Source organism: Varroa jacobsoni, unplaced genomic scaffold (assembly GCF_002532875.2).
Source record: "Varroa jacobsoni isolate VJ856 unplaced genomic scaffold, vjacob_1.0 scaffold_1367, whole genome shotgun sequence".
NCBI classification, from domain to species: Eukaryota; Metazoa; Arthropoda; class Arachnida; order Mesostigmata; family Varroidae; genus Varroa; species Varroa jacobsoni.
The window spans coordinates 19,614-91,702 of NW_019214269.1; the positions used below are offsets into that span (position 1 = coordinate 19,614).

Consider the following 72,089-nt stretch of genomic DNA (forward strand, 5'->3'; position numbering starts at 1 on the left):
CGATTCTAGTGTTAAAAACAACTTGTATCTGAAGAATATTTATGTGGACTAAAAATATTTTCATTACAGGTCTGCGTGCACGCCAAAGACGTGCACTGCCCAAAATCTGACCATGCTTCTTTGTATATACAACCAAGATTAAATAGATCCAAAGAACGAAAGTAAAAAAAGATATGAACATATTAAAAAATAAAAAAGTCATGCATGCTTTTAGAATATTAATTTAGCAATCATCTCTTAAGTATTTTAGCGTTTCCTTGAACGAACTTAATTGGTGCTTTTTCATTTTTTAAATTTTAAAACACAAAGTTTGTCCTAAAATAAGGCAGATGATATTTCCAAACAAATTATTTAATTACAATTGCCTACAAGAATCTAAGGAATGTGCCTCTATAACGTTGTGAAATCTTACTCATCTTCATGAACAGCTTTCTCTTATATGTAAAAGACACCTCAGTTTGCTGACATGTGTCTGCTTTCGAATTGCCCGCTCAAATCTTAGGGATTCTTATAATTTGCATCGAAATTACCCATTACGTTATGTGTACGCTAAGTAGCCATCTCTTACAATATGCACGATGTGCATACATAGGATGCTATGAAAATTTTGGGAAACCTCTAGGCCTGATTTTTAGTTGGCTTGTCCAACTCGATGAGTTGGAATATTAAATACGTTAAGTATAAAGTGTAACGTTGCGCAATTTCAACCGACAAACACAACGACCAAACTAAGTACCTGTGTAGCATCACCGCGCAACTCGGCTATTCAAGGCCAGTTCAAAACATGGTGCATCACGGGTCGTTTCCATTTTGAAGCTGTAAGCAATTTCCATATCTCCGCTATTAAAAACCGTTACTATTGTTTTATTACGATATACTTTATTATGTAGTATACCTGCATTATAGGTACGTAGGCTTGCATACTATACCTGTTTCAATAAACCAATTACGTTGTTTCACTAATTCCGTTATTCGGTTGTATTATACCATTAGCATACTTCTACATACATAACATACTCTACTACAAAAATTCCGTTCAGTTTTAGTTTAATCTGTTAGTGGCGCTTATAAACGTGTTTCGTTATTGTGACTTATCCATTCTATTATTTACTTCTTTTTAAAGTATAACATAAGTTGGATGTTTAAATTTTAATGCTCCATAAACTTCTGGTGAGCGCCTCTCGACATCCTTTATCAACTACAAATCACAAGATGACTAGGTACATAACAAGCTTAATAATATATACGTTACGTACGTTCATAAAAAGTGATTTACCTTTAAATCGATGGAAATAAGACCATTAACACTCCAAGACTTAGCGGACCGATAACCGACACATCGAAATCGTTTACATCACTCATACGAGATATCGAAATACAGGGTCGTACACAAGCGACGATGATAAAAGACTCGACGGCTTGAGGTATTAGAGCTTCACTCTGTCACTGATGTACGTTTTTTTTTTTAGCTTCGAATTGGTGAACCGCGACTATCTCAATTGCTGTTGTAAATAGAAGTATTAAGGAAAGCAGCGTGCCTCATAACTAATTCGGACTTTACGTGTTTCGTCTCTTTGTGTGCTTTGTTTCTCTTGGTCGTCTTTTTTTGGGCTGAATTGTTATCAGGTACACCCGAAGGCATACATATTTCTAATATATATTATATAAAAATCTCAAGCCAATTAGGTACAACCTAAAAAAATATGTGGAAGGTTGAAGCACAATCAGAAGACAAAAGTCAATTAACAGGTTAAAAAGGTATTTGGAATTTTATTTTGCAGACCTTCAGGGAACCTTTTTTATCCGGAGGCTATACTTCAGCCTGTACATTCAACTTTTTGTTTGCCGATACAACAACGGTATTTGGAGCTCACTTTATTTAAAAGAACACTGTTGGCGTGTAATAGAAGTGAGTGTGGCTTCGAACAGATTAAACATGGACTTATCAACCAAGTCTACAGCGTCCATTTGATGCCGAAATTTCTCGACCACTACACACTGACAATCAGTTTTGCAAAGGATACTGAATTGTCTCAGGAAGGATAGATAATCCCCTTTGCTGTCCCGAACTGACCAGATTTGGTCCATGATTAAGCGTAATTTTCCTCACTTCACCTCTTTTATGGGTTCACGAAATAATAGTTAAAAACAGCCAAAACGTATCTGCAAACTTAGGTTTGATTCAGAAAAGCAGTGGCTTATAGTTGTTAAGAGGCTCGCCTTTAGTTAACTTTATGTTCGGAACAGTGTTTTTCATCGCTAGCGCAGTTTTGTGGCTTGTCAAATGAACCCATATGCTTATCAACCGTTATTTACGTTTTTCTTTGACGGATTTCTAGGAAGCTTGCAACAACGCTGTTCTGCAGTGGCGTTAACATATTATGTAAATATTATACATGGACATTAGTTTTTATCAACGGTAAGGACGGCCCTTAGAGTTTCCTGATCGGACTTATAAGATTATGGCTCTCCAAGCACGCTGCCTCAAGCAGCCTCTTCACCGTCTACCTAACACGTCTAAAATTTGGATATTTCACTTATATATACGGAATGCTCTGATGTAACAGTTACTCTAAGCCGCAGTCGAAATCAACAGATAACGCAAATAATAATCAGCAATTTGTAGCTCGTTTTCAACCGATACGTATTTGAAATACGGTATCTTTAGTCTTCTAAGCTACTAGATTTGGAACCAGCCTGAGTTGCAAGGATTATTTTACAGTGCTTCTAGAGAATCAGGCTACGTGTCCTGATCACATATTTTTAGCCTTATGGATAGCTAACCTATAGAGAGAAGCGTTCGGATAATATATTAAGTTCCCATGTTATATGAGATTATTATTACTAATTGTTGACCTGTATGACAAAGTTACTAAATCAATCGGTATTTCGTTGGCCAGTGTTGTCCTGCGCCCCTTTAAAAATTTTTATAAGACCGAATACGTCATTGACACGTATATCCGCGTTTTTTTGCAGCAAATTTTTTTTCCCTATCAATTAGGGTAATTTGCCCCTTAATATTTTTTTTTCGTATTTTCAAGTCCGGTATTTAAGCTGTTGAGCATTCCTTCAAACGCTACTAACCGTTTGTGAGTAGTCGACATAACATTTCTGGATTATATGGATTAAAGTAAACGAAAAACCGAATAAATGAATATATGCTACAGTAAAAGAAAAAAACTATTAGAATAAGCTAGCTGTTTCTTAGTTGATCTGTCCAAGCACACCGTATCGTAGTTTTGCCTACATCATATCCCGCTAATGGAAGGGTGCAAACCTAACTGACTGCGTGGACACCTTCGGATGACTTTCTCTTTTCATAACGAGAGGAAAGATGTCGCCTTTTCCCCTGTTTGGTCAAATGGTTAATGACGAAAAGCATTTAACGTTATACATGAAACACTACTTCGGGCTTTACAGCTTAAAATACGAAACAGAAATTAGATCGAACAAGCGGTTCAGCACTGGGACTGCTTGAGCTTTCGACGATGCTTCGGGATTAGTTTAACTGAAAACAGCTCAAGTTTGCAGTCAATCGCGATATGTGGGCATTATAACAGTGAAGGGCACGATGTAATGGGAATTTAGAAAAGTTCAGGATAATTGTTTTTAGCAACAGTAACAAACCTGGTGGCTTCACGGCCAACAATTATGACCGGTTGCGTGCTACCCCGCTAGATTGAAAGTAACCCCACCATAGTCCATTGAGCAGTCGCTACTTTTCTCAGGTAAGTCATGGAAATATAATACGGCTGTGTGTTGGAACTTCGCCAGTACTATATTGCTGGCAATTTGATCAACGATTAGGACCAACCACTGCGAGGATCGACATATAAATAGTCAACCTATTGGTGCTTGCCCCCCGTATACTACACCGGTTCATCCATCTTCCATCCTCGTCCATTGAGGCCCCGCCGGCGGGATCTGATGGTATTAGTATTGTGGATCTGTAAAGTATCGTTAATATCCTTGCTTTCACGGTATGGACTAGCGAATCGTTGAAAAGGTCGACTTTCTTATGCTTTTATGTGAAGACCTCTAATTAGCATCCGCTTGCTTTACGACAAAGCGCCGACATGGCCAGCTATGCATACGTAAGTCTCATCTTTTCTATGGGATTTCTTTCAGTTGTTATGTGAATGACTTGCATAGAGCTTTGACTTAACGGTACAGAAAGCCAGAGGGGCGCTTTCCGATGAATGAACATTAGTTGGCTGGGTGTTCACAGCAGAAATGTACCGCAAACTGTATTCTTCTTCAATTTCATATTATGTGACCCTTAACCAATATTGAAGGGTTATTAATGTAACCCCTAAAGTTGTACTGGGTTTAGTTTTCACCACCCATGGTTTTCTCACTATATCGCCATGTAGAACTTAAGTTTGAGAGCAATATGGCTACACCTTTTCGCAACGACACGACAAGCGTATACGAGCGCAGAAGAAATCTGAGTTGTCAGCTTACGTCGTCGGCGCTAGTACGGGCCTTGTAGTACGAGTGCACACGAATTTCGTTTAGTCTTCAGACGGGCATTATCAAGTGATGAGAACGTTCATCATGGAGGCGACGAGTTAATTATCCTAAAAATAAAGGTCTTAATGGACTCCTAGTTGTCGTAGACAACTTCCCAATATGATATCGTATGCGATATCCACAACACACACAACTAATGACTGCTCTGATCAAGGTAAAAACACAACCTCTCCGTTTGGACAAGGCCTTGCCCTATGGTAAGGCCTCGTAAATAAACACCCTATCTTTTGGTTAGTGTTTTTGTTGGCACGGTTCCCGGCGATGCCAACATACATTTTTAATTAATGCCGCTCTAGAATTAAATAGAGTGATTTTACTCAATTTATCGATTTCTATTGACTTCGTAAATAGTGGATATAAACTACTGTGTATATGTTTCGTTCATGGAACAAAAAGCCATGGAATAGTAAACATTTCAATTTAAGTTTAGATATTTACTTTACGCAGTAGCTTTGAGTGAACGTATATGTAATCGACAAGAACAAGTCGAATTAGGGCGTAAAAACGAAGCGCTGCCGTCGTCGAAGGGTTGGTACTATACAGGAAGCCGACATAATTGACGTCGTGGGCTATGGGCAAAGTTAAACCATCCCCTATAGAGACGGGAGGTGAGGTACCCGTAAAAAATGCTTCGTCTACAGGCAGCAGCAGCAGTTACGTGGCGTCGTCGGAGGAGATTGATGAAGGTATGTTAACATTCGTTAGCATTTTCTATGGCAACTGTTTCGTGAAAAAATTACCATGTTTTTTTTCGTAGGCATTATCGAACGACTTAAGCAACAGCGTTCTTACTACTTAGATGCCCCAGCCACTAGCAGGCATCCATATTGTAGCATAACGCCATAAGGAACAGAAGAGTTTTGGCGTGCTAACATGTTCAACATACACGAATAGTTATCGTACGAAAATATACAGTGATTCGCTTGGTGTCATAATTATTGGCTTATTCTTAAGTGCATTCGCGATGATCACAGAAGACTACACCGAGAGTGACTCTCTAGAGACAACAGTTCCATCGTTTGTTTCAACGGGGGAAGCTGCCAACGAGGTAGAGCCGAGTTATGAGCTCCTGGAACATCGATTTGTCAACGCTCTCCCCGAAGACGAAGCCCTTCGGGTATGACAATCATGTTTACCGATTTCAGTTATCATGAGCGTGAGGTACTTTTATTGTTTGGTTGTTTATTGAGATGATTGTGAAATATTTAGTTCGTTTATATATAGTTTAATAGAATCAGAAAGATTGACAAACGATGAGAAAGATTGACAAACGATGCGCAATGCGGTTTAATCTATTAAATTCAAGATTTACAAACGGAGCCCTGACTTTGTTAAGACGTGTTCTTTATAGTCGTTTGAAATGCGTGGTATGGAACTGTCTCCGAATGGTGACTAGCTATTACCGCAGCGCTACCCTAAATAGGCCGTTTCGTTGTGTACCCGGTACTTCACCCGATAACTGCTCGACTTTTCCAAAATCATAGATTTAACTATTATAAGGCAAATATCCGGGTACATGTTTCAGGAGCTCTCGCTTCGCGTTCTATATCACACATGGAAATTAGACAGGAAAACATTTAGGAGGCATATCGGACTAATTGATCAAGTATATTCTTTGTTATTGAACAAAGACAGCTCTCAGCGTCAAGCTAGCCCAGTCGCGTACGATGCCATGCCCGAAGCGCTCTGCTCCGGACGCGACGAAACTGCTACTATGGTGGAGTCCGCTAATCTTCAATAGAACAGTGATACTAAAAATAAATTTAATTTATTGAGTGTACGGAGTCGACAATTTGTAGTTGGTTTATAGGAATTGAGCGAAAATTTCATTCAACGTAGTGTGTCTGATTCAACGATGGGCTCGACTGTGATCGATCACATTGTCGTCGAATTGCCGACAAAGACCGAAAGCCCACAAAATAGCTAGTGTTTTGCCCAGAAAAAAAATGCCATAAGACAGCAGTACGGCAGATTCCGGCGACTGCACGTATTAAGGATTAGAAAGATGAGTTTTCATGAAATCGCGGCGTCTGAAATGTATATACTAGTTCAGCTGGGGAGTATCCGGATAGAGCGAGTTAGAAAAAATTTTGGCTGAAAAACACTCTGCCAGTTTCCGTTCTACTGAGCGAGGTCACCGTTTAGTAGAGTCGACACAAACGTACGTCAATGCGCGTGTTTCCACTTTCTGGATTGACACCAACGGGAGCTTATCGTGGAACTACTTAGTCGAGGTTCGAGCAAATCGAATACAAACGATACGTGCAGGCAGAAAAACTGGTAAGAAAAAAGGTCATGGATAGAACGCGCCGAATTTCATGTTCAAACAATGGTTCAGGCGTGGTTTCTGACATATTAAGAATACAGCGCAGTGAGCTATTGTGCTGATTTCTTCGATATACATCAAACTTCTGTTAGCTGTAAATAATCTAAATATAAATATAAAAAATAAACATATATAATAAACATAAAAAAGTTTTTTAATGATATAGCTCACATAGGAGCACCCCCCTGCAGTACCTGCATACATTCGCAATCAGTGTGAAAATACTTACAAACACGAACGCAACTTCGTGCAACAGATTAATACCAGAGCAAATACAAAAGCAAAGCTCAAAAGCTGATTCACTCTGGAGTAATACTACCTTTGTGTACGTTTTTATTTTTTGCTGCTTCATCCGCCTGGGTATCTTTCCTGTCCTCCCTACCTACGTTAGACAGAATACCTATCAGAATCAAAATCCCTGCCGAATTCTATGACAACCGTTTTCGGCGTTGTGTTCATGTTCGTTAGGACTACGGAAGAGGCAAGGGACCCCCTCCCTCGCAAACTTCGGTTGTTCCGTTGATATCCGTGAGATCGTGGATTGTATGTGGTAACCTTGTATTTTAACCTTTCGGTAAAATGTACACACAGCTTATAACAGTACAGCTGAATATGCGGAACAGTTTGATCACCGCCTGTATCCTTTATAAGCGGCGCAGGTCCTACGCCTGATAAAATTTGCAACGAAAGGCAATCACCACCAACAGAACGGCTGCTAGCGCCGCATCAACAGCCTCTGATTGGCGATCTTCGGGGGATGTGCAGCCCGATCTCTGTGGAAACTGAAGTAGCAAAGTTTACCTGCGGATTTCCGAAATGTTGGTGTACGTTTACAATTAGGTAATATCTTATTGTGGCGCTGGTAAAGCAAAGATGCATGCGTTGCGACGTAAAACAGGCACCTCGATTATGCAAGTTTACTTTTTCCGACGGATTCAGTTTCGGCAGCGACGGCCAATTTTGATATCAGAATGTTCATATCGGCGATGGATCGTTTATTCTCAGTATCCTTGACATAACCATTTCAACTTCATCAGATCAGTACTCTGTTAAAAGTCATTTTAAAGACCCATGAATTAGCCAAGATAAGGTCCTTCCCGAAAATCCCAAAATGGGTGCCACGTATGCAGTAGTCTGCTAATAGGGTAAGCATATGGATACGGCACAGCCCGTTCTAAAAGTAATGTTCATATAGATTCGATTTTTTTAAAGCATGGACCCGGCCACAACGGCCATGGTTGTGTCGCCTTTTACGGCTGAAAGCACGAAGCGAAGGCCGCTAAAGAAATGCAGGCTCTGCACAAACATGGCAGATACTCCAGTCACTAAAAGCACGGCAGGTCCCCAGAAGAAGGTGACTTCGCGTTCAAACTGGCCTATAATTAACCAAAAACTATCACACCAGTGAATGATTCGGCCATAATCAGCATGAGTTCAATCCAGTTAGCTTATTTTTGATCGGGCTTCGATGTTCATGCATAATAAAGCACTGACTAGGTACCGCCTCATTTTTCCGTCACTCGAAAAATACCTGCGCTAAGTGGAGCAGTCACTGTCAACAACTGCGACAGCATATCCGACAGCACGCCACAGGAGACGTCCGCACACAGAAGTATCAGTCCTAAAACAAGCACAATGGTCACAATTGCCAGGGAAGCCTTGCTAAACGGTGCTACATTTCGTCGCTTTTAGTATTTCCATTGTATTAGCTTCAAAGTAAAGTTAGATCTGCTCGTCTCACTTAACTTACACAGAAGAATTACTCGTACAGCTGTTTATCGTTATTGGCTCCATGGCGGGATTTTATATTTGAAAGGTTTGCAAATAATATAACCGCTACCTTTCGGTCACGTCTCAAAAGCTAAATATGGTTCTGCTAATCTAAAAATATAGGAGATCAGAAGCTGCTTACCCCAGCTCAAGTTGGTGTGATAAATCATGGATTTGCCCCTTAAATTAGACAGAAGAAGGATACAACAAGGCGTAATTGCTGAAGGACGAAGATCCTTCGCCAAGCCGAGATCAGCCATCCCTTCAAACCTGATTTTTGCCTCTAGGAGTAGATGGGGAGAATCTGATTTTAGTTAGCCAAATTGGAGCTATATATTTATATATATATATATATATATATATATATATATGCCCGAACTCGTTCTTACCTGATCTTCCAGGTCTGTTGTACTGTCCCTTCATCTCGTGCGTATACTTACTGCTGGCATATATAGTGAATTTGGGCAGCTTCCAACAGCGCTTAGTTTAGCAGGGTAAGCACAAAATAATCTTTACTCGAAGCTCGGTTCAATTTTTCGTCATAACTCCAACCGTCAAGTTGGAGTTGCTAATTATGTTTCACCAGTAATCAACTTGATGTAATGTCTGTTACTGCGATTATGTAGTTTCGTGCTACTATGCTACCATTTACCTCTCGACCACTGAGCCCGCCTGTTTCGTTTCAGACTATACAATATGTTGATTCTACGTTATACTTCCGTATCCGCACCCTCACACAGACATACTGTCCTAGCACTGGCCTGCTCATCTGCTCACTTTGTGGATCTTGCATAGCTCAGAAGTAGCCTTAACATTTACGTATCTGTAATAATATAATAGAAACTAGATGCCTCTTGATCACCAAAGACTTCTACTCTATCTACCGCTGCTATACCCGCAGTTTATCCGTTTCGTTTATTGCGCTTCTCTACATTACTCGATATCTTCATGCCGATAGGACTGCATCAGTGTCCACTGCCGGCCTACCTAATACTATCCGTCACTCCGGTTATTCGGTCGGTTCCGCAGCCTCAACAGTTTATCTTCAACGGCCGCCGCCGGTTGAATCGGTGCGTGACCTGTGTGATTCCACCCATTCCACTGACTGCCTAACTCCCCTACCATAACGCGTCAGCACAACGACTTTTGTCTACGACCCCAGCAACGCTTTGCGATAGTGTTCTAGTACAACGCGTTCTTCTGTTATTCGTTGAAGCGCCTGCTGCTGGAGCCGCCGCCGCCGCCGCCGCCGCCGCTGCCGCCGCCGCCGCCGCCGCCGCTGCCGCTGTTGGTGCTACCGTCGACGGTACGGCAGTAGCAACCGTCCTTGCGCGGCAGCAGTAGCGTTCGCAGACGTTCTTGCTCGACTCTGTCCATAAAAACAGTAGCAACAACATCAGCAGTATTCACTACTCTTACAGACCAACAGTGACCGCATTATTAGTGAAAGTACTATAGAAAGCAGTCTAAGCGCGGATGAGACGGTTTACCGCAAAACAAAGGGATAACGCCGCGTCGATCGGTCATTTTAGCCGTTGTTGTTGTTGTTGTTGTTGTTGTTGTTGTTGCTGCTGCTGCTGTTGTTGCTGCTGTTGCTGCTGCTGTTGTTATGGTGTATATCGCTCGCATTAACACGCACTTCATACTGACTATAGTTGCTATTGCAAGAACAGGCGCTCTGGTCAACGTCAGAGTGACCGTCTTCGCCGGTGCAGTCGTCCTAGCGCTTGCGTCCTTTAGCAGTAGTAAATCGCGCGTTCGCGCATGCTTGCAAGCTACCAGCAAAACAGCCAGACCGACAAACGCTCTCATACTAGCGATTGATACAGACTAGTGCAGGTACAATTGATGCGATAGCTACTTGTCATTGTGTTTGATACTGGGAGGAAAGAAAACTGACGACCACGACGACAGCAATAACAACAACAATAGTAGGCAACAAAAAAAATAACAGACGATGGCAACGACGACAGGTGGAGCGGAGTAACGGAGCACACGTTAAGATACTGCGGCATGAAGAGGCAATGGGGGAGTAGATGGACAGTGCTGTTAACCCAGGGGGTCAACGCGCGTTGCCTGTAGTTGAGACTCGTTACAAACGAAAGAAGAGAAAAAGAAAAAGGAGGGGTAGAGAGCGATAACTTGCATACGAAACACGTATTAGGACACTCGTTTGTGTTGACGTTGCCTTGCATTAGTGGATATGATCGGATCAAAGAAATGATACGAGGTACCATGCCGCTCCGCACCGAGAATATAGCAATAGAGAGCAACAGTGACGTTATACTGTAAAGACAGTGAACAAGAGGCTGCGCGACAGACGGGCGCAGGCGCTGCAAGTCATCGTACTTGTTTTTATATCGCGAACGGGAAGAACCAACGGGAAAAGGGGGAACGAAAGGAAAATGTTAGAGGTGCGCAACGTACGTGTTATAAACGGCTGTGTGTATTTGTTTGTTTGTCCGTTTGTAGATTTGTGTGTGTTTATGGATTTCTTCATTTAAGAGAGCCGTCAAGCGCAAGAAAAGGTTTTGGCTGGAACCGTGAGAAACCTTGTTTTGGATTAGTTAAACGATAGGCGATAGGTCCGGTTATGAAAATCTCCTCATATCAACGTGTCTAAGCAGGGCTATATTGGTGGCCAAAACAGTAAGGTAAGTATTCCTTGTCACAGGTTTGATCAGTGTTTGTTAGAGTGTGCATCGAAGGGGAGCGTCGCTTTCGACGCTGGTGGACGTTGACAGACGAGGCCAGCAACCTACCACCAAGTACAACTGAGACCTGTAACGTCTTTGAGGGAATTCATTTTGTCTGGGTGAGCATACAAGGGATCCGCTTTTCGACTGTTCGAAAACGGCATGAAAACTGCTACTTCGTTGGAAAACAGATTTGTCGACCGTAAAAACAATGCAATATGGGCTTAGCAGTAAGCTGCCTGTTAATACGTTAGTGTGAGTAAACAATTTTCCTATTTAAACAGGTTGTGTATAACAGCGATCAAAGCGGAAGAGATTGTTGCCGCGTGGTACAGCGGCGTTTTTCCTTCCCCGTTTTCCGTACTTTTGCTACTGACTCGCATCGTGGAAGCGGATTCGCCAATATTTTTGAATAATTTCAACCAAGCGTTTTTTTTTTGCGTCAGCTCGATTGGTTATCATTTTGATGGTATGAAAATTACTTGCGACGTTGGTGACGTTTAACGGGGAAATGGAGCATTAGTGTTCGAGTTTTTGGTGCCGTAGAAGAAGAAGACGACAGGGGATCCGTAAACTACCTCTACTCGGCGTAGGCTAGCCAAGCTGATTAGTACACTGTAGTAAGAATATATTCTACGTTAATGGGCACCGGTAGGACTACGAGGATGAAATCGCAATGATCAATGGGTAATATTATTATTATCTAAACGTTATTATAACACCTCCATAAGGAAGTTCGTGTTCTGCATGGTCGAAGTGTAGACGTTCGTCTATTGACGAGATCCTTCGTCCGTCTATATATGTCCTCAGCGTTCCGTTCACTCAATGCGTGGGGTGACACCTAGAACTTTTACGCGACTCATTGGGTGCTAATTAACCGCGAGGTGATCCAAGATGAACAACGTAATCAAATTGCTACACCAGCCTGATAGCATCGGTTGGCCTTGTGTGTACTGTCCACTGTTGTATATTGCAGGAACGTACGTTGTCCTCGAATAGCCTTGGACAGGTAAATTGATCGCTGTTTGGTGCTTGATAACAACTTCTAATGACGATAATGTCAGATGAACGGCAAAATGAAACAGACAAGATAAAAACATCGGAAATGGTTGATTACCTATAGGTATTGGTTTAAATGAGTATAGGATTTGTAATGGTCGTATTGTGTCAGCAGATGCCTGGACGATTTTCATTCGTTGTTGTCTCTAGAGTTTGTTAGCGACTCTGCCCATTGATATTTTAGTGGTCGACGAATTTTTGTTGGTAGAGAACAACGTCCATATGTGAATGTGTTTGTTACGATTACAATGTCCTGCTTGTCTGCCTAGATATGGCCGTTCAGATTTTGCGTCACGTGGGCGTCGTTTAAACGGCGACGTCTGACCTAAGCTAATTGTTAGAAGCAGTACATATTTGCCCTGGTATAGCATAGAAACGCTTTGTAGAATAGAGCCATTAGCGCCACACGGAGGGTATTAGGTTCTCTAATGTTGTTCGAATAGGAATAATAAGTATCATAGGGATTTCACAGCAATGGTCCCTTTTCTTTCTTTTAACATTCGCGCTCGAACGTGTACTGCCGAACGCAGTGTGTGTCTTTCACACAAGGAACTTTGGGACAAGTACGGGATTTGTTCATCGTATATTTGAACTATATCTATTTACCGCATTTCGTACGTAAAACGAGTTCGACCAAGCGTGAGCAGGCCAAATCCAATAAAGACCAACCTCGGGGGCTACATGAACGCCCATATCTACTACACAATTTATGCTACAGAAACAAACAGCAGAAACAGGAAAGGCATCAGTTAGAAACGTCGCTCAAAGGTTCGTTCGCCTCTGCGAGATCATTTGTCGCAATTTGCCTTGCCCGTCGCACGTTGTTGTACTCCGTTTCTATGCTTTATGCCCCGTCTTTGCACCAGTCGCAATTGAAACACAGCCTGCTACAACCAAACTAGATAAAAGAACCCTGGTTTTTCTCTGTACACCTGCCTTAATAATCTCTTAGCGCGCTCCACCTTTTACTGTAGAGATATACACAGTTGTTACGGTCGTCCATTATGGATTTGAACGTTTAAGGTCCCACGCTAGATTCATGCCGGTCTGTGCTCGCTATCGGCATCGTCTTAGCGGCCGCCCGTAATCACACCTGTCACTGCTCTGTCGACTCTGTGCTCAAATCCTAAAGCATGCATTGAACGGCATGTATGGCTCGATATAGGCCTTTACTGGTCGCGGAATAGGATCGTCATAATTTTCTATCTATTAAATGTTGGCAAATACAGTACTAGAAACATTGGCGACAGCAGCGGGTTGACTAAGTCAGACTGTCCTTTCCTACTTTCTGTGACAGTGGCAATAGCTATAAGTAAGTTGTTTTTGATCGTTCCTTGGCAAACTTCTGCGGCAAGCTATATCGATGCGGCTATATGGTCATGCATGTTCAATATTATACTTGCGAACGGGTGTACGCGTGTGTTACTGAGCAAAAAACAGAAGAGATTTTTCTCATCCCAACTGACCCCTCCACATGAAAAGGGGTCGTCAATGGGGCGAGAAGGCACAATATATTATCGACATATATATATGTTATCATCGTCCTATTCCTATTTAGTTAATTTTGCTATACAGCCGTGCATTCGCCACGTCTTAGTAAACTAATCAAGGGCCAAGGTCGCCGGGTAGAATAAATGATCTATCAGGGTAAATTCTTATTCGATGTTTAGATTTTTACGATCCCTGCGCCTTCCTTGTTGTCCGCAGTCGTAAACATAGTATAGGGACACGATGGGACGAGGTGCTCATCCAGCTAACCGTCATATCTGATCATTTTGTACTAATCAATGATAGCTGCATACATAGCTGTTTTACATATATTGATACCTGAGTCTGAAAAGGCCATCATAACATTTCCTATGTAAAGAAGATATAATTTGGTAAAATTTCGCTCATTAGTAGTACCGATAAAATATCAGCCAGGTAGAAAAAATAATTGTTCCACAATGTGTTACCTATTTAGAGTGGACAGTCAGTCTGCATTGCATAGTATATAGATCGACAAACGCAGGGCTGATCCACTGATTGGTACACTTAAAGAAAAACGGGGAAAAATTATTAGTATAAAAAGTAATAATGATGCCAATTATACTTTAAGAGCTTAAGATTGGAAAGCAATAGATTTACAACTGGGGACAGTATAGCTTTACATTTAATGAAAGGCACTCGTTGAAAATATTACTTTATTTTTTCCAGTTTTTTCTCTATTATAAACCCGTAGCCTATTAAACTATAAACCTATTTTTACCTCCTTTTAACTTGCGTCGCTCCGAGAGATATTATTATATTTGCAAACGGTTAAACTTAACGAATACATTACTGGATGCGAAAAGGACTGTATCACCTGATAGTGTTTTGTTCCGAGATTACACATATAATAGTTTCTACAAATATGTATTCATGTACCTCTCTCGTATGTTTTTCTCCCCGTAGAATCGCCGACGCACGTGTCAATCTGTATCTCTTCGCGCGGTCGCCCGTACTAGCGAAGTCTGCCAGAAACCGTTGGCGATCCGTGTTTAACGGGCCGCAACGGCGTTGATCCCTTTAACAAAGACAGACAGCAGCAGTGAGTTTCTCATCGTTGAGCTAACGTCGAATCCGTTGAGAATGACCGTTGAGAACATTGCGGGTACCGACTGATGAAGGAACGACCGTTCGCAGGTGCACGCTACTTAGGCCCTTAGCAATCCCTGTTCACTAAAGAAGAAAGAGGGCCCTTACGGGGAACGCAATGCGAGAAGTCACCGCCGCGTCCAAAACGCAAAGACAACGTTAACAGCGAATGTTAACAGCCAACTAAGAACTTTTGAGACAAACCAAACCCGAAAACAAAAACGTCGCCAATAAAAGCGGCAAAGTTTCGCAGTAAGTTGGCGCGACGGCCACGGAGACGTGGTCTTTCCCGTCACGTGATGCCAGTTGACAATACAGAGGCAACACAATTCACAGGGTTAATGATTAGGTTGAAAATAATAATGGTAGTAGATTTCATGCTTAGTTTCATTGGACATCAATGTACCTTTTTTTCAACGCGCTTGGCTATCTCTGCTGGGTGAGCAAGTCTTAGTATGCCGTCAAGGACGTATCTCCACTAAAAGGTTTATTCAAAATAAGTCTTACCAAACTTATGCTCGGTTTCTCCAACAGAGCAATGAAACGGCATGGCAGCAATATGTCATGGTAACCATTTGCCAACGTTGAAATTTCAATCAGCGGTAGCCGCGTGTTCATGGTTACTATGGCAACCCGCGCACAAAAGATAATACCTATTAGCCTATCCAGATCACGCACCACCGTCAACTTAGACAAAGATACATGTTCATAGGTCGTGTTGTTGACGTTGGAAAGGCAGACAAGCAAATATGGGTGCTGAGATATGGGGACCTGGGCTCGAACCCATGCGTCAACACTTTGCCGTTTGCTAGTCTGAAGCAATGCTTTGTGGCAGTAATGAACGTAAGGCTTCTTGTTTTACGAAAGCAGAACAATATTGCTGACGGCAACAGATGATCGAATCCAGTCCCCGTGACGCGTGAGTTTTTGAGAAACTTGGAAACGTGGAGCAGTACCGATGCGCTGGCGGGGTGTGTTTCCTCGAATGAGAAACAATGAGCCAAGTGTTAGCAGTTAGCAATTATTCCTAACTAGAATAAGATCTGATGTGAAAACGATGGGTATTTAGCCACTGGAAAAGTGTTTATTTTTTCGCTCTATATCGGAAAGAGAGAGCCAGGCATAAATTGTCTGCTGTTTTTCGGCATCATGGCTCTGACATTTTACAGAAGTCGATTCATAAAGAAAAATCTGGGCGCTAGCATATAAGTTGTGGCGAAGCTGAAGTCTTTGACCGAATTGAGACAGTATTACTCCGAAACAGGAGACAGGAAAACGGTTCATTCAAGTGGATTCTACTGCAGCTAAAAAAAAGGCTAGCTAAAATCCTATACCACCGGCCAATATCAGATCTGGGGCCTGATATCTGAATGTGAGATTTACACATTAAACTCTTGAAAAAAGAAGTCTTCGGCCAATTGCTGCCACTCAAACTGTTGACACCTGGCCTAAATCTTTCACAATAGCAGTACCAGAAGCGAGCAAACATATTGTCTTCTTTGGCTCTATTTTCTGTTAGCCTTCAGGCGTTTTTTTTTTGAAAATCTTTCTCATGTGATATACTAATGAGGGCCTTCGAGGTGTTTTCCCACCAAAAAAAATCTTTAATAGAAAAGGGTAGGCTCAAATAGAACTTACATAGGTAGTTCGTTCCGGTAATACGCATTATTGGTAGAACTGAGAATGTAACGTTTTGTTTTAATAATACACCTATTCGGTGGTGACAAAGGGTCAAAACGCTGGTTTGGATCGCGAATCCTGGCAGAGGATGCACGAATCTCTAAATCAAATTTTTCCAGTGACACTTATTACATGTCAGGTGTGACTTACTAAAAACCCAGATAAAAGGAGCAACGTTACAAAGCAGAACTTAACGTTCCCACTTCGTCTTTGAGGTTAGTCTGTGGGGCGTCTCTTTTGAATCGAAAGAAAAATATTGAGGTGATTAATTTTTTAAGGTCTTCACCACCCATACCGTGGTAAAAGCGTGCGTGTGCACGTTTTTTTTTCCGATCGGATACATGCATACTTCATTGTTTACTGGCTAGTATGAATGGTAAATTCTACAATAGGTGCTCCTTTTGCTGACTTAATGTGTTGTCGAGTTTCGTCCGTCACGCAATCAACTGTGGCCTTGCCTCATGCGTGATATGCAGAACGCATTGCTACGGATATTAGCCGGTGCCTGACGTGCCTATTCATAGTTTCTTTTCCACGATTGTTTGAAATTTCTCTACGTACCGCGGTAAGCTTTTGTGTTTATCACGGTCGTGTATAAGCCGTTTGACTTTTGGGCGATAATGCATTTGTTTGGCTGTATTTAACAGAGGGAGTACTGCTACCGATTCTCGTATTGTTTAGTTCCGAATTTTGTTTAATCTTTCTCTGACGTTGTTCGGAAACGAATACTGTAGATCTGCGAACGCGTATGGTCTTCTAACCATGCCTAGGTTGTAGCTGGATACATATGCTATGGGTAGAACTGGAGTTCTGGAAACAGGATTGCCGGGATTCTTTTCTTACATAACGTGTTGTTACCAGACGAGTGACTGGATTTCCCGATTGGAGTGCCGTCAATAGACAAGTAGCATTTTACAAGTAGTAGAATTTTTCTCTTGCAAACAGATTCATTAACCTGCCAGCTGCAAACGCGTCTCAAACTAAAACAAAAAGTATGCATATGTTGGAGAAGAACTAAGGAGGTCGGTGGATTCATTTATGTTAAGTTAATTGTATTAGTCAGAAGCGCTATATCAATACAAGGCATTACTAAATAAGACCTGTCCCTTACAACTGACAGCCTGGTGTTAGGTTAGGTTAGGTTAACGAAATGAAAAGCTATTTCTCAGGGTAGTTCATTTTCGGTGTAGAAGTTTCCGTCTAAGAAGCCGTCTATGAGTATAGACGGTGATCAATGTAACCTGAACAGAAACCAAAAGTAAGTAAATGTAACACTTGGTAAAACAATAAGTGAAATCCAACAAATCATATACAGGCTTATGAGCGTTGCCGATTTTTTAATTTTAGATAAAATATCGTTAAATTACATCGGATTCATTTGTTTTCAATTCATCACAGGGTGGCCTAATTTGAACTGTTAGTCGTTGTTATTAAATTTGATCCTTTTATTTACACCTGGTGGGCCTAATAAGGCAAGTACGCCATTGTAACTAACAGTTAACTGTACACTAACGCCTTTGTGTTCCCTTACGTCTCTTGGCGTTTCTTCGAAACTGACTTGATATTCGCAGTCTGATATATGGGATAACCTAAGTCGTAAAAAAAATGCGTATTTTTTCGCTGTGCCTAGATCACCCTAGATTACCGCGGGGGTGGAATTGAGCCGACCCACAAACCAGCAAAGGATGTTAGCTGAATAAATTATTTGGCAAAAAAAAATGCAAGTAGAATGGATTAACTTAGTAGTCAAGGATTTCCCATGAATATAAATTTTCCTTCCATCGCTATTGTACTACTACTTGAACAAACCTCCGGAATATCAAAGGCAGTGATGTTATTAATTAATTTCAAGGTGGACTTACAGCATGAAAAAAATGTAGTACCAGATATCTAATTTTAGTCTTCCAGATGTCAAGCCTTGAACGGAACCGTTGCACACTTCTTTAAGCATTCGCCTCACTCTAGTGGCAGTGTCTCCCGCCAGATGGCGCCACCAGTTGTTCCCGCAAGTAGATGGGATCATACGCTCTCACACTGTAAAGACAAAAAGAACATCCATTTACCTATGTATCTAACCGGCTATATTATGTACAAACACGGTAAGCACATTGTAGAAATTTTCTTTATTGACGTTTGTAATTGAAGGTTAACACTAGAGGGTATAACAATATAGCCCGTTGTTTGAGCTGAGTAAGTATCTAGTAGTTAGAAAACACACGTACGGGAACTTCGAAGACAAAGCCTGTTTCGTCTGAGTTCAGCCCCGATGATCGGACTCATTTCCGTTCGTCGAATCGATTACCCACTAATTTTTCTTTTAGCAGTTCCCCTTTGGTACGTAATTGCGAACAAATCAATTGCTAAAAGAAACCAAATAAGCGATTTTGCTTTGCAATTTGTCTTGTTAAGGACGGCTGTGAAGCATTCTAAAGTATACTCTTCGCTGCGGTTAACAAGTATTCCCTGTTCGCCGTTGCGGCTTATGTGCAATCTAATTATCTATTGCTTAAGTGTCTAGTTTTAACGGGAAGTTTTCTGGATATATAGTTTCAAGGCTTTTTTCTTTTGTTATTTTTTTTTTACCATCTATCGCACTACTTTGCGTCCGTGGGTTTTGTCGTATTGCCGAAGAGTGATTGCCAGTCGGATAACGCTTCTAAACAAATTCTGTCTGGTAAACTGAGAGTTCTATTTGATAACCGCTAGGTTCCACGATCTCCGATCTACGAAGACAAATCTTCCAAGAACAAATTCCTAACCAGAAATACACTAGGCAACGTCAAGTGTAGTTTTCTTATAAACACAGCGGTCCAGTCACTTTGTCGCTTGCAAACGATAACCCTCCCTTCTGTGTTAAAAGTTTTTACTGTCGTTGGACTCCTTGTTGTGTATCTAATATGCAAAGGCTGTGAGATATTAATCGGCCTAATCTATTTTTATTCTGGTGTAATGCAAACGTCCAAAACATCACTCTTGCTTGTTATTTCGTGTCGGCCATTTTTCTCATTCTTACAATATTAGCTTTACTATATCGGTCTATAATGTTGCGTTAAACCTGCCCGTACAACTGCATAGTCAGACTGAGATACCGTATACCTTGAATATTGTTTGTGCGTTGAAAATACTTTGTACCACATATCGAGTTGTATAATGCTCGTGACGTTTAAAAGTCACTGCGTTGGCTTGATACTACAGAGTCCCTGCGCTTAATAATACCATTTAATAATACATAATGTAAAAATATTATAAAAATCATACCGTCCGAGTATCGATTTTTTCGATCGTCGCGTCCACAAGCTAAATGGTGATGATACCAAAAGCGATAAGAAAAAAATTATTGCAAACAGAATAGGGCGCCGGTGGTGAGCAAAGCGGCCATATATATATATATATATATATAAATTAAAGTATATAAATTTTATGCAAAAAAAAAGGAAATTTATGTAATGATACGTACAGGATGGAGCAAGCATCCTAGTAATTTGACAAAGTCCGAGTCTTTAGTCGATGTCTGTTAAAGCAGTAACTGGGCGAAGTGTAGTCAAATTAAGGGTGAAAAAGCCGTTCGAGCGATTTGATTGAAAATTTACGTTTGCTCCTGCGTCGTCCTGTATGCGGAAATCGACTTTAATAGTAAGTAGGTAAGTTCAGCTACGATGTCTTATACCTTGTTCTAAAAATTTACTAGCGAGGCCCCAGTATTCTCTTCTGTAATGTTAACCATCGGTTTTGTCGACAAATGAGGTCGCACGACAATTGGCAAACGAGCGTCTCGAGATAGCAAGTTTAAAAAAGGTAATTCTAAATAAGAGATTTTTCATTATTTTTAATGCATACGTCTTCCTGAAAAATTAGCTTTATTTAGGCCATTTACTACAGGCTGTCACTGCGACACCAACGTCAAGAAATTCACGCTTCGATCTGACATATGCTCACCTGAATTCCTGCCTATATATGTTCGATTTACTCTGCCGTCTGTTTGAGGAAACAAACCGTTACCAACGAATTATAATTGGACAATACCAGCGGCTCAGGTACACGAGTCAGGGCATGTAATCGATGTAATCTATCTTGGGAACCGTGCAACAGACATGTTTCATTCCAACGAGTTTGAGCTCGACGCCACATGATCAAAAACAGACACGGCACAAGCGTCAGCTCCGAACGCCTGCATCGATCGAAAATGTCGCGGACACCTGTGCCATTAACGTGTATCATCGGGATGATTGGAGCCACACGCCAGTCGCTGACCCTTCCTCTTTTTTGTCATAGCAACTATGAACGATACCGCTGTCGCTAGTTCGCGTACCAAAGCGTGTACGGATATTTGCAAAAGCGGTAGGTAACAAAAGTAAAGGAAGGGCCAAACTAGCAACGCGTCTGCTAGACCAGTACGCGTAAAATCAGTGATCTGCGATTCTCGGGTTTGCTTACCGTGGACCAGGATAGGATAGAAACAGATGTCGATGCTTTGTAGGTTTCGCCTACTTGCTTGCTTGCTTGTTTACTGTAGATTTTTTTAGCAGTTCATTTAAAGGTCGAACATGCTGAGCTAGCAAGACGCTCCAGATGTCCAACTGGACCCTGGCGAAAAAATAGAGCTGAACCTGGAACAGAGACAAGTGTCTTGCTTATACTGTAAGATTTGATGAATGCACAAAAACTTGCTTTTCTCGAAGTTGCGAAGCTGGTGCTAAGGCAAAGGGAAACATAGTTTATAAACAAACCTATACACTCGGTCAATGCTACTGGCAACGTTTGTCGCGTATGCAGTAACTGAGAGGGTAAATACCGATAGGAATCGTGCCCGTTTGCGTAACGGTAACTTCCTCAACAGGTGTTAACTAAATGATCATAATTCTTTTTCGTAATAGCTAACAATTGATCCGACAAAGCCAATTACTCGCGCTTGGGTAAATACCTTGAAGGCTTTTGCCATTTGGGTCAATAATGAACGGATATTTCGACGTCCATGTCCGGTCCTACTGTTTTAATTTTGCAATGGCCGGTGGCCGTTTTCGGTACGAAATGGACCTTGTGTTTATAATTGGTTTCGAGATATCATATGTAAACACATCGCTATTACTACTTATTACTTGCTATTGTACTATGTTCTTGTATAATACGCTACATAGTCTCCTAGAACAAAGTCTCCACTTAGTTGGACCTCGTAGGACAATTTCGCAACAGAAAGTACTACAATGACTGCCGTATGAGTGACATATTAATGAGAGATATATATGCCGATGATCATTTTGTTTCAATATCCTACAGTCAAAGTTGGTAAACGGCGAGCTCCAAAGTCGAGAGACGCGTGGTTAGATAGAAGTTAAAATGAAAGCGCATAACTTAGATAAAGATTTATTGCAGCTCATTCGAATCAAATAGGATAAGTAAAAAAGGCAATACTTAGTGCTACAGGTCGTTACCTGCTTTTAGGCTAAGACAAAGATTACATGTTGAACGTAAAGCTTTCAGGCGATTGTAACGTCTTATTCGAGACTGTTTAGTACACGGTCGAATAAATGTGTTAGCGTCTACTATGAGGAGCATGTTGCAACTATAGAGTGCGTGACTGCGTCGATCGTCAATTATATAGAGCCTTATAGTATTGTCTTGTGTAAGTTATCTGAAATTGTTGGTGTAAGTTACTGGATAGAAATCGTTTCGTCATAGGAACAGTTGTCTGGATGCCATTTCAATCCTTATCAGCTGCAGTCAATACTGCGTACTGGAGTCGATATTACTTTTTTTTTTACCCGTATCTGTTTTTCAATGATGTATGATTCTTTTTTTTTTTTTTTTTTGTTTAGAGGAAATACACTTGAATTCATTTAACGTTAGGACTATACTGGCTAAACATGTTCGAAAAATCTAATAGAATCATGTCAGGTTTGAATGTTACCAGTGAATCAACGGTGATGCTTGGACGATTGAGGTGGACAGGCGCCTACCGATCTGGCGTTATTGGTCCGTCAAACTATTATAATGTAGGTGTTACGTGAAACAGGAATTGCGGTAATTTTACCTCAATGAATCAACTAATAGTCGTCATCAAGGCTTTCAGTGTAACCCATTTGGCTAATCTTCATTCAAGATTAATGGGCATCACAAGAAAGATGGGGCATTTACTGTAGCAAATTCTCGTTACATCGTTTTATTAGTACAGGGTAAAATTATGAAATGGAGGAAAACGTACTTTTGAGTCGGTGCCTCAAAAGATCCGCATAAATTCAGGCAGTGTCTGTTCGCGCTGGGAATTCTACTCAGTCGGTAGAATTTGCCTATATTTATGATATAGTTCATCATGCTCTGACAGAGCTTCTATCGTCAAAGCATAAATCTTACTAGGAAAAATGCAGAGCTTCAGAATCTAGCCACCTCGTTAACTTAGAAGACTTTTTTTTGTGGCTTTTTAGTCGTATTAATTAGAAGTATGAAACGGCTGGCGTTTGTCCAGACACGTTACACGAAACGTCATAGAACTGTATTGGGCAGTTGCAGCTTCCTGGGTTGCCGAAGAAGGAAACCAACAACAATTCACTCGTAACGATAATTACGTTGCCAACTAACCGGCCGTCGTTGATTTGACTGCTGCGGTCAAGCAGGGGCTATCGAAAATGATTCTTCGATATTTAGTCTTTTGGTCTTCTAATGAATTTGGTAAAATATGTTGAGATTCCTTCGAATCGACGCAGACTCCATTTACGTGTACACTTTACGGCGTAAAAGTAAATTGTTATAGATTAGTTAAGATTTGAAGAGGGCAAACTAGTCAGGCTGGCTTCGACGTGAAATGGTTATGTTTGGAGGCATTCTATAGGATAGATAGAGAGGAATGAATGGGTGTGATGTTTCGTTAATCACGATTCGTGTTTAAGAATATGAAGACGTCATTGCGTTTTTTTTTTTTAACTCCGAGTGGTCAACGTATTCGAGAGCTCGCGCCAGCACGATTCCATTCGAGAAAGTTCAATGCCTAAGCCGAGTCAGCTGCTGATAGATATCACCAAAGTAGCCCTTATAAAATAACTATTAGTTTTATTATGTAAACATGGATAACCTTAATAAGTGTAACTGCGACATGAAATTTAGGTGGACTCGAAACGAAGATGACCTATCGCACCCAATCGATGACCCAGCCCCGTATACGTAAACAAATTTATTTACGGGTTTTCCAACTACGGAAGAACATGCTAATGAGACTCGTAAGCTACGTGATTATAGGCTGTGTTACAAAGATTTCCTATGCTTCACCTGTTCAAAACCTCTGTTCTTCCTTTTGAAGTAACGTTTTGCTTTCAGCCTTCAATTGTTTCTTAAGCTTTGGCAAGAGGGTAAATCGCAAAGCAATGACGCGAATTAATGCAAGAGTTGAAGTTGTCTTTAAGTATGCATAAAGTATTCTGAGCCAGCCGTCAGCGAACCTAAATTTTCTCGAAATTCAAGTTCTCCGGCGTAGCTTTGCTGTAAACCCTCCCGCCTTAAATATTTTCTGAAAATACTTCCGTTACTTGTATAGAATGCCTGACTTCTTTCTATCTATATAATAAATATTTCAAGTTTTACGTTTGGTACCGCTCTTCAATGTTGCTTAAGACGGCTGACGCCTTTAAGCACGAAACGAAGTGTGTCTATAGCCGATTTTGAACCAAACGATCGCATGTCTCTAAATATAGTAGATAAACATAGTACCACTGCGAGAATATGGGGACAGCGCTGCTTTGGTCCTCTTTCTGTACGACTCTTATTTCTTCCGTTACGTTTTCTGCTCTTCACTGTTATCCTTTTTCTGCTCCCTGTCTTTTGCATCTTCCGTATCTCAAATAGGTTCAAGCCGACTAAATTTAACCGCTCTAACGTATGGAAGAAGACTGGCTTTTTTTTTTTTTTTTACTTAAATCAATTTTGTAGTATGTGTCGTTGGTGGAACATAGAGCGGCAAAAGGGAGCTTACGTTTAAGTGAGTGTCTTCTTAATTCTCTGCTGTGTGTATCGTTTCACTACCATAGCAATTTTGACAGCCGTAACCGTATTATAATTATGACATTATTGGTAATTTTAATTAGATACATATTGACAAATTCACATATGGGGTTCTTAATTGAGGTATGACTGAAGTCTTTGCGTGATTAACGAATGAGTAATGTATAATTAAAATACTAATATTACGACGCTTTTGGTAAATGAAAATTTAGTTCAACGTAAAAACGGAGACATATAATAGTAACAGTATTATTATTAAGTTGTTTTGCTTATGAACTTACTTTCAGATAATAATAATAAAAAAATAAACTTACTTGAGATTCAGATAAATGAAAGGCTTCTTTACTATTTTGTTTCGTCAGACTCTAAAAGTGAATAGACAGATATTGGCTTCTGTCGAGGTCATATCTATACGACGGCGTTCCCATCAACCCATTTCCTTGCTATATCTTTCCTAATACTCTTTTTGCCGCTTACTTTTGATGTTGACTGTTAGTTATTTTTTATTGATATCAAACAGCAGTGTTCCTACTGGGGGTTGTTCGTACTGCCGAAGGCTGCCTTAGGGGCAGGTTACTCGCACGGTTAGGAAAACCTATTCGAATATTTACAAAATTAGGGGTTGGTCTGTTTTTGTAATACGCAGTTTTCACTGGGCCCAAAAAACTTTCATTCATTACCGCTCTGCGCCTTTCCTTCCACAGCTTCTATGCTATGGGGACAGAGTATCTCCGAACAAATTAAGCACGTCTTTCCATTAATGCGCAAAGGGTAGCCAGCTGCCGTTGATATCATTTTCTGTGCACTGTTTTAACCAGCGATAGCATCGGTCTATCAATGGAAAGCCATAGGAAGGCATGGAAGGGAAGAAACGAGTTTATCAGTTGCCATAGAACGGTTGACTCGTTCAAACTAGTCCTATTGTCATATTCAGTCCACTGCTGGACTTACTGTTGCTACTTGATATTGTATGACACTATGATTTGTTAGCCACCTCGTTTAAGGGAAGTAGACCTAGTTTCAAGTGCGAGGGTGATTAGGCACGACACACGAAAAACACAGTTACAAAAAGGATTCCAGTGCTTGGAAGGATCTGTCGGAGTCTGTTGTAGCTGTTCGATGCCAGCGGTGGGCGGTAACAGGACGATGTCGTCATGGGCGGACAGATGGTCAATCGGTCCAGCCGCGAATCGGACATCATAATGATGCCACCCAATCCGATGCACTTGTCAGGATCTGGTCGAACAGTCACCCCGCCTGGACGTATATGGCCGCCAGAGGCTATAGTGCTCGTGGCGGAAAATCTCGACGGCGATGTTTTTTATTTTGTTTATCATACACTTTCTGGCTATAATCTTTATGAGAATCGGTCGTTCTTAGTGGTGCCGCGATTTGGGTGGCTGAGGCACATCTCTTTCAGTGCGTTGTCATGCTAGCTATAACCAACGAGCACAGTGCAGCCTAGTTCAAACGTTAGCGTTATCACCGGATATCAATAATCAGGAACGAAGGAAAATAAAGTATTATTTAGGTTAATAACTGCTCGTATAGCCGCCACGCCATTTACAGGTCTGTTGGAAGAACTCCGGATAGATTCAGCAAGGCCCAGTCCAATTAGGCTTCTAGCAGAAACAAGTCCTTGATGCTAAACCTAAAATATATTCCAAAGCCTCGTTCATTCAAAGATAATAACTAAAAGGTGTTGAATAAACAAAAAAAAAAAGTCTCCGGAATCGCCCCTTCTTCGATATAGCAAAGGATTTGTTCCAGTCTAGCTGGGGTGGGTTTCGCTGGACCTATCTGGACCTTTTACAATGAACCTGTAGCAGAGCAGTCTCATAGGCCAGCAGCTATCAGTTGACGGGTCGATCCACACGTATAGCCTATAGTGGCATGGGGAATGGCAACGTAGAGTAATTATGTAGCTGGACTGAGCTCGATAACGTCAGCATCACGTATTATAAAACAAGACTCATTAAAATACGGCTGTCGTTAAAAATTCTTTCGCTGCATGAGGCCGCAATTAACGCGAACATAGTGATTCCATATTGAGTAGATCGTGGTTGCTGGCGTCTGGTGAGTAGGAAAAGACTAGGACAAACCATTGGTGAAATCCAAATTGTATTTAGGCTGCAAAAAAAAAAAAACAAATGATGAACTACATCCAATGTTGAAATGGCAGTAAAAATATTGTCTTAAGAAATCTATGCTAGATCTAACGCCATGGTAAATGACTGGCGCAGAGATCGTATGCAATTATAGTTAGTAATCATTTGTAATGCAGAGTTCGGCACTAAAAACACCGACATTTTGACGCGAAGCGTATTCGCTATGAATTGGATAACAAATAGATAAAAGTAACGTTACATTATCATATTGTCGGTAGTGGTACCTTTATTTGTTACATAAAACATCCTATATATACGGGGAAACAATTGACCTACTGATCGGTATAGTCCACCCTCTAGAAATCAACCTAATCAATCAAAGTAACACCTAGAAAAATAACGTTCAACGTATTTGGGTAAAAAAAAAACAAAGGCATTTGATGTATTAAGCTGAGCTTCAAATTTTAAGCGGCTTATCCTAAGAGACGGATTTTTTTTATTCAATCATTTTTTAGTAAAATATTTCTATGTAAAGCTTGAAAATCACCAAATGTTTTAAAACTAGCGTACAATAAAATCAATTATTGTTTGCCATAGCTAGGAAAATGTTCGACTCCACTAGGTAGACAAGCTACAGGTTGACAGTTTAAGTAATGCTCCCGAACAGGTGAACATAGCTAGTAAAATTAAAGCTAAATGCAAAAAAAAAAAGCTCAAATACATTTACATATGTATATTCACGTATATACTATGTCAAGTCAGCACTTTTTTTTTGTACGGTTTTTTTTTTAGTAAATTTTAGTACAAAGATATGAATGAACAGACCTAATTCTAAGGTCCGTACAACTATTTCAAATGAAAAATAATATTTCATTGGCTACAGGTCCAGGTTTTCATTAGCGTAATTTGTTCATGACCAGCTAGCTGCCGACGTTACACGCTAAGCATATGCGAGGAGGATTTTCTAAAAGTAGAACAAAGAAATAGGCATCATCTATTCTCGACAGTTGTGTCTGTATATCCGGATAACCTACAATGAAGCCTATTTTCGGTACTTGGTTTTTGTGGCAGGTTCCTCAAAACTTTCTAAAAAAAGTTATTTGGGGTGGTGGGCACTTCAGAGAATACTGTTGGAATCATCTTCTCTGAAGGAATTTGTCCTATTTTGAGGGAGGTAGTAGGGCACGACTATTTTTCTATTTGGTAGCAATTAGAAGGCCGAGCCAACAAGACAAGCTAAGATGTCACATATTTTTATTTAATTGAAGAATATTAGGTTGAAAGCGCTGACAAGAGAAAGTGGCCTTTTTACCCATGCCGAAAATGCAGATTGACGTCATACTTAATGGGCAACTAAGCCTCTCGAATGGCCCCTAATTAAATCATCCCGTATTGAATGGAAAAAACCCACTTAATTGGAGGATAAGGATACGTGCATTGATCACACGCTGCCGAGAACGATTTTCACAGCGTCATCCGACAGTGTCTAAATGAAATATGTCATCGAATTATATTATATCAGCCCTCTAACTACTCTATCATTCCTTTAGCTACTTCATTGGTGACCCGTATGACTTTCGCTCATCTGTGATTCAAATCTGCCAACCAATGACTGCCTTTCTCTGGCTCGGTATAGTCTTTCTACTTCGTTTGCTGTTGTTAACTTCAAATGGAAAAGGCGAAACCCCGTATGAAACAAATATGCCCTACTCATCAAGCGAAAGCTTCACAGCTAAAAAAACATCGAAAAGTGATGATCGCGACGAAGCTCGACAGGCTCGATCGATCGACACATGGGATACCGGTACATGGGGCCGATCGACAGCGGCGGGCACAGACAAGAGAAGATCTTCACGTCAACATAATCTAACCGCCCGACGAGTCCAGTTGGTCAAACCGCTTACATCGCACGTAGTCGTTACTAACACGGACGAAATTATGTTCTCTAGCAAGCTAAATTGGCCGTCGTAGCCAGCCAGAACATAGATATACAGTGTTTTTATTAATTACTCACTCATCTGATTTTCAAACAGTTTTTTTTTCGAAGTATTTTCGTTTGTTTATCAAGGACGGGAGCATTGCAAACGAAAAATCACTGTCGTTGGTTCTAAGCTCTGTGTTGTTAGTAGATAAAGATAGACGAGCAAAAAGTCAACTAACTATGAATCGTTGCTAGTAGAATAAAAAAAAATATGGTTAAACGACATTGACCAGCGGTGAATGCATCAGCACGAAGTATTGGGGGACCACTGGACAAAACGTAACTTCAAGCGCTCCTCGTGTGTCCTGTGACCTATAGAGTAGACTATTTTTTTTGTAGAAAAACAGTATTAGTTAGGAAGAAATGAGAAACATTTAGAAAAATCTGTAGTACTAACTAGGTCCGATGTACAAGCCTAAATTATTAGGTGGAAATTGCATTGTGGTCAACTTTTTATTTTTTACAGTATATTATTATAGTTTTGACATTTATTATAGTTTGATTTGTTATATTTAGAGTTTACTCGGCCACCAGAACAAGGAGCGATGTGCACTAGCCTGTATGCAACGACATCATTACCGTAGAGAGGTAATTTATTTAAAACTGACTTAGTTTTTTTTGTTTCTTATAGACTTTTTTTTTAATCAGCATAGAATAGGCCCAGTAGGAAAGTTGTCGTATCTCATGTTCGTATTGAAAATCGGCGCGAATGTCAAGATATACAGCAGCTGTATACGTACTCGAGATATATCGACACATCGATATGAAGGCTTGTATTATGTATTGATACACGGACATCAATCAAAACAAGAGTGAAACAAAAACAGCTAGGGCTATAATAACAGTGGGGGTTGCAGTGAGAGGCAAAATAATCGAAAATTGCTCGGCTGGCTGGGTTAACCAGCCAGACTGACTTGTACAAATTTGTTTTAGCTGAAGTTACTGTAGAAGTGGATTGTTTTTTATACGGGTGGTGAAAATTCCCACATTTTATATATATAAACATACGCGCATTGTGACATACGCACGGTAATATATAAACTGGAAAACAACATGGATGGCAAGATGATTGGAAGTAATAACAACTGATGAAGATGCAGATTCATGCGTCAGAGCAAAATTCTGTATATTAGACTAAGTAATTGGTAAAGCCGGACTTTTATTCAACCCCAGACAGTAGCCTAAACTGAATTCATAAATAATGTCTTTATATTGAATGCAAGGGAATGGTGCTAAGGCCAATCTCGTATACTTCAGCGCCATAGGCCTTGTCGGAGATGAATAATTTTTGCCGTGTTGTCATATACTCCCCCCCCCCCGCCCCCTCTGGCAACGAAAATCGCATCTTTGACGTAACGGTGGACGCGTATTTGAATCCTGATCTTTAAATCGTATGGCTTACCTGCACATGTATGGCGGACGCCTCCGTTTGCGCATAGATACAACTGTCAGTAGAGCGGAAATCACACAACGTACGTATGTAAGAGGTGTCTGCTCTAACGAAATCACTCTTGTAGCATTCTCAAGCAAACAGATACCAACATCAATCGCAGAGCATCGATCAAGGCACAAAAAAAAAGAAGGCTAAAGTACGCGACACAAATTGTTCCAGTGGCAAATTTCATTTTTATGAAACTATGACGCTCGGGGGTACGTGGAGGAAGGACCACAACGAGCTAGATTACTGAGATTATGACGCGCAAATAATAAGATTTCACCTGGCCTTCACAAATCAACACGAGAAGAATCTCCCTTGGCTCGCCTACGAGTGGGACAGTAACGGAACTCAAGTCGATCAGCTTGCCATCGGCTACGCAGCAACGGCCAACGACGACGCGAGTCGTCGAGGATTCGACGTCGAAATTACAATCAATGAAACGGGAGCGAACTGAAAATAAAAATTGTTTCAGGAAAGCCTACTCCATTTTGATGCCAAAATTAATGGACAACAATTGCGAGGCATGAACAAGGACAGGTGATCCGTCGTTTGATTAACTGCTTGAACTTCAATTTGAATTGTATACCTCGGATCGCTTTGCAGATCGAGGACTGAACGACTGAGCTAGAAGCGATGACACGTCAGGGACATGCTGCCAATGTGTATTTTCGATATTTTGCCTCAGTTTTTTCGTTGTCATCGACAAAACAAAAGGGTCGTCGTGCGGGTCACAGGAGACTAGCGGTCATGCCGCCATGAACCCGACCGACGTAACGTAGTTGTCTGTAATTTATCGAGTGGATTCTGTTACATTGTATCTATTATACCTGCTGATATAACAGCAGATTTATAGTTAAACAGAGTGCAATCGTATGATTTACATAGCGTATGGCTATTTATGTTGGCTTACGTGCTATAGCTCGAACATTGTGTACGCTCTCTGAAGTTGCTCGATGCGACACAGCTATAGAAGTAATAATTGTACCTTCTTCGGTCTAACTTCGCTCTTCTGACTAAACTTCGCGAGGCCCCTAACTACTCTAATACCCAAGGGAATAATGGAAACTGGCAAGTGGATATTAGATATTTACAAGTCGTCAGAAGAATCAAAAAACGTACAGAAAATTGGCTTTCGAGAGCTGATTTCCGATCGTGAATCCGCACACATTGTGCCAAATAAACAATTCCTCCGCTAAGATGTCGTCAAAATCACCTATAGGTAAGAGAATCTACCCATCCAAAAGGCGTTAGCTCGTTGTGTCCAATCTATTCTAAGTTTTGAACGGTTCCCTTGTGAACGGTCGATGGTAAACTTCTAACGGCTTTTATTGACACCGAGGAATGGCCACACCTAACTCGTGGAAACAGCACTTACGTTATTTCTTAATGCCGACTCCTCTATTAGCCGGGCGTCTACGCCAGCTCAGGAGGTGAGAACGTTCTACGTAATGCGCCGGTTTAACAGTAGATCCACAATTTCAAACAACTCACTTTACCGGCTTCGTTCTAACGATAGAATTGAATAGAAGTAAAAATAGGTAATTATGTACTTCTGTAAATCTATTGGACCAAAACTATATGATATTACGAATTACCCCTGTACCGGTATTTGATAAAAGCGAATCAGGGGTATATTTTTGCTTATTTTAAATAGATATATTATGTAACGGGGCTAGTTGTTATTATCGTCACCATTATTATTATTATTATTCAACACACTAGGTCTCGCTCGTTTCCTGATAATATGGCCGACAATGATGCAAAGAAAAATTCCAACCGCCCGAACCTGGCTCACTCTGAACTTGGTTAGCTTTTTTTTTTTTTTTTTTTTTTTTATCAGTTATGGCTATCTGCCAGTTACGTAAGGAAAGCCGATATGGTAATCGTTGTTTTTTTGGTAAATGTCATGTTGTTTCTGATTTCCAGGAGACGCTCTCTGTATTCTGACGTCGTTACAATGGCCGAGTCTAAACGCAAACGAGTAAGTAATAATAGTATGGGGTCTAGCGCGATTGAAACATCCGTCTGTGAAAGGCAAGTGATTGATGAGAAGTCTAGTCAGACTAAGTCGAGCTAACTCACAGTATCAGTATCAATGTCAGGAAGAATTGCACCGTTCTAGCGATATCCTTGAATGGATGTAAAATTAGCGCTTTATTTTGCTTGAGATTCTGATCGTCGGCTGCAATATGGCGTCGTTTGTCCGGCATAGTGTTCAAATAATTGCCCTAGAGTAAGCGATGCCCTCAAAGGCAGCGTGTACATTGGGCGGCTTACGCCGATTTTTCCGACCGAACCCGCTATCGCCGTCCTCCATCCGATTTCTCTATTTGGGGGCATCGTTCTGATTAAGCTTTTTCGATAAAGATCTACTAGCTTTCATATAGTTCCAAAACCGAACGTTGACATAATGGAGCAGAAAGTAGCTAATGTTAAGGAATCTTGGAAGGTAAACTTGGTAGTGCTGATTGACGGATTGATAATGTTTAAGTTAATTTGAAAGTCGTTGTTTGTCGACGGACGTTTTTTTTTGTTTGTACGTACCTACGTGATATAAAAAAATGATATTCAGCAATGCATTATCACCAAACGCATACGTAATGGCTCATTTTAGACATCATAGCTATTCCCTTTGTAGACACATGTATAGACAACGGATATTAGCGTTATTGGTCCTGGTATTTCTAACAGGCTACATGCCTGTTTTTGTCGGTATGTAGTACGTACGCAGTGAGTGTTTTTAATATCCACCAAAATTGACGTCCATACGCCCGTATACACACATAGGAATTTTTAGATTTGTGTCTATTTTAATCTGTTATCTATTAATGTGGAGGGTACGAAAACATATTGCTAGCCAAGCATAGTACCGAGTTGTCCAATGGGGTACTGATCCAGAAGGGCGATTTATCTCCAGTCTCCTTCGACGCTAGTTATCGTCAATATCAATCAGTCACATACAGATCCAGATAGGCTAGGTAACCCAGGCTGTCGAAACTGCCCCAACGGGCCGACAATCATCGACCAGATAGTTCTGATCGCAATAGACGACGGCGTTCACTGTTGTTCTTGTTTTTGCTGGCATTGACATTGATGGATACGGCTCGCTGTGTCCACTAATGTTGTCCTTCAGTAGCACATAGACACCACAGAAGTATGTTAATGTATTATTAGCCATTAGGCCGATGTTGGTTCCAATCAATAGCTTTTTTCGGCTTCCCACGACCAATGCTACGCCAATACACCGATTTCTTCCTGGCGTCTCGCTTGGTTCCCCTTTACCCGCTGTGGAAATCTGTCTACGACCAAGCTATTGTAAGGTGGCTAGACTTGGCATCAAGCAGATAAGCACCATTGGCAATAGTGGTAAACTTCTAGTGAAGATATTTCGTACCGAATTTATTTATTGGCGAAGGGACGCGAAAAAGATCTTCACCAAAAAGATATCGTCTTAGTAGGAAGGACAAAATACGGAGATTTGTATGTAAAATATATCTTAATATAATCATATCTTGTAAAATGCTTACGATGTAGATATCATAAAATGATATCTACATCGTGAGTATTTTACGCGAAGAGCTGCTACTGTTGTTAACATAGACCTTAACTTCAGAAGGTGCTAATTAATGATACTTATCTGGCTGAAGAATCCGGTTGGCGTTGTTTTAGGCAATTCCATGATCAATTTAGAACTTTTGATATTTTTTTGCCGAGGTAGTACAGCATCCTTTATCTGTCCCCAGCAATTTTACGAAATTTACAAATTTCCAACTCTGAGCTTTTCAAAAGCTTTTTATTTGGCTGACAAATCACTTCTTGCCGTTTTTCGTTAACGATTACGATCACAATACGCTTTATCCTAAATAAAATACTAAACTAACAATAATAATAATAAATTGGTAAAAATAAAAATGATGATGATAGCTGCTAAACCCCGTAAATACAAAGAGAAAGTACCTCTCACATTCATACATTGTAGCGCAATGAGACGAAAGCCTGAACGCTTACTTCGAAAATCTACATCTACACATAAGGAGCAATGCTCTAGTTTATTTTTTCATGCTCAGTTCCCTTATAACTATGCGAATTACCTCAGTGTATCACTGAATAGATGCCCACAGATGTATATAATAGAAAATCTAACAAACGCAAACGTTCAGCTGACAAAATTGCTCTAGCCATACAGGGAAATTTTGAAAATTCTGGCAACGTCCCTTCATTGACGCTCAAATGACTAGTATAGCACGTACCGGTTCGGTATAGTGTTAGCAACACGGCGCCAACGTATCCAAATGGACAGAAGGTTTAAGAAAGTGGATTTTCAATGAATCACGGACCCCCCAGATTGTTTCGAAGATCTGCCTTTCTAGGCCACCAGATCGTCTGTTTGCTATTACTGTGCATTTTATGTTTGAAACAACGGATTAAGGAAAACTTGTATAAATAACTATTTGCCATTTGCTGTTCGTGTTTTGCTTGCTACCTTGATGCCTCGCTATACAGGATCGTCTCTCCGCTTCGAAAGACGCATCGGATCATAGTTTGCCGTCATCCGCATATTGTGTCACGCTAGAAGTCTGAAGTTCTGACCAAATCAACAGGACTTCATACAAGTTTGCCGTATTCAAGAACAATCGAGCGATGATCGCCCTTGCATAAGGAAACAAGGGGATTCGGATAAATTTACAGATCAAGCGTGTCACACATCTATACCAGTCATACTTTTGCGAATGCTGCTAGACGAATGTCACGTATCCTTGATGGGTAGAATGGGCTTGCCTAGAAAAACATTGATCTATCTGATTTGTTTTTAAAGCATTGGTTTAAGAATTCCGCTTATGGTATGTTTTTTTTTTTTTTTTCTGTAAATAGCGGTTCCGGAGCACTATATCCCATTAGAAGCCATTATAGCATTAACCAATGTGGGTGAAAGCGCGCATCGTACCATGTAATTTATCTATTTAGTACCTGTAATCGTTATATTTTGCCCTTTTTTACTGGCGCTTTTTCGTCAAAAAACAAATTACTGATCGTTGTAAAATTCATTCTTGCACTCAACTGCCGTTTTTCTTTCTGCAAACAAACGTGTACCGGTAAATTAAACGGAATTTGGTCCTTTTAGCTTGACCTTGTCTTAGGTCCAGTCGTCACGCCCGTTTATCATAGAAAGTCACAGCAAGCCTTGTTGGTCAGTCTTCAGGATGGGACGATCCGTACACAATCTATTTCTTTCCCGGTTACCGTTTGATCTGATTTTACTTCTCCCTCTCTTTGTTAACTTGCATAATGACGTGTCTGTGTACATAGACAAGGTTGACGTAGTGCGTATATCTTCACGTGGCCGCGTCTCGAATGCCTGCCACTATACAATTGCCCATAGGAGTGGCGGTGTGGCACGTTGGTGAGTCCGCTACATTGCCCACCAGAGGCTACTGCTTTCAGGGATTTCTCGATCAATCAAAATTAGTAAAACGCCAGGTGAACAAAGTTGAAAACCGGCTCCAAACGGTCTACATCAGCGATTAACTTTTGTTTGTCTTCTTTTTTGGCTGCGTACTACAGCACAGCCGTGACTCCAGCCGGCGGCTGTCTGTGTTGTCCTGGTAGTTGCCGAATGCAGGAAAGGAATATGAGGGTATTATAGATACAGGCTCCGGCAGTGCCACTGTGCAGCTGGGTCATCAAACAAATGAATGAATCCGTGCGACCCAGCGAGATTATAAAAACGGTACACGGACCGTTTAACATAACAGATGGATCATGTTTTGTAGTTCAGCTGTTGTTTGATGTTTGCCCGTCCACTTTTCCATCTCGATCAACTCACAATGGATGTTAACAGTTAGCAGAGCTCTCCAGCTTCCCCAGAAAACCTGGCGACCCTGTAATCTTCAATAGATTGCTCCGCCGAAACGCCGTATGCCGTATGACGGATATAACGCTGTCGATATATAACAACACTCCTGACTTGAAATCAAATGCGTGATACCTGGTGTTGATGGCACCCAGCAACTAGGTAAGTCCTGTAGAAGGCTACACATAGAAGGTTTCATGCTGTCACGCCTATGGCGATTGGTGTCGCCAACGCAACGCAATACCATGCAATGAATAAATCTTCAAGTGGTCCGCGAAGGCGGTGCCGATCGTAGATTACTGCAAACAGGACGCGTCAAAAACGCAAGTCAAGTAAATGAATACTTGCAAACGCTTGTCGTGATTCGATGACGTAGTGTTATCTTTTAAATGAGTGGAGTAGTTATTTCGAATCTTGAGTGTATCGGAAGGTTTGTTCTGCTGTGGACTTCCGGGATGTCTCCTTCCAGCAGCGGACTGTTTCGCAGGCATCATTCAGAGGTAATGGCGGCACGTATGGTGGGTAAAGAGAGTTAATTATTGTTGTGGTCGAAAACAAACAAATCGCTTCGACGTAACTAACATCCACGATGCTTTAGGGGCGTGCGTATTTCCCTTGGAATGGTCCTATTTTCCTGAGGACACTTCCGAATATGCTAACATCTTTACTCATGGCTGCTGAAGCAACGGGGTACACAGTTACGCTGCGTGAAAAAGATATTTCTGTATCTGATCTATATTAATGTTTCGAGTCTTACGTCTCACACTGTCACTATCGAGCACTGTTTCAGACGCCTCCCTTCTTCCAGTGTGAACCGATCCGTATGTCTACGGCCGATTTCAAACCCAGATTACTCCTCACTCGGTGACGGCGGTAAGTCTAGTAGAGGCAAGTACATTACCACTGCGACATCTCACGAGGCACGCTTTTGATCTATCAATGATTCTACTGACCTACGATTCAGAACTAGTGGCGAAATACAAGTCGCCATATCAGTAAGGAGAGTTCTATTCCTTTGAGTTCAAGTACGTTTACATTATTTATGGGTGTTTATGTATGCAGGAAACTTCCACCATTAACTCACATACCTGCCGATAGGGCATTACTAAAAACCAGAACTTTAACTTCAAGTTCGTTTGCACCGTTTTTTGTTGTAAATGCTATTTAACTTCGGACTTACACAATGCAGACAGTCATTGAAGGAATGGCTGGTTGAGTTGTGTCGTCCAACAGGAGAATACTGTATGCGATCGAAGCAGGTCGACAATGAGGTCAACCTAGCAAAATCAGACAGCGAACTCAGAAGCGAACGACGCCTGTGATAATTCATAGTTTACTCGGATAGACAGAGTTCTCACGCATTCTTTACAGCTACGTTGAACCTCGTATTCGTAGACTAGAATGTTACGGAGCAAGTCAGTAAAAAAAGTTGAAGTTGAACTCGACTCATTCGGAAACTAGTCGGAGTTGAAGCTTTTGAAGTAGCCGGGACGCTCAGATACCGCCCCCATTGAATGGAGACGAGTGGAACACCAACAGCAATGCTTATAGCAACCGAGACTCTTTTTCAAATAAGAAAGGACTAGCAAAAGACTTTAGACCTCACAGAGAACCTCAGAGCTCAGCCACCCTTCGAGCTTTAGTTGCAATCGGCAAAACAGGGATCCAGATTATTTTGATCTTTTGTGTTCAGGCCGCCGCCTGATGGTTCACCTGCCACGGGAGAAGCGGTACAACTTTTGACAGAAACATTCTCAAGGTCACTCCTTGGTCGTTTGCGGTTGACGCCTAATCTAAAGCCCATCGTGGCCTGCTCTTGTTATTCAGTTTTTGGCTCTTATTGCCGGTCATTCATATCGGCAGTATTTTATACAGCTTAAGCCCATAAGGAAACTGAACGAGAAGATTCATGACCGAATGATCGAGACATTTCCATCGCCTTAATAAACTACTAGTATGATTCCAAGATGACCTTGTCACACGGGTGTAGCGCATTTTTTTTTTGAACTTAGAATGTTTGTGCCTCTCAATCGACTATAGACTATAACCGAGGTTTCTGTGTGAATTACTTTCTATGTCTATACAAATTGTATAGCATGTATGGGTCTTTGTCGGGGCTTGAAGCAGCGGTCCACGTTTTCTTGCAACCAAAAGCATGGCGATCCGAGCCGCCGAGTCGACATCGCGCGCATTTCTATACATATATCGTACACAGATATGACTTACGTTATAGTAGTTTCGATCTGCCTGAAAGAACTCTAAGGCCCCAGCTGTTTTCTGTGTGTTAAAACATCAACAAAGACGTCATATTGCTGCATATAATGTCTAATAACATAATAAAGAAATCATTGATCGAATGGTACATAACTGATCCAGTTAAAATAAAACTGACTTTTGCAGTAAAATATTTTGAAAAAATTTGTGTTACCCATACATTTTTTAAACATTGACTTCCTATACCTATTGCTACGCCCAGCAACAGCTTCACCATAGAGATAAGATCAGTTCGTTCTGCCTTCCGCAACGTTTGAAATCTTTAATTCAATCAAATCATTATCTGCATTGATAAATACCTATGTCGGTTTCATCATAGGCACTTTATGACGAAGTTTGTCTTTTACCCTATTATCACCTTGCCGACTCGGCGAGTAGCTTTCCAACCCTATATATAACATATGCTTTCTACAGATGGTAATCTCCAAAAGTACAAACGGGAGCAAAAACTCAATGCAGTGCTATCGGTGTTATGCACAGTTAGCGCTAGATCATACATAGGCCTTTTTCAGCTGAGTCGTGTCACGTGTGCCCCAAACATCATGGGCAAGGAACTATAGGCGAACATGTAGAGATGCACAGCATCATTGTCGTAATGATACATACTTCATCCGTACGACTGCCTACCTTGCTCCTAATCAGTCGTAAGCCTAGCTCGTTTTAGGCTTAACGTATTTTAAGCTTAACCTGTGTTAAGCCTAACCTGTATTGGGCTTAATATGCTTTAGACATAATTCGCCTTCGAGGTAAGCTATTTTAACCCTAGCCTTCTTCTAATCTAGGCTTAAGCTTAACCTGTCTTAAGCCAACATTGACTTGCACCTAACCTATTCAGCGCTTAACCTGCCTGGCGCTGACATCTCACAACAATTAATACAAGGTTAGGTAGTGTTCGGCTCCAGCTCGGGCTTTGACACGAAAATTGCCCTGTTTTTAAGTGGAAGTGACCGAGGCAGCGACTGACTTTACGAGTCATGGCTTTATTAATCTTTTTATAAACTTGCATTCGCCATAGCTCGTATTATGCATGTGGCCGGCTTCTCCATCTTTCATATTCTACCCATGTACCTAATATCTAACGATTTTGTTTTCGGTTCTGCTTGCCTCTAACGCTCATCGCTGATTCTGCCAGTAATCGCTCTGATATGACGGCCTCATCGCTAACGGCGGCCTAAGCATAATAATGGTAATAATGACCCTATCACGACTAGGACCAACTGTGTCAGCAATCTCCTGCTGTTTTGTTGCCATTAGTCCCTGCAGCAGCAGCAGCAGCAGCATTGGATGCTCTACCACGATGACGTACGTAAACTCTATAATAACGTAACTACACCAGTTGGCCGCTTCTTTCCCTTCTTCATTTCCTCCCGTGCGCGCTTTTCGCGTCGCTTGCCTCAATGTTGTCTCGCAAACTCGGCATCGATAGAATTTACGATGCATACTAACATCTAATGGTAGGCACGTAGTGTATATAAGGTAGTGTGGAATGATATAGATAACGCGAAATGACCAAAGAAAGAAAAGATCCATTAAAAAATGTTCAGTTTATTTGCGGCCGCAGCGGCGGCCTCATCCTGCAAATACTTGTCCGTACGAATCTTGTTGAGTCGGCTAGTTAGCTGGAGGAAGCTGCGCTTTTTTTATGAATAGTAGTAACAAGTCGAGGCTTTTGACGCTTCCTGTCTTTCTCCTTCCGCTTATCCGGCTCTATGACTCCTCCTGATAACAGTAACTTGTAGTGCGGACAAGTAAATAGACCGTTCCATGAAGAACCGTCTATCTGGTTTTCCAGCCGGAATGAACATTGTGGGTTCGAGTAGTTAAGAGTTGAGTAAAGGCGGCAGCATATCGCAAAGGTCCATCTCATGGTGCATTTGCTATTCAGCCGGGAGTGCGTCAGGGCATGTGGTCAGCTTTGGAGAGCACGCAGGTATTGCGGTCGACGCCTATCGTAAGACTGTTTGATCGATAGGAAACACAGGTCAGAATAGGCCTATCTAAGTAGAGCTTAAATCGCTACCGTTTTCACTTGTCTGCATTGCCAGTTTGGCCTGCTTGACTCCTGCAGCGCTGTTGATCGACATCGTATCGGCCTAAATCGTTGTAACTATATTGTAATAATACCACGGGATGGTATCACTGGTTATGTTCATCAGTTTGTCATCCTTACAGAAAAATCGGCCTGTCGAACAGTTATGGAAGGTATCTTTTCCAGCTTTTTTTTTTTTGTTTTCTCTATCGCATCCTTTCAAGCTGCTAAAAACTAAGAGTAAATAAATGTTATCTCGTGTAACACATGATCTCACATTAAGATAATATTCAATAATGTTATATTCTACTAATGATAAAACAGCAAAATAGAAAATTTGTGGTAACTTAAGGCGGAGGCAAGATGCCCGGGTAGTAAATTACTGTAGATAAGACTTTTAGTCTTTAAATAGCCCAGTGCTAAACATCTTGCGTGTAATATATATATATATATATATATATATATATATATATATATATATATATATGAGAAATGACATGGCTTTCAATTTAGCTAGAAATCGGGCTTTTATTATAACAGTATCTGTACATTTACAGTGTCATGGCTATATTCTTCCGTGCGCCGTATCATAGTTCGGCGCTCCTATACTTCAGCTATGTTTTCTAATATAAATCATCCCAATGGGAACCATTACATGCGACGTTCCTCTTTACCGACTTTTCTTATATAGCTTTGTTGTCATAATCATATTCAAGCGTTAACGCATAAACCAATATTTCTATTCACAACGTTCTACAGAACGCACACACGCAATTGTTACTTATTTGCTGGGGCAATGTATCGCTTTGTCGAGTTCGATTTGTTACCCTCTAGGTTTATGGATTAATAATCGCAAAGGACGCAGTTTCTTGGAAGACCAGGGAACACCGCAACAATGAAATCATCACAACGTCCTGCTGAGCATTCGAGCGGTCGCTTACCATGATGAGACCCATATACTTCATAATTATGCACATATGTACATACAAGCGATTCGGGGTCACAATCAGCGAACGCAATCTTATCAAAAAAAAAAAGAAAAGAACGCTAACACATACCCGTCAATTTCCACCCGAACGCCCATATGTTGCCTACGTTGGAAAATGGGGTTATAGACTACTGCACGAACGACAGGTTAAACGCTAAATGAACGACAGGCGCATCGTTACGGGCTCAGTGCGGGATCAGTAAATAGGGTCGGAGGTTTTTTGGCACCGATACAGACTTCCAGCCGGCCAGCGACCCCAATCGAAAACGATGTTGTAGACTTCCAGTCAAGCTAGAAGGGTGGAAGCGATACTATGGAAATGATGTGCGTCACAATCGTTCGACAGACGAAGCCGCTGAGAGGTCGGAGCCGTAACTGTGGATTGTTTTAAGGCCATGTATAACATGCTTAGGTAAAATGTATTGCAAATATTAAAGAAGTGTTCAAGATGGATCTTCTCAAAAAACTCTGATTAGGCCAAGATAGAACGCTTCGTCCTTAACATAGATACATGCAAGTAAAAAAAATTCGTACATATATATATAAAGCAAGAGAAGTGCTCGGGCAAAACCGTAGTCAGCCATTTGTCGGATATTGCCACTGACTACTTTAGACCAATCAATGGCTTTGCTGAAACACGTATATGTACATAGTAAGTCATTTGGTCGGATCTGCACACAGGTTCTTTGTGCCCAACGTATTTCAATGCCAACATATAAGTTTTCTAACGCAACGGAATAGCAGGAAACTTACGGCTACGGCTGCTGTTATATAGATTCCCCTTTTTTTTCTAATTGTAATAAATCTCTCGTGGTGCTATACAGTGTATCACTGTTTATCCGGTCCCGGAACAATATCAGCTGTGCATAGTGAATCTAACAGGAAACAAATCGATCTAGCTATTAGATGTGCTATTGTCTGCCCAGTTTCTTTTCCACTTCCATCTATTCCTGTTATCTATCCCGTAGCCACATGTGCTTAATGAAACCAGCTGTGGACCAGTATGGGCCTGTACGGCAGTGCGGGCATCATGACATCAACATGTTAACGACTTGTCGATGTTATAAAAATCAAACGAACTATACCTAGTTTGAAATTGGTAGTTCCTAGCATGGTTATTGAATGATCAAGGCCCAAGCTTGGGAGTTAATGCTATTTTACGATGCACTATGTATGTTATGTACGAGTGTTTCGTCCTTGAAATTGCATGGTTGAACCAAGCGTTAGCGGAATCAGACAGGAGCCTTGCACTGTTCTCATACTGTGCATTAAGCTCATTTTTACAGTATTATCACTCGCAGTAATAGTAAACGGTACGTGATATGATGACCAAATGGATCTATACCCTTGTGGCGTCGATTCGTTTTATTAGGATCACTTGCAGTCAGACCGCTAAATGATGCAAGCCATTTGTAAATCGGCTGATCTTCGGTTTATTAGGAACATATGACAGAACTGCATAAACCAGGGTCTCGATAACTTCTACGCGACAAAGTCTCGTAGAACCGCGTTTTATCCGTAAGAACTTTTCCGTTTACAATGAGAACTTCGATCAAGTTCTTATTAAGGAAATGTTTTTTTTTGATATTTTTTACGTTTTAGGTAGTCCTTTACTTATACACTAGACCCCTCACGTGTACAAACACAGATACGAATCCCGACAGTTCCTCCCTCTAACTGCACGACTACTCCCGTCCACGTTCCTATGGACCAATACGTGTTGTAATAGTTGAATACGCAATTCAGATTGCACAAAGATTAGCAGCAGTAGCCTGCAGTAGAGAAATCAAGACGTACGGGCACTTCCCTACCGGTCCCGTTTCCTGGATAACAGGTGCTCTTCGAGCAGGCTGCTGCTCAATGCCGAAGCCGACATAGTAAGCAAACCAACCAACGGACTTCTCGATGGCCTACGCCCGTCTCTAATGCTGCAGTACAGAGACATACATGCTTAGAGCTATAGCTACGGCGAAATAGAATAACTCCAAAGAGAGACGCGCAGGCCTGCTCTCCACGCCACAGGACAAACAACCTTGAATGGGCTCCGATTCTAGGGGCAGGTGAACCATACGATTCGCGCAGACAAAATTACATACTCTTACTACGACCAATACTACGTTCATTCATAAAGAGGTTTTATCCCGCTTGATCTCTCTTGTCGGCCCATTCTTTGCCTCTCATCCTAACAGCTACGCCGTTAACTGTAGGGAGTACCACGGCTACCGCGAACTACTGCTGGGAGCTCCGGTTTAGTTCTCACTCAGCATACGCGGTTCGCTTTTCAATAGTGCCGGTCGTTTGCCTTTGGAGAGTTTCACTTTTTTTCATTCACCTGGTGCTAGCTAGAATCGAAGTAAGCGGCTATGTGTAAGGTGGCCAGGACAGGTCGCGGCCTTAACCCACCTCTGTGCTAGGCCCTGCTTCGACGACAAGCAGCAGGAGAAAACGAAAACGACGATCACTATGGTGCTCTCGTGCTATGACGGGCTGATCTGCGACCATTTCGCATCCTACTGGCTGCGGAGAAGCTAAGCTCGCTTTTGTGTCGCCGCTAACAGCCATTTTGGTGCTTTAGTGAAGTGCTACTTCTCGCCTAAATGGGGACTTTTCTATTGCTGTTAGTCACAGGGCAGGCAGACAGCCAGACACACACACACAAACATATGTATATATATGGAGAGACAAAAAGCACGTCGTGGTAATACTACTGCCGCACAATCCACGTTCATTGAGATTTTTGGCCGGGGCTCACATCCGGCCAAAATTCTCCCCGGTTTGTACTATAAGTGACGATACCTGTGAGAACAAGTAGGACGCGATTGGATATAGCAGGTTTCTCTCGTAGTGTTCCACCGTACGCTGCAGTAGTCCTTATAGCGCGGCTTCATTTGAAATTGCTTTGTGTGGACGTAAAACTGGCGAGAAAAAACAAAGAGAAAATTTAAGTTAGCACTTTGTATTTGCTTCTCATCGATTCGTTTTTTGTCGCTGAGTTTACCGATAAATATGTTAGATGTATATATGTGCTTTGATACTTTAAACGCATCTCTGCTATGGCTGATACATGTGCCTACTTACTCCAAATGTGCATGTATAGCAGGTACAAAAAAAAAGGTAGCTGTAAACGAGAAGCAATAAAACAATAATCAATTTTGAACAACGATAACAACTCGAAAATATTGAACTTCTTGGCGAATTTGCCAAACATAATCTTATCTAAGCTCTTCCATTACCAATAAAATTTCCCAAAAACGTTTTTTTCGTTCCGCGTTTGGTACTTAGATAGCGTTGGGCATTATTACAGACGACTGCCACTTTGAACCAATACGAAACAAATAGAATCTTCTGTGTTCGTGCAGATTCAAACCTGGACCGCTTCTCACGTACCTCAAGGAACGTCGCCGACTGTGCTGCCACCTGTACAGCGAAAAAATTAATGTGTTGGGCCATAGCTAGCATACGTGTCTCTTACAAACATTAGCGAGTTGATGGTCGAGCGTGTACGCTCGCGTATGTTAGGAAACCGGCCTGTTCAGACTTGTATAGTGCCCACTTATTCGAGATCTCGTCCTTGCCAGGTTACCTCGTTCTTCGAGCGTTTGTATTCCTGTACACGTGCATATATACTTGTCGTGGTTGTTGTTTCGAGAACCGGTAGCAGACTTCTTCCCTTTCTTGCTTGTTCCTCTCTAGCGATTTTTACATCTGTAGAAATACAGTTTTTGCAAACGACTTATTGCTGCTATCTATCATCGCTGCAGTATCCACGGAAGTATAAAGCTTTATCGCTGGTTGTGTATCAAACACCTGTCTGTGTTGTTGGTCAAACTCGAATGAGCTCGAGCGCTACCCACCCGTGGTTTTTCCTAAATGCCAGCAGCGAATTGAGCTTTGATCCGTTCACTAGTTCGGCCTGTACACTTTGAACTCGGTAGAAAACTTCGTTTGAGGTCACCACACGTCATCTAGCATTAGGCCATACCAACCAGATGCGAGCTTTAGCTATTCTCTACGTTTTAGTCCCCTACCGTGTTACATTCATAATACTGGTCAGCGTCTCTGGCCTTACCTTTTGTGACCGCAAAACTGGTGTCTGCCCCTAATCTCTGCATGAATTCACGTGTCTCTTTTTACATACGTCACACTCTATGACAATTCGGCGCCTCACACATACATCAGGCAGGCGTTCCTGGCGGATGAATCGGATATAAATAAAGAAATAACCGCCGCTAACATTGGGCATAACGGCGAAAGGTTTGACTTGCACAAAAACAAACATTTGCATGATTTAGCCTACAACAGCAGATTCATGACCGTAGCTAGTTTTGTTACTGTGGCAGCAGCAGCAGCAGCAGGAGCTTATCACGAGAGAGTTGTACTTATGCACTCATTCATGTTGAGATTTTTATTTAGTCCTCACCGATGCCTCAGCAGCCGCTCCCTTCAACTTGAGAACCTACCCTTTAGTTCACACTTCGGTGGTGTCAACATGATCAGCTTCATCATCTACCACATCAGAGTCAGAGTCACCATTATCGGATTCATCCTCATCACCATTGTAGTTGTCGTGTCCGGCGTGGCTTCTCGTTGTTCTTTAAAAGCAAATCTTGAGAGATGTCTCTGTATTACATTCGGCAATCCAGCAACGGGCGACTAGTAAGCGCCAGCAGAGAGACACTTCCTTTCTTTATTTCATTCGGTTTTGTAGCGCGACCACGATCTCGGTCTCTCGAAGAAGGGGAAGAAAGTGGGCTGGGGCCATGGGCGAAACCACCCTACACAGAAAATTTATGTGCGGGAAGTTGAATGAATGAACGTGACACCAAGTTCCCAGCATATGCGTTCCTCATCAGCGTTGTCATGAGAGGCAGAATATTGCGAGCTTTCTTGTCTTGCACGTTGCCACTGGGAACAGTCGTTAACGAGGTGGTGGCATGAGGCGGTCCGAGGTGTCGGCAAAAGAAAAAGTAGAAATAACAGCAGCAGGTGTCATTGTAGAGCGATATCAACGCGGATGATCCCGGGAATGATTTCTGTTGCTAGACTTCAATAGATGCTCCCAACTACTAGAGGGTAAAACAAGGGGGATTTGGCGGGTTTAGTAGTCCCGAATCAAATTAATGCTTCGAGCTTAACATCCGGTGTTTAAGTTGTTAGGTCTTGCTTCGGGCAGTAGGCATCGTTGGCCGCCGATAACGCATGTGCATGCCGAAAATTCGCCAGAAAGAAGCATCACTGAATGTAGCGGTCACGGCGACAGGGAAACGAGAGAGGTCAGCCGTTGTCCGGCGGTCACAGTGTTATGTAATGCACAATGGTGCGTCAAACCAAGTGGATTAAAAACCTCACCAAAAATGCTGCATTGGAAGTCTAAAGGTATTGCGATATTATGGAACCGCCAACAGACTCGCAGAACAATGGGCGTCAACAGGGGCAAGAAACTTGCTCGGCGCCTGCGTAACCGTCCGTCTGGATGCTTACCGCTTTGAGCTTTACGTCTGATACGTATTGCTTGAGACCGCTGGCTGCCCTTTCCAGCAGCAACCCTATGTGTCTGCTTACCATTTCGACCCTATATGACTATTCACTATAGATCTCTAAGTTTAGGAGGCGACTTAGTCGCCCCCACAACATCACGGGGCCCACCTGCATGCCTGTGGGCGGTAAACCAGCTCTGACGCTAACGTTAACAGATTCGGTAACGATCTGTCGACGTGCGGATGGCGATATTTACCAGAAGGTAAGTACGCATCTAATGGTACAGATTCAGCTAATTCAGTCAGTCGCTATGACGAGCAACGGTATCAAAACATCGGATAGTTTAATAAAAATGTTATAAAGATGAAGAAGTGCTGAGTATAGACACCGTTCGACGGCTCAGACGGCGCAAGACACCAGGTGGAGTTCAAATTTTTCAAGCAGACAATACGTTGTCATTGTTTTCAATGTTTCAATTGTTTGGGACGGTTCAATAATAACATAAAATAAATATATCAAATAGTTATTTTATTGGCTTTTGGAAAATGAAGGCTTCTTATTTGTATGACAACCTATTTTTTTTTTTTTTTATTAATTGTTTTAACCGGGTCGATGCACAACCAGCCGAGAGAGCCAGCCTGCTGAGAACTGCTCATTGAAGCAGGGGGATCCGAAATCGGTCTTCACCCCGGATTAACAGATACGGATTGAATCCACCTTGCGATATCTTCAAACTTTTTTTAAGAGTGTGGCCATTATGGTAAACAAAATTAACGGGCAGTTCGTTATCATCCTGACCTATTCTAGTGATAAAAAGTCACATGCTAATGTATAGCAACCAGCAGACTTATTCAGGTTATATCGCGTAATCTTTGTTTCACTGCTACTATATCTTAATATCTGTTTCGTTACCGGGAGATAGGGCATTTTCCGTAAATGGCTTTTTAATCTTCCGTAACCCCTAGACTAATGACAGATGCTGTACAATTACTGTGAGTGTTGGAAGTTACTATCTTGCCCGTTGATAACTTTACTTCACTAGTTTATAGCATTCGACTAACATCGCTAGTGGCGTCGTACTAATCTCGCGGCCGATAACAAACTTGACAGAAGAAACAGTTACAGTGGTGGCTTGTTTTTCCTCTGACATTTGTAATGCTACATATCGTACTTGTGAGGTAATTCCGCTTAGTGCTACCGTTTGGTGACCATCGGCATGTGAATGTCTAGCAGACGATATTGACATAGAGCAGCTCTGCTGAGATAATAAACTAGCCCGCGAGAGCACATATTAAAAGATAACACCAAAGCTATCTTTATCGTTCAGTATCATTATCAACAATCGGTTCCATGTAGCAAGGCGTACTTGTTTTCTAGACCCATCCAGCGGTTTCGTACGCTTTCCATGTCTGGTGATAAAGATGGACGCGCGATTTATTTAGATTATTGAAACCTGAGGTACCACCGTATAGCTTGAGTCAAAGCTCGAACACGGTTGGACTGCCACTTTACTACCATGGCAAATTAGTACGATTGACAAAAGTGATCGTCTAAAAATGTGTTGTCTCGGTTAGAATTTGACAGTACTAACCGTCCGTGAAAGATTCGGTTGCAGACTCAAACGTAACTCTTCCGGTAGGATCTTTTTACCGTCTAGGAGATCTGTGCTATTCGATTGTAATCAGGCTTTTTTTTTTCGAGGCTTCATAGATAGGCTCACAAGATGACTTATTTCGCTGTTGAGCATGTTTTTTATTTTCTGGCCGAGCCAGATTCTTACTCGAACATGCCAGTAAAGTTGGCTCAAATGTTGGGACCTTAAAACTGATGGCCAAGAAGCATGTGACGTCGTTCCGAGTCACGCACGTCAACCGACCTACGAAACAATCTCCAGCGCGCCTTAATACTGCACGAAGTGACAGGTTCTCTTACACTCACTACGTTTTTGTCTTCGAGGTCGGAACGAGACAACCATTTGCTTTGCATCGCTGTTTAATAATAATTCGCCCGGACGCCCAACAAGCGCTTGAAGAACAGATACCTCCGTAAACCTAACGGAATCAGCGCCCTTTCTGCTTTGTCTGTAAAAAAGCATTCAATGAAAAACTATTGCCATTGGCATATACATCCTCACACAACGCAACATACGTTCAAATTGACGTCATCCATTTTCTAGTGAATTTATTTAGTAACTTGCCTGAACACAGCCGTTCGACGTCCTTATGGGAAGTGACAATAGTAATTGTAACGGCTGCAGCCGTAACGACCATGGCCTGCAAGAAAAATCATCTGACCGTTAGTATTGTTATGGCTGTTACTATAGCTCGGCTGTGGTTGCATCGTACCGTTGACGCTGCTCCTTTGACTGTTATCGTCGTGTGGGCGCTGTTGTTGTGACCTCTGATGTCAGCGCCTTCGAGAAATCATTATTTTACTGACCAACGATAGATTTGACCGTGATAATATGATCGTAATAAGCAAAAAAGAACGGAATAACCGACGACAAACATCACCGTACTATTACGGAACTATAGGATCAAAGAAGATCCTATTTGGCTGGAGAAAAGGGGCAAGCGTAACGAAAACGTTGTTCCATCATCTTCTAGTGAACGTATTTGCTTGATCCGCTTTTGAAGAGGCTCACTTTGCTGTGTTAGACACGTTTAACAACAATTTTTCGGCGGATCTTCGTTATTAAACTATGATCTTTAAAAACAACCGAGAACAGGTGTAACGTTCTCATAGTGTAGCAGCGCAAAATGGCCAAGGTAGTGCGCTATATAAAAATGTAAAATGAACCTAACGCTTAGACATGTGGAAAAGGCACATTTACACTTGTGAATTCCTACTCTAGCCGGTGTAAAGATGTGTGCGTGTTCGGTTCTCCTAATTCTCTACCATGTTAATGTACGACTCACTGTAGATTATAGTTTCAACAGTATTAACACCCGACTGCCAACATTCTAGCTCACGGCTAGAAAGTTCTGTAGCATTAGGGAAGATGACTCTGGCTCTGATCAAGCTGTTAACAATCGCCTATCTTCCAAATGCTTAATATACTATAGAACACGTGCAAATATCTGTAAGGCGCCTGTTCGAGGTAATGCTTGTCTCGGAGGAAACAATAGAACTGATGGTTGACACAAGTACCGATCATATGTATCCACTGGCTTCGATAGTTTCCGAGTTTGTCTTCTTCTATTCGATAAACAGTGTTCAGCTTTCGATCGACTACTTTACCTAAATAAGCTACTGTTATTATGTAATCAGGCTTACTGTGTGGTCAGGTGCAAACCCGCAACCACTGCGTCAGGTCTAGTACCCATATTAGACCCGACTAATGTTTAATGTACGAAATGGTTTGAAGTACAATCCTCATGTATAGCCTATTAGCAGATCACTTGCCATTAGCTAAATTGGATCGTGGAAATGTTTCATATAAACTGCACTATTCCTTCCATCTTTCGAAATTGTCGTAGTGAACTTGTCGTTGTTGAAAAGTACCGGTGTAATTTTCTAGTTTAACTTCCAAAACGAAGGAAATGTCTTCTAACGCTTCGACAAGTTCATAGTAACTACAGATGCTACTCCGAATGATTTTTCCTGTTGCTTTTTTTCGCTGGCCGATCTTCAGTGCTACTTCGAAACTCCACCCCCAACTTCCCGTTCCTGAATACCTTTGAACGCTTCTACGGAAAAGCTCATTTCGTCTTAACATTTCCATCGGCCCCTGTCGTATCCGAGCCAAAAGAGTACTGCAACAATGATACTTAATCTCTGCGATAGCAAAGTGGTAACATGTTTGCCCGCTATGGTTACGTATATGTGTTATGACACAGGTTGGATACCGTCCGCGGGGCGTTTTTTGCCGCTTCGAGAAGCAAACCATCTGAACAAGCGGTGCCTCCATAATACTCGTCGAGTCGTTTATTTACAAGTATCGCAATCAAGTTCGGATAGGAAAGTGCTATAGCTTTATGTAAAAGTTCTGCACTGTAATGTTATGTTAGCAAGATTATCGACGACATATATGTAGTAACGTCCTTGTATTTTGGCTCTGTTTCATTGGATCAAAGAGTATTCTGGTAATCTTTTATCAGTAATGATACCGAAAAAAACGCCTTTTCCAATGAAACTATTATACTTACCTTTACAAATTTGCTTTCTAACGTTCCAGTGTCTTGTGAAGGTTCCCTCCGAGCCCCGTCTAATTTATCCTCTAGCCAATCTAGAGAGCAATATCAATATATATATTGGGGTAAACGTTTTGTTACAGCTAGAAAAAAATCAGTTGAAACGTTGCGAAGTAACAATGCCAATAATAAGTTGAAGTTAAATTATATATAAACAAACTATCAGAAAACTCTTGCACTACCACGTATATACACATGCATCTAGAAATGAATGAGGGTCTCCCCAAATCCCGCGCACGAACACAGGTCTCACACAGGCACAACGACTAACTAGTACCTAATCCAGCAGCTATTGGCAAAGCTATAGATAATGCCCACTCTCGAGCTTTCTGACTTCTTGTCGTTTGGACTATTACTGGCTGAACCAGAGAACGAAAACGACCAGACGCAACAGTGACTATGTGTTACTTATAGTCATCACTGGTCGCAAAGATGATTGGCATCACCGAGCCCCAAGCTGAGCGACGGTACTCGCCCCTCGATTGGACCTGATTGCCACTGATAAGGAAGTCGTCATTTGGAAAAGAGATCTGAAATGACAACGACGACAATGGCCACCGTTAGACACCGAGAGCCAGTGATTGTCAGACGGGTAACAAAACTTGTCGCGGCCATCGATGGTAACACTACTGAGCAGCCACCGCTGGTCGGACCGAATGGCAGAAATAGAGTGCCAATGTCGACGCTCGCTTAGCCGCTAGCGTTCAAATAACGATGGAATAGGCGACGCAAAGAGAGAGTGAGGATTTATGAGGTGCACGAACCTATCCATAGCATACTAGCTATCGCACTTAACGCCTTTGGCCTACCGTGACGCGCGACGTGTGCTTACAATATCCATGCGATGCTACAGACTCCGATGAATGATTGCCTAAGAGACGCCAGCGAAAATGCACCCGATTCACTTAGCTCATCTAATCACGCCTTTAAACGTTTCTGTTATGCTTTCGATATTAGCTTTATTCTATTTAATTCGGTTCGGTATGATGAAAGTAACTGTAAGAAACGTTTTTGGGTTTTACATCCCGCTGTCGAACGTTAGTTCAACTGGCTCGCTGGCCCGTTCTAGCACGAAATAAAGTTTGGATTCAGGTTTAGACTGCCACTTGTCTCCAATTCTAACAAACAGACACTGCGCCGTCACGAAAACATCGTGGAACGTGACTGACTGATCGTCACTTGTGGTTCGAAAAATTTGGTCCGGATAGGGTCCGGGTAGAGGGGGAGACAATGTAAGCCAGAACGTACAATACGTGATGCGTCAGAGAATAAACTTCGGTGATCTGGGGGAACGTTTACACCAGGTAATGCGCTTCAGTCAATAGTTGAACATTGCGAGGAGAAATTGGGAAAAGGGTTCAATGAGCATCGAGAAGCCTCGATTGCTAGGCACACTAGTTCTAAATCATTCTCAATTATCGTATGGGGTGGCTAACAGAGGAATTTGTTTGCATGCATATAGGTGTATGGTGGCTGAGTTAAGATGTGTTTGTTGTCTGTTGTTTCTGATGTTGTTTTTCGTACGTTCCAATATTTACAACGACATGTTCTGTTAATTGTCAAAGGAAATACAGCTGGTATTCACTAGAACGGTTTAGTCATAGGAGGAGAACGTGTTCGACACACAGACGGACCTTTCGTTAATAAATGCATCTCGAACAGTAGCTGTATCGCTATTGAGTGTGGCTTTACGACGTCTGGCCATTCCATCCCGGGGCAAATCAAGCTAGATTAGACCTATGGATCTGTTATATGTATACGTAATTACAATATAGAAAGCTCAAATAAAGGACAGCAGCTTTTGATCATGGGTTTATGGGTTGATTTCGTTTATCGGAGAAGCTCTGCAGCCACGGACTCACATACGAGAACGGCCGACTTCGTGCTAAAAGAATTGACAAACAGCCCGATAGACTCTAAATGAACTAATTTCGTCCTCCGGCGGCGACACTCGCCCATCAAAGGTTCTAAAAATACGATATGTACAACTTTACGTTTTCGACGAATCTTTATCATTGTACCTATCCAGTGAATGGGGCAATTTTGACCTATTCTAAAGATGGCCGCAACATCGTTCAGAGCCTCTATATAATTCTAACTGGTATCTTTTATGTGTTTTACTGTAGCACATTACGTTTCAATTGTCGATCGGGATGCGCCGTCCGCGAGCTGTCGGTTGCTACAATCACCCCGATGTAAATGGAGGCGCAGAAGATCATCTGCAAAGCGATCTGCCACTCACTGGTGACTCCGTCCAGAAGGTGCCTTCTCTCTCGGATCTGTCCGACGATAGTTCTCCTGGTAAGCACAAGGTGAACAACAACAACAACAACAACTACACAATTAAGCTTGTAAAACAGGTCTGATGGTTTTCGTAACTATACTGTGAAAAGTCGACGTGATAACTTTAAACGACGTCAAACTTAACTATTAACATTTATCACAGTTAGAATACTGTGGCCGAAGGACAAAGTCTATTTATGGTCGGAAGGATCAAGAAGGGGCTATGCTCAATCCAGACCAAGGCGATTTCTGAGCATCAGGAACAATAGTATAGGGCATACGAAGAAATTTGCACATTTTTCATAGGTTTTCTGGCGGAGCCGGTATCCTCCGCTATTGTAGACAGGGGAGATGCGAACAAAGCTGGACAAATTGTCTCTAAATCAAACTGTATTTGTCTAATACATTGTGGCAGGTTCGTTACTTCTCGGTACATTCACAAAAAAAAGAATACGATTCGTCTTTATGTAAATCGAGTTTGAGAGTTCTTTTTAGTAAAGCAACATGAACCCAAATTAAAATTATCATATTGACCCACAGTGAACGACACCCCCTCGAGCCTTGTGCTGTTTCTAATTCAGCTAGACGATATGCGTTTCGTTAAGAAAACCAGGTCCATCGGATGACTGTCCAATGCATGAGAAAGCCGTCCGTCCCTCCGTTTGCCTGCCTTCAAAAAGGTGCCATATAGGGCAAATATTTATCTTATAGCTTTATTCAACTGCACATCAGTACAACTACTAGATCAAACTAACCGTTAGATCCATCCCGCTTTACAAATCTCCTGTCGCCTATGGTGTCGAAACAACTCCGAAGGAAAAATTGGCAGCTAGGCGCCAGATCTATTTACGAGAAACGTAACAGTCTAGAGGACGTGAGTCATTTATATGCTGTATTGCCTAGACGAGAGACGGACCACTTTTTGCCACACCCAAGCGTGAGCGCTCACGAGATAAGCAAATCGTATGGGATCTAGATCGTACCTAAACCAAGACAAATCAGTGTCAGCAATCAGAAATACTACCAGTTGCTCTAGTAGCCGTCGTAAAGCGCACGCCTTCGTAGTAACAACACGGGGCGCGTCACTGGGCCGGCGCACAATTATTGCGGACTGAGGAAAACGCCTTGAAAATAAAGCAAAAAAATTATCAGACGATTTGTAAGTCAAATGATATTAATAAGATTGGATCAACGACTGAAAGATGGCGACGGACGATATTTACGTGAAGTTTTCATAAAGGACTTTCGCTTCTGACGGTGCTTCGTTCGACGTTGACATCGATCTACAGCCGGTGGAACACCTGCGAGCTTCGAAAAGAACCAAAGTTTATCTTCGAAAGTGAACAGGTTGCAAAAAAAAAGGTCCATTATTAACAAAAAAAGAACAAAAAATGCAAAAACTTAACTTTGGCAAATTATACGATTGTATAAATTAAGAGAGTTACAATATATTGTGAAGGAACAAACATTTTAACATTTCGAGTCCTAGGTGTACGGCTGCTTCGTTCATACTGCTAGCTTCAGTAGGCAAATGGGTCACCACTACATCAGTTTCTATAGCCTAAGCTATACTAGCAGAGTTCTCAGACGTGTTATGATGACCACGGGTGGCTAACTGTTTGCTCATCCACGACATTAAAGATGATGCTTTTAATGTCGGATGAGGCCAACATTACCCATTGATATCTTACTACTAACGACTGGATATGGGCTATTTTATAGGTAACTCAGAAGACTGTGATACGATAAAACGGGATGAGTTTTCTCTTTTTTGACAGTACACTTAATTAGTCATAGCCTATTAATGTACACTAGTGAGTGTGACAGTTAGTCTATCATTAAACATCACAAATTTTCTATCGGCTTTTAAGTATCGCTACCAATGAAACCGACGCTTTATTTAACGATAAATAGCCTAAGCAAGTAAACGGATTGACTAGTAAATGTACATAGCAGGGCATTTAGATGCCAATTGATTGTATCCAGATAAAAAAAGAAGAATAACTTTTTTAGGAAGTTCAAAGCTCTACTTAGAAGTACGAGACAGACCAGCAAACCTCCCACCGCTTCGTGAATACTATAAGCCAGCTCTAGATGGCCTGTTGAATAGGTTTGTGATGCCGTGAGACTGGTGTAAACTAACCTTCTATAGTTCGAAAGAACATCGATATTGATTTTCTCATAAACTCAGACTAATACATTATGGAAGAGTGCACGGTTATTATGCATACGATTAGGGTATCAAAGAGTAAATATACATTTTTCTGTACATACACTCGTTGTCGTTTTTGAAGTGAGTCGTGTTTTTCGCACTAACTTAGCCCCAACGCCTCTGTTACCGGTTGGCGGTTGTTCATCCCCTTGTGGAGACCATTGATTCGCGAATGAAAGCGATGCTGCGCGAAGCGTGAGTAGATCCAGCTAGTGAAGCATACTTATTTTATGACCGTATTTCTGCAACAGTGCAGTGGCATCTAGTTAGAGACAATGTACGTTCGAAATAGTTCGATTTGTGCTGGAAGAGGAAGCGATGCAATGTCAACGAGTCGAAGTGTTCACGTTGAAATTTGGAGCCGCAAACGATTGACCAGCGACTCGATCTGCTTCGTGACAGACGATATAAGCCGTCAAGGTTAATTCAGTGTTTCTTTTCAAGCGTGCTTTTTCCTACTTTGTTGACGTAGATTGGAACTTGGCGCAGTAGCACGAGGCTGGTTATTGTGCCCCCTGCTGGTGCGATCTCACTCATTGATCTCCAGTGCCATTTTCTGCAATTACACCAAACGATAGCCACTATCCACATGCGTTAGGACAATGTAATTTCTCTTGTTGCGCGTTGGCCTGGAATTTGAATGGATAAAACAGGCCGCTATCGCCTTAGTGAGGCATAGCTGCTGCTGACAGCTAACTGCCCCTGGGATAAACTATTGTCTAGGGTTTCGGCTGGGTTTGAAATTTATACTTTACCTTCGCTAAATGTGCATAGGTTAAACACGTTGCCACCGTTCAAGTCCGTTTATGCTTCGGGAAGCTAACTAGATGACGCCAGTATTTACAAATGCTCATTCTCGCTAGTCTTGCCAGTTGGATTCGCTAGACCTGGTTGAACCTAAGTGTTGCAGATACTTGCCAAAACCCAAGAAACCTGTTTCGAAAACTTGCTTGTTGTAACTTTATTAAGTGGTGATCCGTTAGTTATGACGGATACCCATTGAGACACATACGTTATTGCCTGCTTTTTCCATGGATCAATCGTATCACGTCGAGGAGCGGAAATCTCGCATTTTTAACTAGCATCCATCTTATTCCTAATAATAACAATAACTTACCTGAACACTAGACTAGTTAGCTTAGAGGAGAGCTTAAAGCATCTATCGGGCTAGTTCATTATCAGGCCAAAAGTAGGCATTTGGCTAATAGTCAACGAATAGTAGCCTAAATATTTTGTTTAAATGGAAAAATATATCGATACATCGTAGATGAATGTATTTTTTGAGTTATACTTGTATATAAAAAAAAAATAGAGATTTTTTAAATAAACGAATGAAGTCTTCAAACGTTATATTGTTTCTTTGAAATAACGCTTAGTATCGCTATCCAGAAAAAAAGCTGAAATTCGTTATTGAAACTCTATAGAAAATCGCGTGGCCGCTGAGAAATGATGTCATTGACTTAACCGATATTCAAAATAAAGTAAAAAGACGTTTCATCAATTATCAATCAATCAATCAACTTTATTTCACATATCTGTTACGTTGCGTAGAGAACAGACAGGTGATGGAATTAGAATCAGGGCAGATTAGTTTGTCCTTAGACGCTTTCAGTGTTCTCCTCTACCTCGTTCATCACATGTGCCCGCTATTCTAAATAGTTCCAGCTATCATTCAGGGTAAATCTCAGAATCGATTCACTGTTACACACATCTACCTTTACCAGCAATTGTCCCATCAGTAGCATACCGGTCTACTTAAAAAAGGGTTCACATAGGGGCAAACATCGACTGTAAGGGTTACAGTGTTTTCCGTTTTCTTAGTAGACACACACGAGTCTGCTCTGATATTCCTTAGTTTTCATACCGATGCTATTCTATGCGCATGTTCTGTCGTCCTGCAGAGACAACCTAAGGTCTAACTATTTGACACGGGCAAATTTTCCATTCCGAAAAAACTAGCAGCGCTAATGAAATGAGCGGCCATTTTATGATAAATGATCTATGAAAAATCAACAAATGCGTGCCTCCATATGTACATCTATCTTTAATCACGCTTGTTCCTTATAATTATTTCCCGCATTTACACAATACTCATATAGTAAGTTGCCCAGGTACTTTTCTTGTTTTCAGTCCAATTCAGCTGCTTGTTCTTCTAGCTTTAACACGGTTAGATTGGGCTGTTCGCGCTGGCGCTAGTAACGGCTACCCCGTCTAACCATAAGCGAAAATTGCCCCGGAGTCCACCTCACGTTCTCATTGAGTCCACCTACTTCGCTGTGGTCGGTTACTAGACGAATACGTGTATATATATATATATATATATATATATACGATGTAAAATGAAGATTCTCAACCTGTCATGCGATTTTCTCGGTAAATTGTCAACAGGCTTTTGACCCATTCTGTAATTACATTTGTTCGTGACACTTCCTGCGTAAGCTTCCGCCAACAATCCATCATCGCTGAAGCATTTCCCGCAGTCCCATGAAACTCGTTTCCCATAGCTGATTGTGATCAATGCGCATTAACTACGAAAGAAAGAAAGAAAGGGGGGCATTGTAAGGATAAAAATGGAGTAAAAGCACTTCGCCTCTAGTTAAAGTGCTTCACTCCATAATCCTTTGTCCATTATATTCAAAAATTACTAGCGCGAGCTTCTATTTTTCTTAATCCAAGCAACTCGTTATGGTTATAGGTTCGTAAATGTTACGTCCAGCTTCATTGAGATTAGAGCACGTGCCAACAGTTATCACATTAACCCATTTTCCAGTTGCTTTATGAGTGTGATCTAGCATAAACGAGGTTGATTCTTGTTACCGATAGCTTGCTTCCTAAGTGAAAGCTAGAAACATAATATAAATATAGTATTATGCCAAAAGTATAGCCCTTGTCGGTAAATCTGAGGAGTGCTAGCTTGAGCACGATTGTGTAATATAACTACATGACATCAAGGTGGACATCGCAACGTACAGAGTTCTAAGTGAGAGAAGCCTTGGGGGGATGGGTTTTTTTTTTAATCATCATGAAATTTGAATTCTTTGATCCAACCCATCATCGCTATGAGGCCATCGTCATACAAGGTCCAGCTTCCCATTTCTGTTACGTGGGTGACCCTGAAGAGCTCCGCAAAATGTTACTGTTACAGCAAGAAGAAACGTATGTATTATAGATCAGTGTTTTCATTAGGAATTTAGACAACCCATTCGAGTTATTCGAATGTCGTGACGGACACAGCTGAACGTAAAGTTCCGTGTTCAGTTTCATTGATACGTTAGTTAGCAATGGAAAACCTTGCTAGCCTAAGCTGTGTTGTTGATATTTTTGTTATATACATAGTCGAATCTTGTTCGGCTTTATGATTATATCAGTCACGGTTTATTTCGTTTGCTTACCAGTAGGAGGGTAACGGGAGGATAATTAAATGCTTGCTTTTTCCACTTCGACAACAGAAAAACAATACAAAACCAGATCTGTTGAAAGCCGAAAACACAAACCAGCCGGGTGCGATCCACGCGATATAACAATATAGTTGAGAAAAAAAAAAAACAAAAAAAACACAGAAAACCGGCTTCGATATAGTACAAAATGTGTGCCTTCTCGAAATATCGCTGGTCACTATCGATTTTACTGGACGTTTCATTTGTCGACTTTTCCGGTAAAATGCAAGTACAAATATATGCTAATGGATATAGCTAACGTAAACTTCGCTGAATACGGCGGCTTCGGTCACGGATCCTTTAGGGTAACCGCTGTCGCTAACGGCCATTTAATAACACGTTTTTATTAAAGGACATGCATATAAATCAAGTACAGGCTAGGTTGAAAATAATGACGCTCCGTTTGCATACATACACACATATTTTTATGCTGTATAGATCCATATACACAATTTCAATGATATAATTTTATTGTCGTAGTAGAGAGATTTTGCCTCCGAGTCGACATATAGGCGTTTATGCTTTGCATTAAATAAGGAGCTGTTTGCGCTGTATATTATAGATAAGACGAGTTCCGTATTTCAGCTATATGGGCGTGCCCTCGACACGTTTGCCTTCAATATCTACAATGACTGGGACGCAGGTTTTCTGCTATCCAACGGTAAAAAGCAGCTCCGTTCAGATGATCGGAACTTTCGTCCTTAGGTGACGAGTTCTGCTGAGTCCCTTAAGCCTGTATGGGGCCTGTTCCCGAACCAGGTATTTTTAACCATCGAAGTTGCTTGCCATAATGTCTCGTTACTGATTTTTCCGTTCGGTTCCATTTGCCTCGATGACCTATTTCTTCGTGGTTTATCCATCTATACCAAGCTCCTGTTAGTCATGAACGTTCGGAACGAGTACGTTCCCAGTTTTTCTCAGTGGCCTCTGTTACATCTAGGTAACGAGCAACGCATCTTCTCATCTGTGCCCGACATACTAGTTGACACACGTTTTGCTGGGTAGGCAGGCAGGCTGGCAGGCAAGCACCGTCCTTTCGAAGTAATATCAAACATATCCCAAACCATGGCCCAAGCTGATAAAGGGGTCCAGGGTTTAGTGGGTGAGAGTCCCACAGTACCGGACAAAGCACAGTCAATGATGTCCGGTCTGCATAATGCATTTGCCCTTAACCTCCAAAAAAAGGCAAGCACCGTCCACCAAAAACAACGGTTACATCTTAACGGCCCAGGTTGTACACTTTTCCACCGTGTTTGATCTAATATCAATGTGCAACTTGTAGCCCATCAGTAAATATTGCCTGCCTCGTTTGTATGTATTTCCATATAGAGAAACAACTGCGCGTTGAGAATAATCGCACCTATCGCCGATTTCAAACGAGCCCCGTCATTCCGTCATTGGCATTTCCAGCTTTCACAAAACACCACAGCCGTCAGGGGCTGCCTGAGACGTGTTTTGTGCTATGACGTATCTATAGTTTCCTGTTGCCTGCGGTTTGTAAGGGTTCACACCCTTTTTGAAGCTAGTATCGTTTTTTCGGCCCACCAGTACCCAAATGGTTGTCCACAGGAAATTGAAAAACTGACAAAACAAGCATTTCTGGGATTAGAAATTCAAGCCTCAGATGATTTGGGGACATCGTTGGACTGCAATCGCTGCTAGTTAACAGGTTGGTAACAGGAGACGCGTGGTTCTTGCAAGACTAGCGTTAATAGGATCGTTTTAAATAGCTGCCTAGTATTTAGTAGAATCGATGTAGAGGCAAGCAGACATCAAGATCGGCGGATGCAGCTTGTTTAGACCTTGGATTTTCCAGCTGAGAAATCGAAAACCGTGTCTATTGGATTTTTAGCCAGCTTGTGTTTTTTTTTCAATTGCTCTTTTGTGTATAGAAAAACACTACTACAGGTGTAGGTTTGATTCGTGGTTGATGCCTATACCTTCAATTTCGATAGTATTTTTAGAACCCATAGGCCCAGCAAAAACTCGTTCTCCTCAAACGACACCACATTAAGATTTCAGCATGTCCCTGTAGGTGACGCAAGCTAATATAGGATTTGTTGATAGCTTGTAAGCACGTGGATGTATCTACGCTCGACATGAATCTATGGGCTTATCGACATCGTGTGGGTTTAAATCTAGCACGTCAAGCTCCTAAGTCTATCCACTACAATTCTTTTTAATGAAAAATAAAAAAGATTAAGGTAACACGCGGTTTGCACGAATTGCCAGCTTTTTAGCGACGGCTATTCTGATGCGGCGGCGCAGGATTTACAATTTTGCTTAATGAATTATTGCCCCCATTTGGCAGAACCAAGTATTGTCAGACGCTTTCTGAACCCCGGCTGTACTGCCCTCGCAACTTATAGTTGTCTTTCATTAGCACAGAAAGTAGATACACATGCTGAATATATAATTACAATGTGTCTTCTAATCTCAATGCTGGAGACCTTCCCGTCGACATTTCGAATCTTCCGACCTTGGATCTCGACAGCGTCGAAAAACACGACATGAGTAGGTCCAAGAGGAAATAAATTGTCCCATGCTTTCTTCGGAGTTAGGTATTTACCAGATGGTACTAAGCTGGCCGGCAGACTACGCAGCTTCCATTATATATACTATTTGCTTTTTAATTTCAGGGATAAATGTTATTTCCAATAACGAGTATTTAATCCGATACTTTTCCACGGTATAGTATTCTGCTGATGTGTACATGCCCGAAATAATCCCATACCGATTTTCTAAAATAAAGAACATCGTCCTATGGCTTGAACGACATATTCCTTAGCAGACCACCAAAGCCTGAAGGTAATTCTAAAACAATTCTTAAATACCCTACAAATTTTATACCCATGTACAGTAAAACAATGAGCATTCCGGTATACATGAGCGGACGTCGAGTAGAGCTAGCAATGGCTGTCGCCTGGCCGATCCTTGATCTATTTATTGGTGAAACAGTCATGATCAAACGTTGTCATTATGATCAGTCAACTGATCCAATACGGACGGTTACCCTGCTATACTATGCTTCGGTGTATCTTTATTCGCTGCTGATCTGTCAGTTTCTCCAGCCAGCCGACCACCCGATGCCGATTTCGTTTCGTCTTTTGGCCCGATCCGAGATTGAGCTCTGATCAGTATTGCAACGGTCGCTTTATCATAGAGAGAAATCCAGTTCAATCCGGTGTTGTGTTGTCATAGGCACTTGTCCTTTTAACGCACACGGTAGCGCGCTGCGCAGTCCACTTCACAGTCGTTCGCGGTGTTGATCCGGCGTTCAACTAATCGGAGCAAAACGGTCCAATCCAAGATCAGATCGGTATACCGAGGCCAATAGTTCAATGTTACATTGGCCTTATGCTGATTAGCCGTTGCCCATTGCCTGTTCATGTTGAACCCTTCATTTAGGCACAAAGTATGTCTCGCACGTCATAGTCACGAATTACTTGACATAAATGAACGGCAAACGCGTCCAGAACGATCTTCGAGGTAGGCGGTACCGAGCGGTACGAACTCGATTGAGCTGTAGGAGTGTGTCATATCGCGAAACGATTGACTGTGGTTGATATTTACATTCATATTGCTGCCGCCCCGGTCAATCTGCACGACAGAATCTGCGACAGGTTCCGTTCTTACCACACCACGAAATCTCCATCGCACTCCATCTTTGGCCGACCGCACGCTCAAGCAGACCGAAATCGTGGCCCTGTTAGCGACACTATGCGAGATCGCTAACGGAATCTAGAACGAAAACAACACAAATTAGCGAACTTGGTGAAAAGAAACGACAGCTTTATTATTGCTGATCACGGCCGAAACGACCAGTTACTGAGCACAACAGCAGTAACAACAACAGCAACAATAACAATCGCAATAACAAGACCGTTCAGCAATAGGTTGGCGTTAGCCTTTCGTCAAGAAAGCCAGTAATTTCTGCGGTAAACTTCAGATCGAATACGCATCGATTTTTCGATGGCATTTAGCTCGCAGACGTAGCACCAGTATGAAAAGTTTTTTTTGTTTTTTTTTTTTTTGTTTTGAGAAATGCGAATGTATGCGCGAGATTGTGGGTCGATGTGTTTCGCAATGGCTGTAGCGGCTTATCGTATAGAGCCGTTCTCAAAAAGCTTTTCTCTCGCTGCAAACGAGACGGTCGAATCAGATAAATGTTATTAACAAAGAAGAAAGCATTCGGCCTGCGCGATTAGATTAGCGCGTCAGCAGAGCTATATCAGTAAATCGAGGGTGTTATGGAATCCGTTCATTGGGCGGTTCGCGGGGAAGTAAAATGTGTCGGAAGAGATAGCCCTTTGTGTTCTAATAGTGTGATAACTTTTTTTGTAATTATAGACTCTCCGACACTATTGCTTAAGTACATTCTCCATTTATTTTTTTGCGAGAACAAGTTTTCGTAGTCTCACGTTTGTTCTTCTCGACAGCATCGACAACCCGGCTTGTGGGCGAGGCTAGCAGGAGCAACCTTTACTGAGCGTCTATGGGTTTTCCTTTGGCAGCCCAGTGAAGCCTGTCTGTGTTTTGCAAATATGGTTGTGGCACACTTTGATTACGTACCTATAATAGGGTTGTCGCTCCTATACGTTATAAAGGTTATGCCTATGAGAAAAGGTTTCGATGATGATTAATAGTTTTTGATGGCGTTAATGGTGGCGACCGTATGTGGCTCGGAGCGAACAACACGTCTGATAAGGGGCAACGGCACTAGAGGCCAACGTATAGACGTAAGTCGAAATCCGAGGCTGATCTTTCTTTCAGTTTTACAATAGGTATTTTCTTGCGACTGCGACAAGTCGCATTGCGGTAAGGGTCGAAAGTCGCTGTCATAATTGACGGATCTTCGACGTACCTCCGTCACGTTGCAGTATAATTATTTTGTTGTTAAAACCTTTTTTTGTGCTTAATACAGACCCGCGCTGTACCGGCTAGGCTGGCAGAAAAGTAAAACGCGATTGATCCAGTTATACATGTACCCTGTCTAAGTATACTACATATAGGAAAGGTATTATTGTATATAACCTCCCCCCGAAACTCATGCGCTTGGTGTTAATAAATGAACCTTCATATGAGCGAAAGCATCCAGATACGAGACGGATTTGTAGCTTACGGATGAATCTATGTATGTACCCTACGTAGACTGCGTCAAACGAAAAGGCGCTCCTCAAGGCAGAAGTCATGAATGCACTCGTCTTCCTCATACTGGTGCACGCTGCCACGACGCTCGCTCGAAGAGTCGACGCCCAAAGGTGTTGAATATATTTGTTTTTTTCTGGCTACGCTCTGACATTCGCACGGCATTTTGCCATTTCGCGCGCGTCATATACGTGGTAGATGTCTGCATACGTTTAACACTGCAGTGATTTGTAGTATTACTAGCCCCAGTTACATGCGACGGGCCTCCCATATAATCGAATCCTTTTTCAGAGAAGAAACGACACGAAACCTATTTTCCCGTGGGCAAATCACGGGTTTGAACGCTTGTCGCAATGGAAATATAACCGATGTTTGTTGAAAACCACTTGATCATCCATCATCTCTTCGCACTACGTGCGGACTTTCGAGGAGGTGTATGTGGGAGTGATTCCCATAAACAGATTCAGCTGTCGTTTTGGTCGTTACAGGTAAACACGGTACTGGGTCGTTGTTCGAGGGGCGCATATCTAGATGCGTAAAAGATAAAGTACCTGTGGAGCCGCCATATATTTTTCGTTAGGCTTTACCTACGCCCTACTACATCGTGTCTCTGAGCGAACGCTACAGGGCACTGGGTACAAGGAATTCATCCATTGTTCCTGTGTGTTCGATGGGCATCCTGTACGTGTGGTACATCCTGTGCCAACGAGATCACCGGTTTAAAACTGGTCCTTCGATCGACAAGAACAGGGCAAAATTTAGTTCGGTGACCGAATTCGCTTATTTAAGCTTTGCGTCAAACATGTCGGCCAACGGGAAACACCGACGGAAGCCAGGTTTGTTGTATCGTCATTGTCACTCGACCAGCAATAGCTGGGTATAATTGCTGTTCTATGCGGTATGCAAAAGGGAGATTCGCCCAGATGGACATGAGTCCGCTGGGAAACAGTGGCAGTCTGCCCACTCATAATAGGGACAGCCTGAGCCTTGTGAGAGTTATCTAATCGATATCTAAGCAGATGTTAGCAAATTTTCTATATACAGCGTAGTCTTGAAAGGACTACTTTTCATAGAAAATATATTGGATCGATAGTAGGTTGTTGTTTGCTTGCGCGTGCGTGAAACTTCTGTTCCCTATGTGCATTCATAGAAAGATAGCTTAATATCGCATGATCAAACTACCTAGGCACTGCTCAGGTCGGTGAAGCGCCTCGGGCAATGCCAGCAAAATAAGCCCCCGAGTTCCTTTACTTCACCTCCTATTTCTTGCACCCTAATCAATAACAGCCATGGTTTGCTACTCTTGAGATTCTCATCGGTCGCAGTTTCGAATACGCTGTTTGCTTTTGCGGACCGAATCGCTCGTACCCTAAAGCCATGTCCTATCCGGTATTTAAATCTGACAATACCCCTGAAATAGCTCACAAAGTCGAAACTGATCGAAAGCTGAAGGCGGTTCGCCATTAGATTTGGCTGGTTTCTCCCATGAAAGAGCTCAGGTGCGTTGCCAGTGTAATAACAATGACACGGTTAAGAAGGCAGTTGGAAGCGTCATACTCCATATTCTCAGCAACAGGTTCAACGTCCGATCTAGTGGCAGGCATATGTAGTCCATACTAAATAGTAATATAGGAACGCTAAATCGATACGAAGGAGTTTCCGCAGGCCTACCGCCCGAAACTTTTGCATAGTTTGATTATAACACTTAATTCGGGCATGGAACAGAATATTTGTCGCTATTACATAATAAGAAGAATGACACTATTACACATGATAGCGCAGACGCTGAATATGTGTGTATCACTGGTTGAATTTACCCGGTTTACTCCGACAATGAGGACCTGCAAAAATAACTGCCGGTCGTAGGATCGATATGGTGGTCAAAAGGAGCCTCCCGACGCCAATGACAACGAACTGATAATGCCGTCCTCTGTGTAGGTAGACGAACGGGTCGCACTTCACTGTCCACTTCAAGCTTGACTAATGTAACTCCTTGACCAGCCGTCACGGCATACGTTCGAATGGCTTCGCCGGCGTAAGTCATCGTAGAACCGGTGGCTGCATTCAATACGGACGGCAGTCAAACGGACTAGTCTGCATATGGTACATTAGCCGAAGACAAATGTTCGACTATCAATATGTTAGTCTTTTTTTTTTTGATGTTGTGTATTGTGTCACATGAAAGGGGCAGGGCTTGGAGTAAGGCCTGTTGCCGAACAGATCAAAATCGTCACTCAACCAACCAATCATCTTGCTAGCAAGCTAAGAGGACGTACCTAAAAACGCGATATGTCCTTTGATTTTTACAAGGAGATGTAACCAAGCCATCACCGGCAGGAATGCTGCGTGGACACACCGTCGCTCGATGCCATTCAACAAAACCGTTGACCCACAGCTATCAAAACAGCTTTGAAACGCCTATTGCAAGTACAGATGAAGCTTCGGACCCAACTCGACTAAAGAGGCCGTACCCGGGCGTCATGTATCGGTGGCGTTAAGACCAATCTACGGTCAACGTCAACTATAAACCTGCAACCCAAAACCACTAAAAAAAAAATGCAGAATCCGAAGTGAGCAGATCGATTCATAAAAACACACTAGCCAGGCCCTCCTCACGAAATGTTTCATGGTAGCGAAGTCAGTGCCGGCGATGAAGAAGTGCTAGTCCTTCACGATGAAGAATGATATCTCAGGAAGGACAAAAACGTAGGAGATCACGTACCAACAGCGTACGTTACTGACGGCAAGCGACCAAAACGGTGTAAACGAAACCTCGTATTTTTATACGGTCTCAAATCGTACTACAGGTACAGTTAGTATTTACGAACCGTAGTCGACAAAGAAAACCGATCTACATATATACGGGGATAGTGGCTCAGCTTTGACAACTGTGCCAGCCGCTGGTAAAAATCCTTTGAAAACGGTGCCCTAGCAAGCATTCATCGAAGATCGGGTGCATGGCTGGCAACATATGGTCTACTGGAGAAAGCATGTTCGTATTTATATCAGCAATCCGTTTGAGATGTTTCTTTTCATACAACGGTTTAATACGAACACCCGAAGTAGATTAATAAAACAAATACCCGCTTAGGACCAGGCGCAACGAGAAGTGTTAATTCAACAATGATAGTAAGACAATTCTGAAACACTGACTAAAGTCCTATCCCACGGCGGAAAATACTCCCTGGTTGTGGGGCTTGCAATCTGTACACAAGATTTATATACTAACTTCTGAAAAAAGGGCGTTCAACGTACCAAGCGGGGCAAGAGTAAGCTCATGGTGGCGAAACACGTAGGCATACAATAAACAAGTGCTTTGCCTATAAATATGAAACGAGCAAGCTTGGAGTTGAAGTAGCATCCATATCAGCTTTCAGAGCCCACTTGCTTCCCCAACAAAAGCCTACCTTTGCTGTCTCTAAACATTAATTTTTTTTTAAATTTGCCTTTTTCCCATTCTGTACGTCCGTGTAAGCAGTTCAATATAAGCATTATTATTTACAAGCAATATCATCCTAGCTGTTATTGTAATGGTATCGAAAGACCTGCATATTGACGCTGAGTGTTTTCTCATGCCAGATTTTGAAACCAGAAAATAGCGGCCATCGGGCATACCCAATCTGAAGTATTGGCCGAGCGTTCTTCTCTGATGCCATTGGAGCGTCTCCAACCTGTTGCCAACTAAGCGGTGCAATGAACGCTTCCACAAAACACGCCATGACTAAATATGCCCTTGCAAATTATCGGCACTTTCTCCCCATGATGTAATTGCTATTAAAAGTGTGATTTTATCGGCTTTCCTGTTCAGATCGGGCGTGAACGAAATACGCGAATTATGCGACTCAGAGATAGATATCACTGCCTCGCAAACATCCTTAAATTTGACCACCACTTTTCGCCTACGGCAAGTCTCGATGACTTCGACACTGACGCTATCAGCGGCGTCGCATCATACACGCGTTGCAGGACCACGCAGAGAGGACGGCGAATGAGCTCCGACGTCGTCCGGAAAATACCCAAAGCTCTCTAGATCGACTCTGTCATTTCGCCATTCTCGCTATATTTCGTTGCTTTTATTTTTATGGATTATAATTTAGACTTATCCGTCATGTCGTTCGTTTCGGGACTCGATGACCGATCGTAGCCATTAAAACGATCTGCTTTCAACAGCGGCGCTTGGTTGTTCCAAGTAATGCTTCAACGGATCGATTATTACATATAAATATGTCCAATATCCTGTCGGAACAATTTGCTCTATTGACTATTAACCCCCCCATCGCAGAAAGCTGACGAAAAAGCATGTTGATCAATCTCGCCGTTAAATTTTAGCGCGTATCCGTGAATTGGTCTGTCCTTTAGTGATGTTCTATTTTGCTCTTCTGTTTTGTCGCGCGGATCAACTGTAAACACCTACGAGCAAGCGTAGACCGGTAGGAAATGTCTCATTGATAGTCGAAGATACGGCATGCGGTTTTCCAAGAGAAGATATTTTAAATGAAGGAATAACATCCTCAAATAGACACAAGCGTACATCTATATTAAATCTCATATCCGGTATCCAACGTTTCCTAGACGTTTAAATTATTTATTATTTTTATTAGAATTTTGCTTCTTCAACGCGTGCACGCCAATCAACTGCGGTTTGTAATCAATAATCGAATGAATGAAACGGTGACAAGTACTGCCAGACAGGTACAATGCGGTTCTATCCGAAAGCAGTGGAGGCGGAACAAGGCAACCCAACAGATGTGCATCTCAGCGAGTCTCTGCAAACTTACATTTGTCCTGTGTCCTGTGATGTCCTTCTAGTAGTTCTACTATGGAACGGGGTTAAATGGCAACGATAACAACCGACGCCGTCTACGTGCGGCATATATGCGTTATGTATAAAAAAGAAAACGTTTGGTGAATCAAGGATTAAACTTCTCGGTCATATAGCGTCTTGGTAAAGTGATCTTTCGTCTCCACAGAGGTGGCAGGCCATTGTAATGTCGAATAAACGTAACACGTAATCGGTCTACGGCCCGCCAACGCATCGCCTGCAGGAAGACATCACTGGTAAATGGCGAACTCACCAACCTGTTTAGATTCGATACCACATCTTATACACTGCTACGCCCTATACGTTCCATTACTCATACGTTTATTAGCGAGAGCGGTTATTCAGCAACTTTCGCTGTCGCAGTCATAACCGTTGGATCGCGTAAAAAGTGATCCGGCCTGTGGCTTTTTCGTCGTCTAGGTCCATTGCGTTCCACTGATTCGTTATGATCACTTTTACGACGACAACGACTTTCCATGCTACCTATTGTAACTACCTTGACACTCCGTTTCCGTGGCCGAGCTTCAATAGATCCGCGCTCAGTGCACAGCATCAGGATTATCAACATTGGCCACTTCTGTGTTAGCCAAGAGTCGTTTTAGCTCCCTGTCTGACTGACTGACCTGCTTCTACGATGTCCATAGAATAGAAAATCACCATTCATGGGGCTAAGCAGACACACGCGTAGTCGCATATAGCATCCAATATTAGTCTCAGCAGAAGTAAATCTTGGCGTTAGAGGTAGCTGTAATCGCCTTCTTCGTACCTGACTGGCCGGCCATCTGTCCTAGATTCCCACGTTACTCCCGTGGTATCTAGACCGCATGGCGCACAACATCAAGCAACAGCCATCTTGCTCCAGTCCGCTAGATAGACAAACCAACATGTAACACAGCCGATCACCATCATTGGTCGAAAACCGCTATTTGCACGACGGCCAGAACACCTCCTGGCTCGAGACCAAAAAAGAGGACACCATCTTCTGTCCGCCTTCGCATATGCACATGGGGATGTATGGGACACGTTGGGGGTAAACGGGGGTAGACAGAAAACGAGCCAACCGAGATAGTCCTCGGCCGGCAAAGCACTCTGTGACTGAGCACAGATAGCGCTCACCCATCTCTGCCATGCATATGCAGGTAGAGGGTCCACCATGAAATGTCGATGGTGCAGGCAAACGGGTACGATCAAGAAACCTGAACGAACACGAGGACTATCGAACACCAGATGACCTAGGCCAGGACTTGTTGTTTAGACGGCATTTTGTTTCTCGAGAGAAACAGAGTAAGGTTTGCGCTGACACCACTTTCCCTTAGCGACGTCGCGAGATGTGACCCCTAAGCCGAGGGGTCTAAACAGACGAGAAGCCTCGGTTAAATGCTTTCACTTGTTTGATAACATGAAAAAGACGAAGAGCGAAGCAAGTGCATTTGTCTACGAGTCGTAGGTGATTTTGTTTCGACTGTTACGTTTCTTTTTTTTTAATGGACACGGCTGTACATACGCGCGTATCTATGGATAACTGGGATCCATGTTTAAATAGTGCTTTACAGTTAATCTCCTGCATGGGACAACTGGGCCGAGAAGGTACCGAACGATGGGATAAGCAACTGAAGATCTAGGGAGCTTCGGTGACAGTTTTAGATATAAGAGAAAAACGGGGACGTTTTTCTTTTATATATAAATAGGCAAGACGAAATCGCACTATGTTTCTTGTTGTATTGTCTTATGTATATGCATAACATAATACAACATTGACGCGACGAAATCCATCGGTTAACTTGTTCGTACCGTAGGTCACACGTGCTAACAAACCTTCCCAGCTAAAGTTTCTCCAAGTGAAGCCCGGTGCTTGACCGCATCTACGATACGACGCCAGGTGCTATCCAATCAGAAGGTGTATTTATCTGGGCGATTCGCATGTGGCCAGCCCAATGTTTCCATACGAACAAGTTGTTAGCCTAAATAAATTCGTGAGTTGGGCGTAGGTGGTTTTTGTGATTTTGGTACCGTGGAACGGGTAACAGCTTTTTTCATTGAGTTGGTCACAGAGCTCGCGTACATTAGTTGTAGCTCGCCATATTTGGGTATGAATAAAATCTATCGAAGGTCTGGCCTGCGATATCTACGATGATCAATACGAGACAATATAAAGAGTTACTGTGATGTGTGCATTTCGTGTCGTTGTCCTCTCTGAGATTTTCTTTCCTTTTTTTAAATGTTTGTAGTTCTATATATATATATATATATATATATATATAGAGTTTAGGACAAAGGAAATAATTCAGCCTTCCAATAACGTGCAACTGTATCGCCAAAATAGCTCACTGATTTAGTAATGGAAATGACAGAAGAAGCACTGCATTCCTAATTTAGTCTTATACGTACTATCGTATCGCATCTGTCCTTTTTACAAAATCTTCTCGAACCTGTGTATTTGTTTTAATTTTTAAATAAATTCATAGTTACTTGTGACGTACTAGACCTCCTACAATGACGGCTGTCACCTGTAGCCGAAAAATTGCCTTTCAACCATCAAAAGAATCAAAAATGTATTTATAGCTTTATCAGATGTCCTCCCTCTCAAAACGGTGACACGCATCTGTAACCTACTTTTTTAAGCGCACTAGGAGATTAGAAATCCTGTGGTAGTGGTCGAGTGACAAATTTCTGCAATGTCCTAATTAACCACTTGTTTACCAAAAACGATTTAAACCCGAAGGGAAATGGCCGTTGAAGTTCTGAAAACTGTAATTTCTAGTAATCTTGCGCAGGAGCAAATACGCTAAAGTTATTTTTTTTTTCCTATTTATGCTAGGAAACAACCGCCGACATGTTTGGCTCTATCTTTTACGCACACCTACCATTCATTTCTAGGAAGCTTGCAGTATGTCACATTTTGTGACTCCCACTGTATATATAAACGTATGAATCTCAACACGCTTATAATGAAATGACTCGCGTTGTTAGTTAATCATTGAGTCGTCGTCAGTAAGCACGAATCTTCCAACAATGGCAACTGCCACTCATAGAAGAATAGAGGAGATGTGTTTTGTGTACCCGTAAGGCAATAGCAAGTACACGATTGCCAGAACGAAAATTGACAGCGACACCGTATCGTCGAGACGGTACAGCGGTGGTGTTCCAGCTCAGAAAACGGGTCGGCGGCAATCTTTGCGGT

The 72,089-nt window shown here is 42.0% G+C and overlaps 3 protein-coding genes and 2 long non-coding RNA genes across 9 annotated transcripts in view; 3 read left to right on the forward strand and 2 right to left on the reverse strand.

Annotated features, from left to right (window-relative positions):
- The window catches only part of LOC111269244 (uncharacterized), a 2,086-nt gene extending 1,864 nt beyond the window's left edge, over positions 1–222 (forward strand). The window contains exon 3 of the mRNA XM_022848691.2: positions 70–222. Within this exon, the coding sequence (XP_022704426.1) occupies positions 70–165 (96 nt within the window). The 3' untranslated portion in view covers positions 166–222. The remainder of the gene's footprint in view (positions 1–69) is intronic.
- A 1,628-nt stretch (positions 223–1,850) lies between these two features.
- Positions 1,851–6,325, forward strand: LOC111269246 (uncharacterized; the record flags this gene model as incomplete). Its single annotated transcript, XM_022848692.2, is given in 3 exon segments — positions 1,851–5,219; positions 5,508–5,650; positions 6,059–6,325. Coding segments are annotated over 3 exon segments (474 nt in total). The 3' UTR covers positions 6,275–6,325.
- A 3,632-nt stretch (positions 6,326–9,957) lies between these two features.
- LOC111269248 (uncharacterized) lies at positions 9,958–56,883 on the forward strand. Of its 2 annotated transcripts, XM_086972020.1 has the most exons (3): positions 9,958–11,283; positions 32,120–32,174; positions 53,133–56,883. In XM_086972020.1, exons 2-3 carry the CDS (start codon positions 32,151–32,153, stop codon positions 53,370–53,372), a joined length of 264 nt encoding a protein of 87 aa, XP_086828146.1. In that variant the 5' UTR covers positions 9,958–11,283; positions 32,120–32,150; the 3' UTR covers positions 53,373–56,883. The 2 variants fall into 2 exon arrangements, with proteins under 2 accessions (XP_086828146.1, XP_086828145.1); XM_086972019.1 differs by lacking the exon at positions 9,958–11,283 and having other exon boundaries at positions 31,994–32,174.
- Positions 16,994–45,075, reverse strand: LOC111269247 (uncharacterized). 3 transcript variants are annotated; one of them, XR_015314518.1, is made up of 3 exons: positions 44,723–45,075; positions 44,132–44,250; positions 16,994–18,714 (listed from the first exon to the last, which is right to left on the reverse strand). It is a non-coding gene; the product is annotated as an uncharacterized LOC111269247 (long non-coding RNA). The 3 variants fall into 3 exon arrangements; XR_015314519.1 differs by lacking the exon at positions 16,994–18,714 and adding an exon at positions 39,868–40,275; XR_002685671.2 differs by lacking the exons at positions 16,994–18,714; positions 44,723–45,075 and adding exons at positions 39,868–40,275; positions 44,569–44,656.
- On the reverse strand, positions 49,011–51,584 carry LOC111269249 (uncharacterized). 2 transcript variants are annotated; one of them, XR_002685674.2, is made up of 3 exons: positions 51,284–51,584; positions 50,962–51,041; positions 49,011–49,086 (listed from the first exon to the last, which is right to left on the reverse strand). It is a non-coding gene; the product is annotated as an uncharacterized LOC111269249 (long non-coding RNA). The 2 variants fall into 2 exon arrangements; XR_002685673.2 differs by lacking the exon at positions 51,284–51,584 and adding an exon at positions 51,189–51,252.
- Positions 56,884–72,089: the final 15,206 nt, after the last annotated feature.

What these genes read in the sequence shown, in the direction of transcription:
- LOC111269248 (XM_086972019.1), top strand. Translation starts at nt 32,070, where the DNA reads ATGGTAATCGTTGTTTTTTTGGTAAATGTCATGTTGTTTCTGATTTCC. An exon ending in CCGAGTCTAAACGCAAACGA is followed by an intron (nt 32,175 to 53,132) that starts GTAAGTAATAAT and finishes GTTTTACTGTAG; the next exon opens with CACATTACGTTTCAATTGTC.